This window comes from Peromyscus californicus, unplaced genomic scaffold (assembly GCF_007827085.1).
Source record: "Peromyscus californicus insignis strain IS unplaced genomic scaffold, ASM782708v3 Scaffold_9__1_contigs__length_137607984, whole genome shotgun sequence".
In the NCBI taxonomy this organism is placed as follows: domain Eukaryota; kingdom Metazoa; phylum Chordata; class Mammalia; order Rodentia; family Cricetidae; genus Peromyscus; species Peromyscus californicus.
In genome coordinates this window covers 26,511,086-26,583,174 of record NW_026294617.1, presented here as the reverse complement: position 1 = coordinate 26,583,174, position 72,089 = coordinate 26,511,086, and the positions used below count along the sequence as shown (strand labels likewise).

General features: G+C 36.6%; 1 protein-coding gene across 1 annotated transcript; it reads left to right on the top strand.

Annotated features, from left to right (window-relative positions):
* The first annotated feature begins 60,788 nt into the window (after nucleotides 1-60,788).
* On the top strand, nucleotides 60,789-64,322 carry Pabpc4l (poly(A) binding protein cytoplasmic 4 like). The gene has a single exon (XM_052730517.1). It carries the CDS (start codon nucleotides 61,539-61,541, stop codon nucleotides 62,649-62,651), a length of 1,113 nt encoding a protein of 370 aa, XP_052586477.1. The 5' UTR covers nucleotides 60,789-61,538; the 3' UTR covers nucleotides 62,652-64,322.
* The last annotated feature ends 7,767 nt before the right edge of the window (nucleotides 64,323-72,089 follow it).

Sequence of the window (72,089 nt, the reverse complement as noted above, 5' to 3'; positions counted from 1 at the left end):
TTAAATCTGAATATTGGTTGATAAGTTCCAAGGAAGGCTAATCAAATGTGCATTAAGGTTGATCTAATGTGTTTTAGATTATACGCATTCATATATACTACTAAAATATTCATGTAGATAAAGATTAATCACACAAGTTCATGCCATTCACTAATATCCATGATACCTGTGTTAGTGAGTTTTTGTCACTGTAGAAAAAACATACCTAAGAAAATTAATTTGAAGGGAGAAAAGTTTGTTTTCTCTCATGTTTTAAAAGCTTTCAGTTTCTGCTTAGGTGGCTTGATTGCTGTGGGCAAGTGTTGAAATAGAACAACATGATGAAAAGAGTGTACTGGCTGGGAAAAAAAAAAGAAAAAGACAGGAGGAAAACAGGGTAAGACAAATCCACTAACAACAAACAGAAGATGAGATGGTATTGAAACGTGTTTTCTGATCAAGTGGTGTTGGGTAATGTTATTTTAAGTTGTGTTCCTTATGTTTATGTTGCATTTGTTGAACTCTGTGAAGTTGTGTTACTGTGCCTGTCTGAAACACCTGATGGTCTAATAAAGAACTGAACAGCCAATAGCAAGGTGGGAGAAAGGATAGGTGGGGCAGGCAGGCAGAGAGAATATATAGAAAGAGAAATATGAAAAGAAGTAGCCAGAGAAGGAAGACATGCCATGGGCTAGTCAGCCAGTTACACAGCAAGCCATGGAGTAAAAGTAAGATTTCCAGAAGTAATAGAATAAGAAAATCCCAAAGGCAAAAGGTAGATGGAATAATTTAAGAAAAGCTGGCAAGAAACAAGCCAAGCTAAGGCCAGGCATTCATAATTAAGAATAAGACTCTGTGTGTGATTTATTTGGGAGCTGAGTGGCAAGACCCCAAAAGGAGCAAAAAAACAACCAACAACATTTTGACATTCCAACATGGGCCTGTATTTCCACACTGAGCTTAAGGAAGCTAAGGAGAAAAAAGGTAATACGTTTCCTTTAAGAGTTTCTGCCTGTTGGTGAGCCTTTGAGCAGCCAATACATTAACTACGGACAAAAAAAACCCCAAAAAACAAAAACCAAAACCAAACAAACAAAAACTAAGAATAAATGCCTGCTACAGTACAAACATCAGCATTTTAGAGCTCTAGAAAGGTTGAATGGAGTTCTTGGTCAAGAAGTTTTAGGCCATGAGTTTTAGGCTTGACTTTCACAACCCGAGAAGCAGGTAGAGCCAGCCAAGAGCCACTCATGGAGAATCCAGGTATAGGTTAGCACGTTTAAAGGTTTGCTCACAAGATCAAAAATAAATAAATAAATAAATAAATAAATAAATAAATAAATAAAGGCTAAAATATACACTGTAAAAGAGTTCCAGACAGAAACGCCTTTAAACAGTTTCTAGTGTGTTTTACAATGTGCATAGGCTTAAGAAAGAAAAGAAAATGGGTACAGGCATTTATAGAAAGAGTTTTAAAAAATAAAGTCTCTAAAGAGATAGTAAAGGTAATATAAAAGAAAAAAGCCATATAGAGATGGGAAATACACAGGGACTCTGTATCCTGTATGTTACTGTGTTGATTTTGAATTTTTTGAATGTTGATAAGCAAACAATAGCTGCTAAGAGACATGTGATTGTGAACTAAACTGCTAAATTGAACAAATCTAGATATTTTAGGAGTGTCTTAACTTTAAAAAAGAAGTCAAAAATATATTTGTCAAATGGAAATAAAAAAATGCTTTACAGTTTTGTTCCCACAGGAGACAATAGGCTATGGATCCCTTCAGGAATGATACAATGAAGTATGATCAAGGGCAAACTCCTGAACATTGACAAATGATATCTATCAACAAAGGTTCCTGTTGGTCTTCTCAGGACTTGGTCCTTATCTCAAAATTTTCTCAAAGACCCCCGGAGATGCATTTTCCCACAGACAGCAGGAAGCACTATGGAGAAAACTATGCTCAATTCCCAAGTGTTGGGGGGTATGGCTAGTATTCGGTTAATTGGTGGTTTGTGGATGTTTATTATAATTTAGGGGAATATAGGATAAAAAGACAATTATTAATCTCAGATATTTTGCATGGACATAAATTTTTGTATCTTGATAAAAATTAAAGTAATTTTTATTACAATGTATATATATGTTCCTAATTTGTTTAAAGGATTTTTATATATTGATAAAAATTTAAGATTATTTTTGTTACAACATATTGTATGTATGTTTCTATTTTTATTTGAGGTATTTTGCCCATGCAGTGCATTTGGAAATATAGGGTGAAGTTCTAATTTTTAAAAGCTATTTTTATAAACTATATAGGATAATTGGGAACATAGGTTAGTGGATAGGATAATCAGGAACATAGGTTAGTGATTAGTCACTTATAACAATCAAAATTTAGATATGTTAGGCATGCTTTCAGGATCATATAGAGATATATTTTAGATAGATTATCTTCAAATGATTCAAAGACCTATAGAATATGGCTTAAATAATGTTTTGTTAACTTAAAGTTTTTCATGACAATGAGACATATCTGCTCTGGGCAGCACCAATTTACTTCAGAGATGATGGTCATTGAAGAAATTTCTTATGGAGTTTGCTTTCATTGTGGCAAGGTTAGCCACTGGGCAAAGAAACTGTTTCTGCCTTTGACTCCTGACAATGTGCTGTGCAGACTGGACATGCAGAACACACAAGAACTAGAATTGTTGAACTTTGCCAAAACTAGGCAGGACAGTCCTTCAAAGTTCTCTGCTTCACAGAAGAGTCTGTCAGATATTCTGCAGGACACAGAGAAAAGTGACTGATGAACTTAGCCAATACAGAGCAGGGCAGTCCATCAAATTTCCTGCTTCACTGAGAAGTCTGCCTGAAACTCTAGGCCTGTAGGCTGAAGATGGATGCCCTAACATTACAGAGGAACTTTGGGTGACTGTCCAGGCAGTCAGATGACTCTGTCATTTCTATAGTTTTGGAAATTGTTTACAATGCACTTTTTCTTTACTCAAATAATATTTTGGGGGCCTTTGATGAAGTTGAAAACTAGATAGCTATAGTTGCAGTTTTCCTTAGGTATGATAGAAAGCAATTAAGTATAAAATTTTGGATTTACTAAAATATGACAGATTATGAAGAATTTTCTTTAAATTTACTAGACACAAATGAATTGGAATTCAGTACATTGTCAATATAATCTTTACTTGATAATTGTTCATATTGTATACAGGCTTACTATGTTACAGTTAAAACCTTTCATTTTTATTTATAAAAAAGGGGGGGAATGTAGGGGAATATTATTTTAAGGTATGTTACTAGTGTTTATGTTGCATTTGTTGAACTCTAAGAAACTGTGTTACTTTGCATGTCTAAAACACCTGATGTTCTAATAAAGAACTGAATGGCCAATAGCAAGGCAGGAGGAAAGATAGGCAGGGCTGGCAGGCAGAGAGGATACATAGAAGGAGAAATCAAGGAGGAAGAAGTGGCCAGAGGAGGAGGACCTACGTGCCAGCTTCCCAGCTAGACAGCAAGCCATGGAGTAAGATTAAGATTTACAGAAGTAAGAGAATGGGAAAAGTCTAGAGGCAAAAGATAGAGGGGGTAATAAGTTAAGGAAAGCTGGCAAGAAACAAGACAAACTAAGCTTGGATATTTATAATTAAGAATAAGCCTCCATGAGTGATTTATTTGGAAACTGGGTGGTGGGCACCCTAAAAGAGTGAAAAACAACAACAACAGAATTGATGCAATAATGTCCACCCATGATACAATAAGATCATTTATAAATCCATTATTTCCAGACAATTGTTTATGTCAATAAGCTACATCAGTACATCATTTACAAAAACAATAATAAAATACAGTGTAAGAAATGAAAATAGCCAGGCGGTGATGGCACACGCCTTTAATCCCAGCACTCGGGAGGCAGAGGCAGGCAGATCTCTGTGAGTTCGAGGCCAGCCTGGTCTCCAAAGCGAGTTCCAGGAAAGGAGCAAAGCTACACAGAGAAACCCTGTCTTGAAAAAAAAAAACAAAAACAAAAATAGGTAGAAATGAAAATAAAAGTTTAAATGAATAGTTGATTTCTTCACAAGTAGGATAAGACTTAAAATAGCTGATAATTGTTGCCCACAGAATTAGATATGTATTTAAATTAGTAAAATATTGTATTTGACAAAATACTATTAAATATTTTTATTTTAAACATATTAACTCACAAGCCCATTATCACTTAAGAAGTAAAACAAAGGTTCTGAAAAGGCAAATTATTGCATCTTGAGGAAGTATAGAAGTAAATTTTTGAAGAATATGAAAAATATTTTTAAGGATAATTATTTTATAAGATTTTTTGATAAATGCAGTTGTTTGCAACTATCTCAGTGAAAATGCTTAATAATTATTCTCCTTTGAATTATTTTGATGCTACAATTAAATTTTTTGAAGTCTATTTGTCTTTGACCTGTTTTTAGCTGTGTTGTGGACAAAGACACTGGTGTCTCTTGTTTCTCCCACAGCACCTATCTCCAGGAAAGAGTGCTAACAGGAAAGAAAACATCATTTCTCAATGTCATAATATTATGCTTCAGGAAAAAAAAATCATTGAAATTGGCTCCATTAAGAGTTCACAAATAATTGAAAATTTTTAAATAAAAACTTCAGATTTCTTAAAGTTTATATAACAAGTGCTATATAACCACTAACCTATTTACATTAATAACAAATACTTGCAAATTTTACATCAAAATGAATTAGAGCTAAGGTTTTTCCTTCTTTCAAGTTGTTCAATTTGTTCAAAATATAATACTTTGGCAATGTGACTTTACATTCAAAATATACTAATTAATGTATTATGAGAAAATTAAGTAGCATATGTATTCTTAATTAAGATAAGGCAGTGGAAACTAGTTTTTTTCCCTCTTTAGTATTTTTAGGTAATAAATAGAAGAAAATATTCTGTAAGAGATATTATTAGAATATATGTTCTTGTTAAATGGAGACACTAATGTCTTCCTATTATATATTAAAACAATTTTTAAAAGCTATAATGCCAGACTTATTCTCAATTAAATATAACAAAATCAATATATTGAATAATTCAGGAAAGACTTAACTAACAATTTATTTTCCATAAATATGGTCCATTAGCATTTTAATACAAGTATTAACTGTGCTTAAATTTTACCACTAATTGATTCCTTATTTTATGTTTTATTTTTCTGAATTAACTTTTGTTTTGTACATTGTTTTTGTCTGTTGCATAAGTGTTTTATTATGAAGCATTCATACTGAAAAATATATATACAGTTTAAATATGCTACCTTGCATTTTGTGTGTTCTGATTTTTCTTTGAAATCAAATTAGTTTTATAGTATAATGAGATATGAAATGTATTAAAATGTAATATTTAGAAATGTTCTTAATACTTTAAAATAATCAATCACTGAGCTACTATACAAAGACATGTAAAAGAGAATGAATAGTCAGTTTCAACATATATATATATTTTTTTTTTTCACATTTTTCCCTTGCAGACATTAAGTATATTTTTGAAGTCGTAAATTAATGCTTCCTTTTTAACAGACAAAAGGAGTTGCTGATAAAAGTGTAGTAATGTATGTTGAGGGAACACAAAACATTCATTTTTTCAAAGATAGAATAATTTAACTTTTAAACTTGTAGTGATATGTAGCTAGAGTTTTCCTGCCTTGCCCACAGTCAGGACAAATCTTTGCCACCCCGCCAGTCCCACAGCTGCTCAGACCCAACCAAGTAAGCACAGAGACTTATATTGGTTACAAACTGTATGGCCGTGGCAGGCTTTTTGCTAACTGTTCTTATAGGTTAAATTAATCCATTTCCATAAATCTATACCGTGCCACATGGCTCATGGCTTACCGGGATCTTCACATGTGGCTTGTCATGGTGGCGGCTGGCAGTGTCTCTCCCACCCAGCTTCCCACAGCACTTCCCCTTTTCTTTTCTTAAAAAGGAAGGTTTTAACCTTTACACATCTCCAAAGTCAGCTTGGTATATTTGGGAATTTGGGCGTAGCTTCTCTTACTACTTCCTGCTGGAGGGGGGTGCTGTACCTTATGGGGACACAAAGAATACTTTAGGATTATGGAATAGTCCATGAGGGTGTATCGTCTGAGCCAGTTGCCTTGAAACCATTCTGGATGTTGGATCATCTGGGCCATGGTGTCATCGGAGACCTTTCAGGTGGTCTTGGCTGGTCAAACCTGATGTATCTTAATCTGGAACAAATCCATAGCCTCTGGCTTTCTGTGGAAACAAAAGCAGAGCCTCCTTTCCAAAGCAACATATCCTTACATCCAAATTTTGAAGTCAAGGTACCTTTAAAATACACATTTTGGCATAACTCAACAGCTTTTGTAATCAAATGTTTTCCTTCAGTTACAAATATCAAAGATAACATAATCCAGATTCTCTGTGTGGTAGCCATCTTTACGTGGCTTATTTTTTTATATTAGCTTGAGCCTATTGCTTTAAACTGTAGCCTTCTAAGCCTGAAAGGGCGCTGGCGCTGCTGGCTCTGCCCACTTCAGCTTCCCAACATGGCAGTGATACGTTTTCCGCCAGCTCTGGGAGCCATCAACTCTCAGAAATAGTGGGTCTATGCTTCTATCCAAGCAGCGTGTAGCCCAGGAACATTTTTTTTTGTTTTGTTTTGTACTAGTAAAGGTCAAATCCACCACACAGCTTAATGTGCCACTTGCAGAGGCCTCATTCCATAGGGCGGCAGGTTGAGCACGCACTGCACACTAGGAACCCGCCAGTAGCTCAAACCGGCAGCTGCCGCTCATTTGAGAGAGACAATTAGGAAGCTGTTTTTAGCTCCGTTTTAGAATCTTTTTTCTCAGTTTTTAGGTGGAAACTCTTGTCCCACATTGGGCGCCATTTGTAGCTAGAGTTTTCCTGCCTTGCCCACAGTCAGGACAAATCTTTGCCACCCGCCAGTCCCACAGCTGCTCAGACCCAACCAAGTAAGCACAGAGACTTATATTGGTTACAAACTGTATGGCCGTGGCAGGCTTTTTGCTAACTGTTCTTATAGGTTAAATTAATCCATTTCCATAAATCTATACCTTGCCACATGGCTCGTGGCTTACCGGGATCTTCACATGTGGCTTGTCATGGTGGCGGCTGGTAGTGTCTCTCCCACCCAGCTTCTGTTCTCTCAATTCTCCTCTCTTTTAGTCCCGCCTATACTTCCTGCCTGGCCACTGGCCAATCAGTGATTTATTTATTGACCAATCAGCAACACATTTGACATACAGACCATCCCACAGCAGTGACAAAAGCTTTGAAGATTTTTGAAAGTGTTGTTACCAACTAAATAATTTTGATGCTTTTTGTATGTAAAATGTGCTGTATGGGATTAATTGCATAATATACACCATTCTCTAATTTAATATTATATAAGTTTATATTAAAAACAATAGAAAAGTATGATTTATATTCTTGTTATAATAATCTATTAAAGAAAGTGGATGGTTATAAGTAAGTAGTTCTTGGGGTCCATAGAAGTTTCCTAGTGAGATCTGAGCTTGCTTTACACAGCAGAGCTGCATTAATTAGGGGATGGCTTGACCACATATGTGATTAACAGGTATTTGAAATGTTCTTCACTTGTCTGTGCTAAGGGGAGGTCTTTTGCTCCACCCCTTGGCATTCCATTAAAAGCCCTTTAGGAGAGACAGAAGAGGCTGTTGGGTTTTGATCTGGGCCCTCCTGAGGCTATCCTGTGTCTCTTTCCTCTATATTTCTGTCTAAATATTTCTCACTTCTCTCTCCTCAAGAGTACCCTGGGACAAAAAGTGGGAGCTGGTCTCCCTCAAGTAGTGAAGGTGGTAATTAAACAAAGTGAAAGATTGACACATGCTGATGAATTATGCTGCTTGAGTGAGGGGGATGAGTGCTGACCCTCAGCAACTTTGCTCTAAACAGTGGAATCTTGTGATCCATAAGAGAGAGGAGAGTTGAGAATTACCTCATTTAGGAGGGAAAGCACACCTTCAACTAGGCACTGGATAAGGGAATAAATGTACATCATGCACATAGGTTTCAGAGTCCAAAGAAGACATTAGACTTAGAGGAATGCATGTAGGGATCACAAATATGTTGCAAAGGGTACATAAAGTAGCAAATTGCTTCCTTAAAATTTTGGAGGCATGAAAGTTGAGACTCAATTTTAAATCTCAAAGCTAATAGACTAACATCAATTTCCTTTTTTAAAAAAAACTCCTGTGTAGTTTGAATTATTGCTATTAACCTCTCAAATGTTATTAGATATATAAATTCCAGGACCTTGACCAAAAATCCTAGCTTTTCAATTTTCTTGTTTAGCATTCTTTGGTATAATCTCACCAGTTTCTGCATCTGGAAAATTGGGACATTTATGTTTTAATAATTTTGTTAAAGATCCCATGAGACTCAGTCAAACAACAGAGTACTCAACACAAGAAAAAAACAGCAGCGCTGAGTTATTGTAACAGTTATTTTACTGTGTTTACCTTATTGAGCACTGACCTATTAATTTAAGGCAATGTGGCTTTTGAACTGAGCTGAAATTAAAAGTTACATTCTAGTTTTCTTGGTTAAGCCTCAAAGCTTTGAAGATGCTTCTGAAAGGGTAGACAACACACATGCAAAACATTAGGCAAGTGGAACACAGCTACAGCTGTGCTTCAGTTTCAAAAGCAGAAGCTATTGCTGCCTTTGGACAATAGACAGGTCAGTAGAAAAGGGATTGTGAATTGTCCATCACTCTCCATGACTTGGAGGGCAGTGACCATGTGGCATTCTGAGACAAGACCTCCAGAAAAGGTCCCATAAGCTACAGTGGTAGTATTTGATTAAAGAATAATCACAAATCAGAAAGGCTGAATTCAAGCAGCCCTATGCCCTGCCCTAAGGTGATAGACAGCCCAGCCTAGGGATAGTTATGGAGAGTGGATATGCCAGTGGTGGACAAACTGAGAAGTATAACCAGCAAAAGGCTCTTTCCAGGCCTCAAAATGTGAATGGGAAGGTTGTGTCAAACTCAATGGCTGAGAGCAGACCTGAAATTTATCAGGGTTGAGCCTGAGGTCAGTGGATAAATCAACCTCTTCAGCCAAGGACTTGGTGCTCACTGCTAGAGAAAGAGAGAAAGCTGAAGCTACTAGAAAGACGATAAAGAAGCAAAAACGTAGTGAAAGGGGTCGCCAACATAATAAATTAGGGAGAAATCAGGGTGTCAGAGAAATTCAATCCAGGACTGCTGTGGGAAGTCTTTCTACATGCTGTGAGTATGTGTTGCTCTGATTGGTTGATAATTAAAGCTGCATTGGTCTATGGCACGGCAGGATAGAGCCAGGTGGGAAAATCCAAGAGAGATAGTAAGAGGAGAAAGGTGAGTGGGAGGAGATTCCAATGTTGTACAAGGAGCAACATGTAACGGGACACAGGCAAAGCTGTGGAACATGTGGTGAAACATAGATTAATAGAAATGGGTGAAATTAAGATGAAAGAACTAGCTAGCAAGAAGCCTTCCATAGGCCATACAGTTGTTAATTAATATAAGCCTCTGAGTGATTATAAGTGGCTATGGGACATCAGGGTCAGGTGGGACACAGGAAAACTTCCAGTTACATTATGGAACCAAATGTGGTAGCAAGAATTTCCACCCCCAAACCTGAGAAAGCTTTAAAAAAAGGGTTTTGAAATGGAGCCAAGAGCAGCTTCCTAATTCATGTCGTTCATAGCAGGCTGCAGTACAGAAGCATGTCCCCTGGCCCCGTGGGCTTCAGTGGCAACATGGTGGACTCCCCAGGTCTCAGACAGGGCAGGCTGAGATACAAAGAGGCTTCTCCCAGCCATTTCCTGCTGGCTTGGAAGCACAGCCGTGGGCTTAAAAACTACTTAAAAGCATACTACTTAATACTGCTTCCCAGAATTGGGGAGATAAACATAACTCGTTGGTACCTGCGCCATGTTCAAAAGCCTAGTGCGTCAGGGCCAGCTGCCAGTGCTGCGACTGATTTGGTCCTAGTCACACTGCAATTTAAATCGTTGGTCAAAAAATGATTACACAGTCACAATAAGACAGATTCAGATGGAATAAAACACTTAACTGTTTACAGTTTGTGTAAATAAGTACATAGGCTAGAGAGAGAAAAGAGAAAGGATTTAGATACTCATAAAAATAAAATAAAATCTTAAAAAATAATATGTAAAAATATAAACCATGTAAAGAGGGAAATTACACAGAGCATGTGGATTATGTTGTCTTTGAGATGTGTAAATGGAGAGAAACATATGATTGTAAAGGTTGCTGAGTTAAAGCAATATATATATATATACATATATATATATGTATATATATATATACATATATATATTATCTTGACTTCAAAATTTATGTCTTAGGATATGTTACTTTGGAAAAGAGGTTATGCTTTACTTTCCACAGAAGATGAGAAGCTGTGGATTCCTTACAGATTAATATGGTTCCAACAAGGAAGACCCCCTGAGAGGTCTCCAGGTTATCCAACATTCAGAACAGCTTTGAGGCAACTGACTCAGAGAATACAGCCTCACAGACTACTCCAAGTCATGATTTGACCATAATCCTAAAATTTTCTTTATGTCCCCATAAGACTTCAAAGAGGACAATGGGCATCAAAGCAACTCCATATGGAGTTTGTTTCCTTTATGGAAAAATTAGCCATTTTGGTAAGGAAACTGCTCTTGTCTGGACTGCTTGATAAATATGTTGTATAAAATGGATGTACATGACCCATAGGAAAATATACCACTGAATTTTGCTAAAACAGGCAAAATGGTCCTTCAGTTTCTAGCTTTGCAGAGACTGCAAGATATTCAACAGGACACAGGGAAAAGTGACTGAAAGATTCTAGACCTATAGGCTGAAGATGGATGCACCAATGTTGCAGAGGATCTTTGGGTAACTGTCCAGGCAGCCGGCTGTATCTATCATTTCCAGAATTTTGGAAGTTGCTTACAGCAAATTTCTTGTTTACTTAGGTAATACTATATCTTTCTGGGGTCTTTGATGGAGTTGAAGCCTAGATAGTTATAATTTTCCTTAGTTATGATAAAAGATAAATTAGATATAAAACCTTATACTCACAAATACAGGATAGGTAATAGAATATTTTCTTTAAATTTATCAAGTACACATAGACTAAATATTATAACTATAATTCTTGCTTAATAACTATGCTATTATATGTAATTTTAGTGTGTTAAAGTTAAAACATTCCATTTTGATTATACAGAAAAGGGGAAGTACATTAAGATGTTTTTCTGTGTACTGTGAATATGTGTTGCTTTGATTGGTTGATAAATAAAGCTGTACTGGCCTATGGCAGGACAAAATGGACCAGGTCAGAAAATCCAAGAAAAAAAGATAGTGAGAGGCAAAAGGAGAGTGAGGGGAGACACCAAACTGCTGTGCATGTTATGGGATGCAGGTAAAGCCACAGAACATGTGGTGAAACATAGATTAGTAGAAGAAATTATGATGAAAAAACTAGCTTGCAAGAAGCCTGCCACAGGCCATACAATTGGTAATTAATATAAACCTCTGACTGATTATTTTAAAAGCAGCTATAGGACCTCAAGGTCTGGTGGGACACAGGAAAACTTCCAGATACATAGGATCTGGATAAATATAAATACAAACATAAATCAGATAATGATTGGCAGTATCTAGAGCTCCAAAATTATTTCTCCTCTAGTTCCCTTCATGCAGCCTTTAAGTATACTCCTTTCCTTCTCATTAATTTACTAACTCCACATATCAATCTGTTACTTCACAGAACATTCTATATTAATTTTCCAATTTCTGTTCTATGGTCCTTGGTGTTGTGTTATTATGTTAGTGAGCTTTAACCAACATCAACATTTTCATCCCCTCTAGGGTGATTAATACTCAAGAGTTTTGGAAAGAGCAAACCAGATCCTATATCTATACAGATCTTAGTATTGTGATTACTTTCCATTCCCCATCACATTTGGGAGTCACCCACCCTGGAGGAGCATGGTCTACAATAGCAAGTACAAACACAGGAATGTTGGCAAAACCAGAGAGTCACCCTACACTACAGACAACAAAGCTGAATTGGTGAAGAGAGGCTTCTGTCACACAAAAAGAATATATACAACCGTGAAAACAGCTCTGCAGAGCAATGGACACTTGTCCAGTTCAGGATAAGAATAAGAATAAACTGGAGAGAAGAAAAATGGTACAATTCACTTGACTCCAACCTTCGAATACAACTGCAGTCTCCAATCCCCAAAACAGAAAGAGGCAGCAATTTGTGGTTTCTGAGTGGTACTGGAGTTTTGGTCTTCAACTTGTTGGCTCCTCAGTAAGTTGATGCCCAAATTAGAGAAAGAAACACACACATTCTCTCTCTCTCTCTCTCTCTCTCTCTCTCTCTCTCTCTCTCTCTCTCTCTCTCTCATACACACACACACACACACACACACACACACACACACACACACACACACACAAATGTAGACAGTTTTATTCACCAGAAAGATGGCAAATATCTCCCAAAAGCACAAAAGGAGATAGCAGAAGTCAAGACTGCCCAGTTAGGGCCAGTTAAGGCCCTATGCACCGAGGTGAGGGTTATTTTGTAGAACACACAGAGCCCAATGTCATCTGTTTTTTCTGACAATTCTAGCTGCTTTGACCTGTGAATCTCTGAATACTCATCATTCAAATGACAATGAGATTTACCTACAATCTCAAATCAAAAATAGTCTTAATATCCTACATTTAAAATATAATAGTTGGACATCTAGGTTGTTTCTAGGTTCTGGCTATTAAGAATAATGCTGATATGAACATAGTTGAGAAAGTATCCTTGTGGTATGAATGAGCAACCTTTGGGTATATGCCCAAGAGTAGTATCCCTGGGTCTTGAGATATGTTGATTCCCAATTTTCTAAGAAACTGCCATACTAATTTCCAAAGTGGCTTTATAAGTTTGCACTCCCATCAACAGTGGAGGAGTGTTTCCCTTTCTCCATATCATGTTCAACATGAGTTTTTAGCAGTGTTTTTTATCTTAGGCATTCTGGCAGGTATAAGATGGTATCTCAGAGTCGTTTTGATTTGCATTTCCCAGGTGACTAAAGATGTTGAGCAATTCCTTAAATGTCATTCCACCATTTGAGATTCTTCTGTTGTGAATTCTCTGTTTATATCTGTACCCCATTTTTAATTGGATTATTTGGTATTTTGATGTCTAGAGTCTTGATTTCTTTATATATTTTGGAGATCAGTCTTCTGTCAAATGTGGGGTTGGTGAAGATCTTTTTCCATTCTGTAGTCCCTCAACTGAAGAATGAATAAAGAAAATGTGGTACATTTATATAAAGGCATATTACTCAGCAGTAAAAAAAAATTAATAAATAAAAGAAATTATATTATGAAATTTGCAGGCAAATGGATGGAATTAGAAAAAAAATCATCCTGAGCATGGTAACCCAGACCCAGAAAGACAAACATGGTATATACTCACACATAAGTGAATACTAGATATAAAGCAAAGGGTAACTAGGCTGCAATCCATAGCTTTAGAGAAACTAGATAAAAAGGAGGACCCTAAGAGGGATACATGGATCTCCCTGGGAAGAGGAAATAGATGAGATCTCATGGGTAATGTGGGGGAGGGGGATGGAAGCAAGGGAATGGGAAATGAGAATATGAGGGATTGGGATGGGAGTTGGGGGAGGGACAGAGAAGTTGAACAATGAAAGAGATATCTTGATAGAGGGGGCCATTATGGGGTTAGGGAAAAACCTGGTGCAGGGAAACATCCAGGAATCTACAAGGATGACCCCATCTAAGACTCCTAGCAGTAGTGAAGAAGATGCCTGAACTGGCCTATAATCAGATTGGTGAATACCCAAATTGTCATCATAGAACCTTCATCCGGTAACTGATGGAAGCAAATGCAGAGACCCATAGCCAAGCACTGGGCACAACTCTGGGAGTTCAGTTGAAGAGAGGGAGGTGGAATTATATAAACAATGGGGGTCAAGATCATGACGGAAAAACCCACAGAGACAGCTGACTTGAGCTAGTGGACACTCATGGACTCTAGACCCACAGCTAAGGAGCCTGAATGGGACCAACAAAGGCCCCTTGCATGTGGGTGACAGTTGTGTAGCTTGGTCTGTTTGTGGGGCCTCTAGCAGTGGGACCAGGATCTGTTTCTGGCACATGAGCTATCTTTTTGGGACCTATTCCCTGGGGTGGGATGTCTTGCTAAGTTTTGATGCAGTGGGGAGGAGCTTGGTCCTGCCTCAACTTGATATGCCATGCTTTATGGACTCCCATGGGAGGCCTTACCCTTTCTGAAGAGTGGATGGGATGGGGATAGAACGTGAGGAAAGGGAAGAGGAGAAGAGGGAGGGGAACTGAAGTTGGTAAGCAAAATAAAAAAATTAATAAGAAAAAAAGAAAAATGTTGGAGATGTCAGAACATGGTCCATGAATGGAATCATGTGAGGACAATTCTGGTTCTTATCAGAAAACTCCAGGAGAGCAAGACAAGTCTTGTGATTTCAGTTTCTTCAAAAACATGGAATCATTTTGGAATATGCTTTTAATGCCCCTCCAGGTGTAGAGGAAAAGAAGGAGTTTACTTCAGATTATTCATTACAATTGGTTATTGTTAGTTATTTATTTGCCTCTATTGAAAAACATGTTTTGTTGTTATTGTTGTTTGTTTTTTGGGTTATTTATTTATTTATTTTTAACATGCAGCCAAGTGCAGTTCTCTATGTGCAATTTTACTTGTGATTGTACATTTTACTTCATGTGATTCCTTCTAACATTCAGAGTATAAAGTGTCAGAAGCTCTAAATAAAGTTGGTTATTGAATGGGACTTTAGTATGACAAATTTATCTACTCCATTTTCCCATGTCCCATGGCCTCAAGAGTGGTGAAAGGTGAGCACATCATAAGACAGGAAAATAAGTAACCTAAGAAATCAAAGTAGCCGGGCAGTGGTGGTGCATGCCTTTAATTCCAGTACTCGGGAGGCAGAGATAGACAGATCTTTGTGAGTTCGAGGCCAGCCTGGTCTACAGAGCGAGATCCAGGAAAGGCACAAAGCTACACGGAGAAACCCTGTCTCAAAAAACCAAAAAAACAAAACAACAACAACAAAAAAAAGAAATCAAAGTAATATCATTCTTTCAAAAGATCATAACTCCTAGACTCCTGAATTGAAAGTTACTTAAGTAAGTTCAATAAGTTATATATGATACTAATTATTGAAACACTAGTAAATAAGTGATCAATAATTCCAAAATATACATGAATAAGCAGATGAATCAATGCAGCATACAGAGAGAAAAGTATACAATGTAGAAATAGAAGTCAGCCAAATATGTGAGGAAGTCATGGATAAGAATGAAAGTGCAACATGAAAGAAAAATTGAGAGTTTGGAAACAAAATAACAATAAATCAAAAGATATCATAGTGAAAAGTGTTACTAATCTACCTGTCCATACAGCACAAAACATAGCAGGAATTTGGGAAAAGATCAAGGAAATAAACTGATGAGATATCAATAAAGGAAAGATTAAATAAGGAGACACAACCACTGCATTCAAGACCTTTGGGATACAAGAGATCAAACCTCAGAATGCAGGGGGAGAAGGAGCCAAGATGAAAAATAAAGGCACAGGAAATCTACTCAATTAAGCAATAGAGGGCAATTTTACAAGTAATTATTGTAATTTAAATTCATTTAAGTGAGATTACATCAATTTGAAGTCTTGCTGTACAGGAACAGAAATATTAAGAGTAAAGAGAAAGCCTACAAAATAGGGATAAAAAGATTTACTAGCCATACATCTGACAGCGAAAGACCTCGAAGTGTCAAACAGCACAACCCAAAGCTGCATCTCTCCTTGTTCCAGCTGTTTACACAAGTACCGTATACCACAGTGACGTGTTTCCTCAATTCGCCCTCATATTGGATTCATGGCTATATGGACAGGTCCACAATAAAAAGTTGTGTGTACAATGATTACTTCCCTGTAACATCTTCAGTAATTTACCAGATAGAATTCATCTGTTATCATTGTTTATGTATATAGATAATATCTTATGCATATTTCACATTTGATTCCTTCCAAGATATATGAAAAATGAGGTTTGAACTTCCCTATGATGAAATAAGTCCAATAGGGTGCTTGAAGTTTAGAAAACCTGACTATATGGTGAGGAAAATATGCACTCCAGTTTTGGAATATTTTACACCTAAAAACTACATTTTTATTTGGCAAATGTTATAAAGAAATCCTCAAAATTAGGCTATACTAATGAATATTAAATGACATAAAATGAATATAAATTCAGATAGTAATTTTCTTTTATACATTTATTTTTTCTTAAATACATTTAAACTTTTTGATATGCTCATAATTTCCTAAATATTTCTCTTCAAACTTCACATAAGACTTTTCAAAGTTTTTTTCTAAGTCTTTTGCAATATTTCAGGAATAATCTTGTATCTATAAACTTTCAGGAATAATCTTGCAACTGTAAACTTTCAGGAATAATCTTGCATCTGTAACTTTAAGAAACACTTATGTCTGGATTACTGGCTTTTACTAACTGTAAAGCACAATGCTTAACCACTTCCCCTCTTCCTTTCTTTCTCTGTTAAGACTGTATTTCATAATTACTGTGATCAAGTTTTATATACATTTTTAAGTGTGTTTATTGCATTTCTATGGGTGTCATGAGTGTATGTATGTGTACCACTTGTGTGCACTGCTTGAGGTGTAGAAAGAGGATGTCAGATTTACTGAAGCTAGAGCTAAATGTGGTTGTGAACTAACACTAGGGATGCTGAAGGATGCTGATCTGAAGGTCCTCTGCAAAAGCAGCCACGCCTTCTCCCCAGCTGCACAGTTATACACTTAACTTCCCTTGAATTCATAGTCATGTCAGAAAATACTTCACTTCGACTTGAGTGTTCAGTGACCTGATTTTCAGTAAATGATGCTGGTTTGTTTCTGTGATACAATGCTGACATCGATTCTTTAAGAAAATATTTAATACCAAATTGTTTAAAGAATTAGTGCTTACTTTTACAAAATTTAAATTAGAGACACTTAAAATGTTGTAAGAACTTTAAAATTTAAAAATATTTCTTAGCTTAATTCATGTTAGTGAATCAGAAATTATAATTACTCTACTTAACATAATTAAAAAAATACACTTACTTGTAAATTTCCTTCCAAATAAAACTAAAATTTGAATACCTTATTTGTGAAAGGAAGTGTGTACTTAGACATAAATGAATATAGTTTCCAAGCTGAATTCCCTTCTACAATAATAGGCATTTATACTGATCTCTAATAGATTTCTAATAAGAAGTTTAAATGTAAAATAATAACTGAATGCAGTTGACTTGTTTTTACATTTAAACTCATTTTCCCATTTTTCTTCTTGTTGATTAGACAAGGTTTAATGATTCATAACAAGCATATTTTTCAACTTTCCCATGTTACTTATTAGGGTTTCATCTATTTTTAGTCTGAATTGTTTGTAGCTAATGCAGCTTTCTGTTGCATTTCCTGTGTCTCCAATTCACTGAATTGATTCAAATACACTTTACAATTGGAGGTAAAGAAATGTGTCTGTGTGACAGTCAATTTTACTTTTTTAGCAAAGAACATTTTTGAGACAAATGTACCTACATCTAAGTATTTTTACTAGTTACTTGATAATTCAATACATTGTATTCTGATTGTATTTCTTTACCCAAATCCACCCCTCCTTCCAAACTCACTCAACTTTGAATCTAAAAACTTTGAAAAGTCATTGGTAACTAAAGAGGAAGAGTTAATTTCTTTAAGACTGTGGCCTCTAGGAGATTGACCATATGGCAATGGATAGCCACACTCACAAGAGAATATGTATGTTATGAAATATAGTATAGATTTTAAATGTGTCTATTTTAATGTGAAAAATACATTAATGTATAAGTGGATAAATATCTTGTATTTTAATAAAGTATGTAACTACTATTTTTCAAGCATAAAATTTGACTAAAATGGTAAGAAAATTAAAGATAATGTGTGGTTGTGATATTTTAGCATGCAAACATATTCAGAATAATACAAATTCTTTTATGAGCAAGGTGACTATTCTTACTGTTAAATATCTATATCAGATTCATATGTAAATCTATTAGGAGATAGGCTTTGTTCCCATAAACTATAAATACATTATATTTTAAATTAATTCAGCTGATTAGAATATAATATGCTAACATTTCAATGGAGAGATGCTGAAAAGTGAGATGGTTGCTATGATAACCTAAATAATCTGCTCTTAGCTCTTTGGTATTGGATTATATAGGAAGGATGTTGAAGAGTGTGAAGTTGAGGGAAAGATAAGTTTTAGAATGACTTAAACGGAGATTAATGGGTCACTATTTAGAGGGTTTACAACACCATGATACAGAGAGAAATATAATCAGTGAAAGCCTAGGTCATAAAATTTCAGGAGGAAGTAAGAGTTATCAGTATTTGTGCTAGAGACCATTTCTATCTCATTTGAATTTTGTCAGACTTATATTTAAGCCAGGCTAATTCAAAATTAAAGACATACCCAGGACTCGGGAGGCAGAGCCAAGCCAATATCTGTGAATTCGAGGCCAGCCTGGACTAGAGAGTAAGTTCCAGGGAAGGAGTAAAGTTATACTGAGAAACCCTGTCTTAAAAATCCATAAAAAAATCAAAATTAAAGACCATATTTTTTAACAGAGGACATTTCAAGACAAGATGACATTCATTCCTCTCTGCCCTGACTGCAGTCTGCCTCATCCTGCTGCCATAGCTTCAACTACTGCTGACCCATGCTTTTCCCACCCAGAGAGACTGTGTGCTAAAAGGATAAAACCTTTCCTCTTAAAGTTGCGTTTCGCTGGTATTTTGTTCCAGCAAGGAGAAATGTAGCTAATATAAATGTTTAGAATGGTTCTAAGAATTGGATAAAATACTTTACCCAAAGCAGGAGCTTGCATCTCTCACTTGATTCTTCTTCTCTATGAGTTTTGACTATGGAGTTTTAGCAAAAACTCTATGGGAATGCTCAACTGCTCTCTTTGTGCTTTTTTTTTTTTTTTTTTTTTTTTGGTTGTTGTTTGGTTTGTGTTTTTTTTTTCATTTCTGAAAAACATAACCAAAATCTCACACATACTAGTGTTTATTTGTTTTGCATTGTTTGTTTTTATTCATCTAATTATTTTACATCCTGGCCGCAGCCTCCCCTCCAAACCTCCCCTCCAATTCCCTCTCCCCCATTTCCCCCTCCCAGCCCCCAAGAAAGGGCAGGTCTCCTGTGGGTATCAATAAAACATGGGATATTAAACTATAGTAAGACTAAGCACCTCCGCAAGTATTAAGGCTGGGCAAGATGACCCAGTTCGAGAAGCAGGGTACCAAAAACTAGCAAAAGAGTGGAGACAACCGCTGCTCCTGGTGTTAAGAGTCCCATAAGAGGATCAAACTACACAACTATAACATATATACAGAGTGCCTAGGTCAGTGTCGTGCAGGCTTCCTGGTTGTCAGTTCAGTCTCTGCAAGCCCCTAAGAGCCCTTGACTGTGTGAGCCTTCCCATGGTGTCCTTCACCACTGGATCCTATATTCCTTTATCCCCCTCCTCTGCAGGATTCCCAAACTCTTCCTAACGCCTAATGCTTTGCTATGGGTCTATGCATCTGCCTCCATCAGTTGCTGGATGACATTTCTCTGATGACAATTGGGCCAGGCACCAATATGGTCACAGGAGATGACCAGTTCAGGCTGCTTATCTACTATTGCAGAAGTCTAATCTGGGGTCCTCTGAATAGACTCTTGGGAGACTCACCTGAGCTAGGCTTCCAGCTGATACCAAAGTGTCTCCCCTCAGCAGTCCCTGTCAGCATTCTCCTCTCTGTGCACCCTGAATCTGAGTGCTCATGTTCCCATCCCCACCTGCCCTCAGTACACTCAATCATAGCACAAGGACACTTTCTCAGCTATGTTCATAGCAGCTCTATTTGTAATAGCCAGAGCCTGGAAACGATCTAGATGTCCCTTTACTGAGGAATGAATAAAGAAAATGTGGTACATTTACACAATGGAACATTACTCAGCTGCTAAAAACAAAACCACCAAGAAATTTGAAGGCAAATGGATGGAACTAGAAAAAAATCATCCTGAGTGAGGTAACCCAGATTGAGAAAGACAAACATGGCATATACTCACTCATAAGTTGATATTAGCTGTCAAAAAAAAAGAGGATAATTATGCTACAATCCACAGACCCAGAGAGACTAGGTAACAAGGAGAGTTCATGCCGGGATACCCAGATCTCTCTGGGAAGGGAAAATAGAAGAGATTTCACGAGTTTGTTTTGGTTTTTTGAGGCAGGTTTTTCTCTATAGCCCAGGCTAATTTTGAACCAGAGATTGGGTAAGGGGGCCACCAATGGCTGCTTCAGCCTTCTGTGCTTTGAGATTTCTTCCCAGTAACACTCCACCCAACTCTATTTACTTTTCCAGTAGGCTACACATTCTCCCCATTAACCATTCCTGTGTTGTTTTCTTCTGTAGCCCCAGCTCTACTGGAAATTACTTGACTGTATTCATGAGGGGGTTTACACAATGCAAACAAAGGAGTCCAATAGTGACTGGCTTCATGCTGGAGAAACTGAAAACTCATTAAACTCTCATTCCACCAAACTAGGTGGTTCAGCAGTCTCAGTTTGGTACTGAGAGCCTGTAAGATTCTGGGGGTTTCTGATTTTTTGGTCCATATCAGATGCCTGAAAAGACTGCTGGATTCTGTTGACAGTAAAGGGTAGGTAGCAACTGCAGCTGCAAAGAAAGGACAGTAGGCAACAGTGCCTTTTCCTTGGACTTTTTTAGATAGAGGCTATCTAATAAATGGTCCTATCCACTCTCCTCCAAGTCTTCTGAGAGCTGCAGGGCAAAATTCCAGAGGAGTGGGAGCAGGAAAGAAATAAAAATGCCAGGAAATTCCATGGGCTTTCATGCAGAGCTAAACAGGGTGTTCTTCATTTCCTGTTACTGCACAGAAGAAGATCTGGAAGGATCTGGAGCAAGGACAGGACATCAACAAATTGCTGCTTTGGAAGAAGTATTCAGATAACAGTTCAGCCAATGCAATTGGAAATTCCTGCTATGCAGACTACTTGATAGGTTTCACAATCACTATAGCTCATAGCTACAAAGGACAGACAATAGACATAGAAAACGGTTAAGAATGGAAAGCTGAACAAATAATCTAGATGACACTCCTTCATAATTTCTTGGCAATTAAATGCATATTAGCATTATCTGGTAAACTGGGAAATGAATATCATCTTATATTAAGGAGGCAAAAGGTGACATAATGCCAACAGCATATCCTGAGTGACCTTTCTCAGGCATAGCCTCCATTTTTCAGAGGAAGGAAAGGATTAGATCAAGGAAACTCAAATTTATGATAATTGACTGAAGGAAGTATTCAAACCTATATTAGAAGTCTCATCTATTTCTAGGGACATACAGGAGAATGAAGGTTAGTGGGAGGCATTGCTTCCTGAGATGTTAACCTCAATATTCCTTTAATATAAATTTCTGTAATAGAAACTCTGATTATGTTGCACTTTGGCTCATAAAGAATTTTTTTTTTAGTAATGCCATATGAAATACAAACTCTTTGGCATTCTAGACTACATCATGGCTTTCAAATTTTATCCCTTTCAAGTTTTTTTCCTCATACCATATGCTACAGCACAAATGAAAAACAAGCTATTCCATGAATAGCCATTTAATCCCTTTCCTTTTGATTTAGAATGCGTATTCCATAAATCCACCCGCCAAATCTGCCTAGAACAGGATGTGTTTCCTGTAACCTCCTTAATGTTTTCCAGTTACAACCATACCTCAGCAGCCTTATGTCAGTGCTTGGTAGGTATGCTTTCACCTATGTTATTTATATGTAATAATATGCATGTTATGATTATATTGCTCATTTATTTTGTTTATTTACTATTAGTTTGAAATTTCTATAAGTGACTTTATAACTTTCTTTTTTCAATTTCTCCTTCATGTATTGGTTACAGAAGAATTTCCAATAAATATTTGAAACAGTAACATAAATGTAAGATAGGACATGTAAAACAATATTTCAATTAATATTCATGAATAAATAATATAAAAGTTAAGCTTAAATGAAAGTTTAGATTTAGTATAAAAAACAAAATGTATATGCACATTGTTCTAATACCTATTTTATAATTTAAAAAGTACAAATGAAAGGACATATTTAAAGGTGTTCATTTCTTTTAGGAATTTTAACTTGTATTTCCATCCCAAGTATCTAATCATATAAACCAACATGTTTCAGTATGTTTTTTATAGGAAAAATTGGATACTATTATAGTAGAATAAACATTAAGCCCAAACAAAGACTGCAAAGAAGGGAGAAACCATGTGCAGAAACTGGAGGACACCCCAAACTTCCAGAGGTGATTACTACTCTCAGATCAGTATACTGTCTAGATTTTATCTTTTATCATTTGCTCTTTCCATCTTATCATAGCATTTGTAGTTTGGGAGAATGTCAGAAGAAGATGGGGAATTAGTGTTTGGAAATCAAACATATCATGGAATAAAAAAGTTAGAAAGGGAGAAATTCACATATTTATTTTTGGGAAATGAGCTTTTTAAGGTAATGAAATGTCAGAAATGGCAAGCATTCATCGACTTTAAATTGTTGTTGATATACAAAAGAGTGAAGAACAAAATAAATAATTTAACACCCCAGGTTATTAAAGCACGGGTTGTAACATATAAGTGAAGTTAACTATCCATTTGTTTTTTTGCTTCTCAGTTCCCTTAGAACTTGTGAAAAACAGGACACCTATTGCTACATAAAATATAAACAGCATGTTTTAATATTGATTGACATTTACACATTCTTAGGACTTTTACTTCATTTCACTATTTTTGTGTGTGTGTGTGTTTTGAGAGGTGATCTCATGTACTCTGGCTGAACTTGAAGTCTCTATGTAGCCAAGGATGACCTTGGACTTCTAATCTCACTCGCTCCACTTTGTAATCACTAGGATTAATGGAGTAAGTCATCAAGCCCTGTTTATGGAGTGCTGGGGAACGAACACATGAGTTTGTGTATGGCAGGAGAGCACGGGACCAAGGAAGTCACATCCCAGACTTAATTTCTTACACACACTGGTTTCTTGTTTTTAAAAACTGACAATAGTTACTGGTATGTTTTTACACATTGATTTTTTCTTTTCTCTTGTTTGTCATGTGATAAGTAAGGCCATTCAGTTTCTATACACTGTGCCATACATGGAAAATGACATCAGCATAGGGCTTGGAAGAGAGATAACCTTGGGAGGCTGGGATACAGTGAACTGGGTATAGACTACAGACACAAGACTAATTGAATAGGAAAGTATCCTAGCATATGTCTACATTTCTAACATACTTTGTGTTTATGATTGTGGAATTGGAAGCTCTATGGGCATCCACATCAGGACACAGGCACTTGGAAACAATTTGAGTATCTCTTCTAGTTACAGGAACACAAAGTCTGTTTCCCTGATCCCCAGGGTTTTTTTTTAATCTGTGAAGAGATTTTGAGAGGGAATGATTCTAGATCATGATTCAATGATTAGATAAGAGTACTCATTTATACCAAATTACTTCTCATCTACTACAGGCCTCAGTAAATTTAGATCCAACTCCATTTTGTATCCTTCTCACTAAATTCAGATTGGTGGAGACATACTTTGGAAAGGGTGTAAGATACAGAGAAAACTCTTACAAAGAAATGATTTATGTCTTACAAATAGAATAGAAAACACAAATGGAAAGCAAGTGTGATTATAGAAGTCCAATTATAACCTGTTTTCTGGACAAGAGAGTTTAGGCTCATCTCCATTTCATGTTCCTACATTTGATCCAAAAGATCTCACTCCAGGCTTATGCCAACTCTCTCACCATTTTGTCACAGAAAAATCAAATCTCTCTCGTCTGCCAAGAGAAATCCCCAATTGATCTGTTTGTGACACTTTAATAATTTTGTACCTTAATAAAGTGGTACCATTTCCTGTCACACATTATATAATAATCTCCATACTTGATGCATAATCACCATTGGCCATTAGTGCTTGTGAAGGTTTGCTATAAGGACTTTGGGATATTTCCAAAATGAAAGCAAATACAGAGAAGAGAGCAAAAGCAATGCAGAGAAATCCCTGGACATCTTCACTTGCACTGTTGGCTATTTGCAGTGATGATAAGGGTGCTGAGTCACAGAACAAGGTCTGAATCATAGACATTTTACTCAGCTGTAATGGTTTCTCTTTTAGTGTAGATTTGCTTTTCTGCTGGCATTAGTTCTTCCAAGGCCAACTGAGAAAATAACAATAATGTTGTCTTTATAGAGTCTACTTTCAGAAAACTGTAAGCCTAAATTACTCTGCAAGAGAAATTACTGGATTGTTTCTTAATACTTTTTTTCTGGAAGCATATATTCTAAATTTACAAGGAGAGCAGAGGAAGATGCATTTTTGCCCATAGTGAATATGAATTGAACAGGCCAAGAAATTTAATATTCCATTAGTAAAATAAAAGGAGGACAAAGGGTTCATTCTAAGGACAATACGCAATAAAGTAAGAAAGGCTCCATAGTTCTATTGCTACCATTATGCGATAATACTGCCTTTTGCATTCATTTGCCTCTTATTATACACAATCTCCTGAGTGGAGCTATTCCTACACACCTCTTCAAATAATCACAGAAATACAGGAAGGGATTATTATTAATCTCATTTTAAGAGTTAATAAACTTATCCAAGGTAGAGATGTGGTAGTTAGAAAAAAAATGACCTCATTGGCTCATTGGGAGTGATATTATTGAGAGGTGTGGCATTGTTGGAGTAGGTGTGGAGTTGTTGAGGAAAGTTTATCAATGGGGGTGAGATATAATGTTTCAGAAGGTCAAGCCAAATAACCTGTGATGTAGGACTGCCAGTTCCTTCTCCAGCACCATGTCTGCCTGCATGCCACCACGTTTCCCACCATGACAATAATAGACTAAACCTCAAAACTGTAAGCCAGTCCCAATTAAATGTTTACAAATGTTGCTGTGGCCATGGTGTCTCTTCACAGTAGTAAACCCCTAACTGAGACAAATATTAAAGGGCAGTCTCCTACTTGTGCTCATGTGGGATATTAAAATTTTGGCAGATGACTTTCTGAGCATCAGCACAGTGTCCTATTCTATTCCTGTGGATATCTTATGATAAATGATGGTGTTCAAAAAAAGCATCTGAGGAGAATCAATTTGGAATCTGCCTCTGATTCCTTTAAAAGCACTTTATCGGATGTCACTATTTTCCTGACCACAATTAAGGTTGTGTCGATTTTGTTCTCATATGCTCATTAAAATTCCAAATTCTCCATGGTGAGTTCTAGTATATCTGTCTGCAGTGTTTCCCTGATGACTTGGTGCACACATAGGTTATTAATTACATGAATTGCTCCATTTCTTCTGTCTCATCTTTAGCAGCTCAGGGTCTGATAGAAAGCTGTGTGGATACAATACTTGCAATGTGAATAGGAATTATCACAGGGGGCACGTCAGTCATCAAGACTGCCAATAATCAGGGTTCAAGTGGTAACAATTTTTTATACATTCAATGACATTATTTCAAAGCACTTTACTTCTTATGTTGTAACTTGCTCTCTAATGTGAAGAGCTATTGAGAACAATTACCTGGATCCTTGTGGTGTCTACAATACATGCAGATAATTTTATAATATTTATTTATTACAAAATGATCACCACAGTATTTCTTTCTTCCACTTCCTTTTTTTGTCTTCTCAAATTTTCTAAAATAACAACAATTTGTTAGTAATCATATATTACAATATTAAAATCAATACAAATTTTTAATGGGAATAAATTTTAATTACAGTTGTCTCTCTTGTTTTTCCCACATATTCATTTCTTCTCTACTTTCCATGTTTCTCCATGGGACATTTTATTCTGTTTTTGGCTTGTGAGTATTTAGGGGAGATAAAGAGCCCCTGAAATATGCCTGGAAACATGAACACTACCAAGTTAGAGCATTCTTCATTCCATACTGGTCCACTGGTCATTACAGAATTGTGTAAGTTTTCTACCAATGACAGCTAGGCACAGAGAGCAGCAAATGAAGATCTTCCTCAGCTGTCACTTCATTTGTGGCTTCCTTCACACGTTTCTGAGGGCATAAGTAAATATTTTATTTGTTAAACATCAAAGAGAAGGATCTGCTTATGAGCTGGCATAAAACCAATAAAATGATGAGAACACCAAAGTCATAAGTGACCATGTAAGTTAGTAGTTTATTAGTCCTGACAGTGAGTAACAAATAGATTTCCTTTGCCAGGTCATATCTATTTGTGTGATAAAGAAAAGAAATAACCAACTAAACAATATTGATAACTGAAATATAACAGAGAAAAAATCTTCTGAAGCTGAAGAAAACAAATTAAAAATAAAAGTGGAAACTGAAATATATTGTGAGATTTGGGATTTATGTGGTTAATTAGCTTTTTACAGTCAGTGTTTTGAGTAATATATTTAAACTGTACTACATATTTTGCCTGAGTGACCAGGTTTGACATATTGCAAAGAGGAAACTAAACAGATAATTGTGAGTATTACATTTTAATATCTCTACAAAATAAAATCATTACTGAAATATGGTTTTAGGTGCATTCCCTTGTGTGGCTTTTAAGTCATTTTCCCATGACTCACAGAGTAAGATGAACAAATTAGACAAAACAAAAATTGTTACTCAGAAATTTAAAGTAGTTGTATCTCTAGACAAAACCAGAGGAAAATCAACAGTTAATTTCCAAATTTCTTCCATTTTGGAAAAGTTTCTAAATTGAAGGAAATACTTTTAAAGTAGAGGATTTTAATAGGTAATTATCACTTCAGTTTTCCAATTTGCAAAACTGTCCACTCTCTTCATAATTTACTGCATGCTAGAAAGTGGTGCTCCATTTAGTTGCTGCAAGTAGGTAATTCTAAATGTTCTACAGCTCCCCTTTCTTTACCTGATGAACCTCCTATATCAAGTTCCCAGTATCTAATGGATGAGGTCTTTCCTCCTCATGTGAGGCAGTAATAAGTGGAATATTGAGTGCATAGAATAGCATCAAATTTTGGCAACAGTCTCCCTTCCCGCCTCATCCTGATTCTATCACCCACTATGACACTAACTCTTCTTTCTTCTCCATGCCAGCCACTTACCACTTACTTTTGACTTTGCACATATTGGAATCTATAATTGTATATTTGTCTCTTGACATGGGTTGGGAAAATTTAATATTAGTGTACAAACTCTATGTACGGTATCTTCTCAGTGGGGTTGATGGAATTTTACCACCTCACTGCCCTGTCCTCCAAGTCTATCAACTAGCATCTGTGGTCACTATCACAAATATCCACAGTAAATAAATCAATATCCACAAATAAATAGACAATGCCTACATATCTGATGCAATCATATTTGTTTGAAGTGAGAGTCACTTTGCACCACATTTGCGTTGCAATGAGTTACCAGATATTATTGACTCTATTTCTCCTGAAGTTAACTTCTTATAATAGAAGAAGAGAGTTACCAGCCAGACAGAGAAGGAGCAAGATATGCAAGAGGAGAGATAAATGCTATGAGTCCCATGGCAACACATATATGAATAGAAATGGGCCAATTTAAGTTGTAAGAGCTAGGGGGACAAGCATAAGCTATCGGTCAAGCTTTCATAATTAATACGACATCTCTGTTTTGTGATTTGGGTGCTAGCTGTCAGGATAGAGAAAGACTCACTACAAGAAGCCTCCCTAAGGTAGTATTTTTTTGGTACCAACACGCACTGAAATGACAATATTTTGAAGAGTCCCACCATTGCTTGAAACAAGGCAATGACATCATAAGGGTAAAAACACAAACATAATTCATATTTTATTGCATAAGTATAGTATTCTTTGTTCCTCTATTGTGGCTTCTGTTCACAACACACTATTTTTCTTGATTTCTTAATCATGTGCATTAATTTGTTTATAGAAAAAAATAATGTTTCTTATAGTCCTATTTCAAAAGAAAACATTTTGAAAACGTAATTTGGTACACTTTCCTGGCTTTTTAATCTTTCTTCTCTACTTTTAAAAGTGAAATTATTGGAGCTTACACATTTGAAATATACTGTTAACTCAAACACAGAAAGAAAGTATAATGCAAATATGTATTTTGTTTCATCTGTTCATATCATCTTTTGATTATTTGGAACTTAAGTCTGTGTATCTATGTATCCATACATCAATTTTACTGATTGTCTAGGACACCTGTAACTGTAAGCAGGCACCATGCCAATCAAGGAATATTCCCCAACAGCTAGAATATCAGAAAATTTGCATGAATTTCATGAGTTCTATAGACAAATGTCAATTCCAAGTTCTGTCTTACAAAAATCAAACTTCCCTCTATACCAGTCTCTTCTTACATAAAAAGGCATCAAAATCAATAAGATAATTTTATTTAGTCAAACATTTTTATATAAAAATGTCTAAATAGATTTCAGTGTTTATGCCTGAGGACAAATATCAGCAATTTACAAATTATGATAGAAATAATATTTGCTCATATATCTATTGACATATGAAGCTGTTAAATACTATGTAAACAATACTTTCTAATGTGATGAGAAGAAATGTTATCTATAAACTTAATGGAGGCAGCTTGTCACTTTATTAAGCTTAACTAATTTAAAGCAACATAATAAACTGTGATGACTCTAAACCTGAAATTAAATTTCTAATCTTCCAATTGATTTATATATACATATATATATATAATATATATATATATATATTATATATATATATATAAAACCTTTTCTTGTTCATTCTATAAGTTACAAAGTTTTAAATGGTGATTAAAATATTCCATTAATGTGCCCAAGTAAGTAATTTAAAATGTAAAGCAGTCTCTCTTATATGTAGATATTCTTTTGAAGGCATTTAGTATGCATTTTACATACTTATATAATGTTTAATATGTAGTGTATTTTCCTAAGTATACATACCAATACAAATAGAAAATAGTTAAAATATAATGGAATAAAAGTAATGAATTTAATCTTCCTTTAAAATGCATTATTATTTTGTGGGTCTTATAAAACTTAGGATATTATGGGTGTTACCCAATCTTTAAGAATTTTAATCTTTTCACTTAAAGGAAGCACATTATGACTTCTCTTTGGCAGAGCCAAATCAAAGTCTCAATATCACTGCTTTTACTTTTACACTCAGGAGACATTGTTGAGATAAATGAATGCTATGTCTACACAAACATAGTGCTACTCTGATGGTCTGATTGTTAATAAGAATGGTTAGTAAGTGCCCAAAGTGTGGCGGTCAAATAAGGGATGATGAGAGAAAGGAAATGATGGTGCATGTACATGGAAGACAGAGTAGGACTGTGGATTCCATCCTGTGAGGTAGAACACCATTTAATTTCATAAATTATCTTGGTTCATTTCTACAATTTTATACAAACTATTTTAAGATTATGCATATAATTAAATAACAGATATCTAAGGTGTAGCTAAGACACAAATAAATAAATTGTGAGACAAAATAAATTATATTTAGGATCAGAGTTCAAATTCATATAACTGCATTCATTATTCATTCTTTGATTCTGTAACTTTTAAGTACCTGTGACAGATGTAGATTATCAGATTTAAAATTATTTCTAAATACTAACCAATAAAGTGTTCAAGGCCATGTAATAATAATTAATTCCTCCTCTCTAATTTGCTTTTAGTGATGATGTTTTAGTAGAGCAATAGAATCCCTACATAAGACAGCATTCAAAAACAATATTATCACACATAATCATACCGGGCATTACATCATAATGAAAGAAAAATGTATATACAGAATTATTGTTATTCCATATCACAAGCTATTACCAAAGAGGTTAGGAAAGGAACTCAAGACAGGAACCTAGAGGCAAGAAATGAAAGAAAAACAATAGTAGAGCACAGCTTACATGTTTATTTTCCATGTTTTGCTCTATATTTTTTTACACCATCCAGTACTATTTGCCCAGGTGTGGCACTGACCCAGTATACTACACACCACCACATAAATCACCAATGAAGAAAAAGTCCAACAAACTTGCAAACACACAAGTATTTTATAAATTGATATTCCTCTTCATTGATAACACTAGATTGGCCCAAGATGTCCAAAAAACAGCATATATTGGTAACAACTGCATTCCTTATAAGTGTATGGAATGTCATTGGCAGAAATATGCTTTTAAAAATAATTTCTTCTAAAAGTGTCATTAAAACACATTTCTTGTATGGCTATGATAGTAGTAATCCTTTGACAGTAGTCCAAATTTTCTGCTTGGAATTATTTACAACAAAGGAAAGTCAAACTATATTTTGCTACTAGTAAACTGACTTATTATTGTGAATCTAATTTATTATTTAGAAAAGCTACAGAATTTACTAAGTTACTGAACAATGTAACAAGTCTTTTTTCTGTCCTGCCAATCAGTTTCCAAGTAATGACGTGGAGACTTCTTATTAACCATGGAAGCTCGGCCTATAGCTTAGGCTTGTTTCTAACTACGTCTTATAACTTAGATTAACCCATTTATGTTAATCTGTGTTCTATCATGTGGCATGAACTCTTTTCCATCTTGTACCTCCTGTTTTCTCTCAAAGTCTTCTGGCATCTCCCATATGCCTAGATTCTTCCTTCTCCTCCATTCTCTTCCTGGAAATCATGACTATACCTCATGTCTAGCTATTGGCCATTCAGCTTTTGATTACACCAATCACAGCAATACACCTTCACAGAGTGTACAAATATCCCACAACAGAGCAACATATGTATTTACTTTAAGAATGTTGGAATAAAGCAAGTTAACAGGAAAAGGAGAGAGAGAAATGGCTCTTCTTCATTCTGAAACCATTAGAAACACATACTCTGCTGTTTCTTTTAGGTAAAGAATTAATTTCTCTAATGACAAGAACTCAGACCTAAAATGATATTGAAGACAGAGATTGATGCATGCAGTGGCAGGTGAGCACCCTTTGTGTCTCATGCAAATATACTCTCCATATGTAAAAGAATGGATATAAATGATGTTATCTCTGAATTAAAATGTCATTATTTTATATAAGCATTAATCCCATTATTTGCCTTGTGTTGTTTTTCTCTATAGTTGTTATATTAAAAATGGTTTTGTTCTGCTTATAACTTACTAATATAAATGATGGTAACTTTACTCCTATCCTGAATTCAAAATTCCCTATGTGTCTTTATTAACAAAGTCTCCTTTAATAGAAAAATAATGTAAAAATTCAAGCTGACTGCTATATGGAGTTACACATGGATAACCATCATTATTTTCAGAGATTCTTGTACTATTTTTACTGTAGAGAGAGAAAATATACAGTACTTGGTGTTTGAAAAATAAAACATGAAGGCTACAGGATCCAATATTCCATTTGATTTATATATATATATATATATATATATATATATATATATATATATCCAAAATTTTAGTGCCAATCAATTTAACTCCTTGATCCAGCAGAGATGTGCTGATTCTCAGATAGTCAAATGTGATTTGAAAATATTAGAAAAGAAGAATTTTGTTGCAAGATCCCAAGGATTCACTCAGAAAAGAAGTCAATAAAATTGTAATAGCCAGAGTTTGTGGATCTCAGAGAAAACCTGCTTTCAGATGTGAGAACAGTTGTTGTCCACAGGAACTCAAAGCATCAGAACTTCCCACACAAAACTTGCATAAGATTAAGCTGAAACATCCCAGCAGATCCAGGCAGGGAGCTCATGAAGTACCACCTTTAACTGAGGGGAAATTGGCAAACGAAGGGTACTGAAGGAGAGTCAGTTTTCATCAGAGAAATGGTAACTTATAGGCTAGCCATAATTCATTAGCTGGTCCGGTCCTACACCCATGAACATACTGGGAGCATTAAGTGCATTTAGTAGGTTTAAAAATAAGAGCACATTACATTTAGAGGATAAGGTGGTGAGAAGAATTGGAAAGAGGAAATGTGTGATGGACTTGATAAAAACATATTACATGTATGTATGTGATTCTCAAATGATAAAAAGAACATAAATAAAAATCAAAAAGTTCTGCAACAAAAATAAGTAATATGACACAATAAAATTAATATAATATATATGAGAAAAGCAATCTGAGCCATTCCCATATCTCATGCCTTCTCCCGAGGATTAAAGAACTCTGGATTCCAATTGTAATTTTTTTTGAATTTTTATGAAATGGGTAGTTGCCCCTTCGCTTTTAAAGAATTAAACAATTAGGGAGTATTGGGTTTTAAAATTCTGAATTAAGACACTTTCACTTATTTTCATCATGCTTTACTATACAAGGGCAATAGTCAAGCCACCTTAATAATAGCCAGAAGAAACGCCTCTAATCCCATTGGTCACAGGGCAGCTATCACCAAAACCAATTCCTGTGTAATTAAAGGGTGCTCCCAGGCACTGTAAGAACTTGGAAGTTGCCCATGGATTGGGGGAAAGTAGGAGGACGTTTTTATTTCATAGACAGCAACCATATTGAAGCCATTTCTGAAACACACTGATAAGCTTCCCTTTTGAATTTACATTAAAGAACTCAATAGTTGATACCTGTGTGAACAGCTCACGCTTCTAAACTGACTCGTGTCCCGCAGAGATTAAGGACACAGGCCTCAAGAAGATTAGCGCGTCACTTGGTTTAAGTGACACTCAATCCATTTTATTGACATGGACTCCATCCTGCAAAACAAGCACTTTTTGACTGAAACAAATGAAAATTTGGTGTGCCTCTCCAGACCAGCCTTGGTAGCTTTTGCACATTAAAGCTAGCTAATACAGACAGTGTTTGGAAATGAAACTGCAGTCCTCATTACAGAAGGGGAGTGGGCATAGGCCTACGAATACTAATTCAGTGCAGCATACTGAGGTACTTTACATTACTTTTTAATTTTACCCAAGTCTTGCTGTGGTCCAACGTTATTAAGCCATATTCATTGAATTTGGCAGGCTATTACTTTGCATTGTTTAGATTCCTACTGCATCTCACCATTCAATTGTGAAACCAAATAGGCTTTGATTTGATTTCTAATTGTTTGTTTTCAGTACTGTGAACCTGGGGTCTTGCTTCTGCAAGGAGGAGAAAGAACATCAGGGGGCAGGTGAAGAGTTCTCTCATTTACCTTAAACGTCATTTCACAGAGTGTGGTCCAGATTCCACTTCTGCTAAGATTGCTGTGTTGCACAGACGCAAACCATTACCGAATTTCAACATGGGCAGACACCTTGGAGAGCTGACATTTTATAGTGTTCCCACGAGCTTCTGGGACTCCATTATTACGGGAAAATAAGCCTGTGCTAACACCTTGGCAAATAACACAACCACGCTTTCCCTTTTGTTTTCAGTCTGCAACATAGAAACACAACATGTCCTGAGGTTCAAAGGGAGTCTAGAGCAAGACTCCCATGACAATGTGAGGTTTTTATCAGAGAAAACATATTACACAGCATGAAAACCATCATTTCCAGAGAACAGACCCACAGTTCAAACATTTTTATACATCTATTTATACAGAAGTTAAGAAAAATAATGCTGGACTGGACCTTATTTCAGTGTAACTTAACACTTAAACTGCATGCAATAAGTTATTGGAAATAAGTCACAACAATGAAATTTTGATGGAAAGAGCTTTTACAAGTGTTTATTATTTTTGGAGTCCAATAATTACTTTCTTTAGTTATTTCCCACAAGAGGAATGACTTTGCTTGTTTGCTTTTGTTCCTTGACTCACTTCATTCATTGCATTAAGCGTACAAGTTAATCCTTGAAGTTATTAATTACATGAACACTTGCAAGCAACTGCTACATTACTGATTTTGTTTCATTTTAGGTATTAGAACAATAGCTGACCAGGAGGGCCTGGGAAAGAAATTCAGAGAGTTAAAATAAACTAGCTCATTTGAACAAAACACCTTCCATTATATTTTATTATTGATTTTATTGTTTGAGATTATATAATCAAATCATTTTCTCCTTTTCACACTTCCCTCCAAACCCTGTCATATGTCCCTCATTGGCTTCTTTCATATCCATGGACTCTTCCTTTACTAATTACTGTGGCACACACACACACACACACACACACACACACACACACACACACACACACAGAGTTATCAATCAGATTTCAATCTGCAACATAGAAAGACACGTTCTGAGGTTCAAAAGGACTCTCAATCAAGACTCATATGACAGTGTGAAGATTACATCAGAGAAATCATATTACTCAGCATGAAAACCATCATTTCCACAGAATAGATGCACCATTCAAACATTTTTATACATCTATTTATAAGGAAGGTAGAGCATATTTATACATAAGATGTATGTATGTGTTCCAAATATTCCTAAATAATTATACCCTGCTCTGTCTGCATACTGTTAATTGTATGCCTGTTTTCAGGGTAGCTATTGGTGTTGGATAATCCCAAGGTGAATATTATGGACAACTGGTAGCTCCATGTCTCTATGGTCTTGAGGTCCAGATTTGCATGGTCAGAATATTTGTGTATATTCTAATTCAATCACTCCAGAAATACCAGAAGCACGCAGAGGAAAATGAGTCTTGTCAGTTCATACTTGAGCTTTTGTACTTGAGCTATCTCACAAACTATCCTGTTTTTCAGCATTCTATAAACACACCCTGGGATACAGCCTGCCTTGCAACTGAGATAAGGAAGAGATTTTTTTTTTTTAATTCCCAAAGGAGTTGATGACCTACTGTTTCTTCTCAGCAAACACATTTTCAGGGATGGTTGTGACATAACCTTGAGGAGGGTGAGTGCACTTGCTCAAAGAAGTGAAGGGCTGTTTAAGAAGTCAGTTTACACTAACACGTTGTTCTTTATGTGACACAATGAAATGACCCCACAGAAATCCAAGGCAATGTAGAAGTTTTGAAAGATGTAAAGTCCCTTGGAAGAGATACAGGCAAAGCACACCTAGGGTGACAGACTCTGTGGAAACAAGACAAGCCTGAATTGTGTCCCCCACTTCTGAATACCAGGTGAACTCTACAGGGCACTTATGTGAAGACATAGGAAATGTTTAGCAATCTCCATTATTCACAATATTCTTTTTTTTCTTTTTTATTTAATTTTTTTATTTTTATTTTGCAATACAATTCAGTTCTACATATCAGCCACGGATTCCCTTGTTCTCCCCCATCCCGCCCTCCTCACCTTCCCCCCAGCCCACGCCCCATTCCCACCTCCTCCAGGGCAAAGCCTTCCCCATGGACTGAGATGAGCCTGGTAGACTTAGTCCAGGCAGATCCAGTCCCCTCCTCCCAGGCCGAGCCAAACAATCCTGCATAGGCCCCAGGTTTCAAACAGCCAACTCATGCAATGAGCACAGGACCAGGTCCCACTGCCTGGATGCCTCCCAAACAGATCAAGCCAATCAACTGTCTCACCCATTCAGAGGGCCTGATCCAGTTGGTGACCCCTCAGTCATTGGTTCATAGTTCATGTGTTTCCATTCATTTGGCTATTTGTCCCTGTGCTTTATCCAACCTTGGTCTCAACAATTCTCGCTCACATAAACCCTCCTCATTCTCGCTAATTGGACTCCCAGAGCTCCACCCAGGGCCTAGCCATGGATCTCTGCATCCAGATCCCTCAGTAGTTGGATGGGGTTTCTAGCACGACAATTAGGGTGTTTGGCCATCCCATCACCAGAGTAGGTCAGTTCGGGCTGTATCTCGACCATTGCCAGCAGTCTGTTGTGGGGGTATCTTTGTGGATTTCTGTGGGCCTCTCTAGCACTTTGCTTCTTCCTATTCTCATGTGGCCTTCATTTACCATGGTCTCCTATTCCTTGTTCTCCCTCTCTGTTGTTGATTCAGCTGGGATCTCCCGCTCCCTCAAGCTCTCTTTCCCTCGACCCTCGCCCTTCTATTCTTAGTGTCCATGGGGTAAGTGAGAACTAGACACTTGAGAGAGAATTCCTCACTAATCTCTGTGATACATTTATATGATGCTTTCCAAAGAGTATTTGACATGCTGAGCTAGACAGTTCCCTATGAAAGTACCTAAAAAAATTTATTAGTTTAAATGACAGAACCACAATATAGAGTTTCTGTTGTTTTATTACAAACATAATACTTTGCTTAAAAGCATGACATTTCGTATTTTTAAGGTAAATACGGCACTTACATCAGTGGTCAATAGTTTATAACATGTTTATAGGTAAAACTACCTCTTTATAGGTAAAAAAAAAAAAAAAAAAAAAAAAAAAACCTCTGTGTTTTCTTTTCTTTTAAGCTATTTTATTTATTTAAATACAAAATTCATATCTTCTGGAAAGAAAATTTCAGGTGGGTGCCTCCTATATTTAAATCACTAGTATTTGCTTGATGCATCTGAGCTGTAATGTAATGTAATCTTTCACTGACATGATAATTAAAGGGGAAAACCATACTTTCCAAAATAGATATATCAAAGTTGACAGCTTTCCTTGTGAAATTATAATGTTAAATATGTACATTTTGTTCTACTTCTAGAATCATTACCTATAGTTCCTTTAAGAATATGTAGTTTTAAATCTCCTTCAATGATCACATTGCTTACATTTGGCCTATTTTATGCTGCCTCAAGTGTGGCATTAATGTAAGTTAATCTTTCTTTATGATGAGAGTGTTATATTCCTATATTCTAGAGAATTCACCAAGCCACAGAAAAGGCATGGGGCTCAGTGAAGGCAAACCAGATGTTACATGGCAGATTTGGTATTTCCCCAAGAAGTCTCGCACCAACATCTGGATATTTAATGATGGACATTGTATGACTTTTTAACAAGTCAGTGATGTTATAAAATAATTTTCATTATCAACATGTCATGAAAAATCATGTATATATCCAATATATTTATACATTATATAAAATTCTCCAATTCATATATATATATATATGATACATATTTTTAAAGTGCTTTTGCTTCTTGTGAAGAGCCAAATAAATTTACAAGTACATCTGGAGACAAGCATTAGATATTCATGCCTGGCAATATCTGAATTACTTAAAAACTCAATTTTAGCAACTGAAGAATTAAATGAGTTTTTATTTGGCCAGTAAATGACTCTTACAAAAGTTCTCAAGGAAGAAAATTCCAAAATAGTATTTAAGGATGTACTTTACATTTAAAATAGGTTTTATTTCAGCAAAGAAACTGATAGTGGAATCTACACACTCCGTTAGACTTATTAATTGATAGTCCATCTTTATAACACCCCCAATACTAGCATAGTGTCTAGAACATTTTAATTCTGAATTCTTAATCACTTAATAAATTATTTGCCATATCTTGTTAGAAACATTTCCTTGGCAAGTAATTTTTGTGAGAAAAAAATACACTCTAAGATGTTTATAAAATTTTCCCTTACCAAAAAAGAAATATTAACTAACTTTACAAGTTTAAAAAACAAAACAATAAAGAAGGGTGAGTTATATAGCTAAAGTATTCCTTGCAATAATTATTCCCCAAATAAAAAGAAATATGAGAGAGTAAAATTAGTTCAGACTCTATCATTTGTAAGAAAAACAAAGTTGATATATTCAAATATAATAATGAGTACATTTTAGTAGAGGGAATATTTACAGAGACTAAGGATTAAAGAAAACAGAAGAGGAGAGTTGCAATGGGAAGCTTTCCCTCTCTAGGTTTCTGAGAGCCAGATGAGTAAAAGTTGTATCATAATGAGTCTGTAGGTGCCTGAACTCCAGAGCCACTCAGTTGGAGCTCCAACCCTTTACAAAATGCAACCTTCCCAATGAGGGTCAATCTGGAGAAGACAAAGAGTTAGGGAAGAAGAAATAATTTGTTGTGACATCTGGAGAGGGATTCCTACAGACCAATATGAAGTTCAAGGAACAGAGGTGAGGAGGCAATGTCCACAGATTCATGTCTCAGGACACAGACCAGGTTGGGGATGGGAAGAATCTTGCGATGGAGGGTCTGCAGGGCACTACTCAAAAACTACAGCCTTTTTCTAAGTTAACATTTACAGGCCTCAAGTACTTCCATTTTTTAGCTCTAAAGTTGCTATCTGATATTAATACCATCCACGTATGCTGCAATTGCCTTTCTTTCAATTGGCCATGAGTATTTATGGTGTCTTAAGGGGGTTGTTTTCATGTGTTTATGTTTTCATTCATATTTTAACACTTGTTCCTAGGACTGAAGGTAGAGCTAGCATATTTTGCATTAGGTAAGTGACAAGAACAATGTAATGATATGGCAACAAATTGTTCACACTTTTGACTTTGAAGCCTGATGACAGCATAACATCTCAGTGATAATCCAGACAGAGATATAACTTTAATCCATACATGGTTAAACATCAGATAACCCCAAATTTAGAGTTACTCTGCTTTAAAAATTGTTGGATTGTTCAAACACACAAAGATCAAGAAGCTGAAGAATCAATGATACATTATTGCAGGCCAAAATGTTCTAAATTTATACATTTCAATGGCAGTTTTCCTAAGTACAAACCAACCTGACATTAAGTTCTCACTCAGGGAGCAATACACTATTAATGCCGCTAAGCCTCACTTTTACACCATTCATGACTGCCAATATTAATGGCCTCCTTTTTGAAATTAGCATCTTACTTCTCAAATAAAAAGGAAAGAAGGGGACATTTGAATAATCAATTATATTTTCCTTTTTGCTATATTATTTTTAAAATTAATGTACAAGATTTGTTTTTACATATACCTTTACTTATGTTAATCTGGATTTTCTCTATAACACTTATAAAAATTAAAGTTGATTAATAGCATTTATAATATTATAATTATATAAATAGTATTGATTAGTGAAATTTATTAACTTAATTAATTTTTTTTTTATTTTGCAATACAATTAAGTTCTACATATCAGCCATGAATTCCCTTGTTCTCCCCCCTCCCGCCCCCCTCACCTTCCCCCCAGCCCACATTCCCATCTCCTCCAGGGCAAAGCCTTCCCCATGGACTGAGATCAACCTGGTAGACTCAGTCCAGGTAGGTCCAGACCCCTCCTCCCAGACCGAGCCAAGCGATCCTGCATAGGCCCAGGTTTCAAACAGCCAACTCATGCAATGAGCACAGGACCAGGTCCCACTGCCTGGATGCCTCCCAAACAGATCAAGCCAATCAACTGTCTTACCCATCCAGAGGGCCTGATCCAGTTGGTGACCCCTCAGTCATTGGTTCATAGTTCATGTGTTTCCATTCATTTGGCTATTTGTCCCTGTGCTTTATCCAACCTTGGTCTCAACAATTCTCGCTCACATAAACCTCCTCATTTTCGCTAATTGGACTCCCAGAGCTCCACCCGGGGCCTAGCCATGGATCTTTGCATCCAGATCCCTCAGTAGTTGGATGAGGTTTCTAGCACAACAATTAGGGTGTTTGGCCATCCATCACCAGAGTAGGTCAGTTTGGGCTGTATCTCGACCACTGCCAGCAGTCTGTTGTGAGAGTGTCTTTGTGGATTTCTGTGGGCCTCTCTAGCACTTTGCTTCTTCCTATTCTCATGTGGTCTTCATTTACCATGATCTCCTATTCCTTGTTCTCCCTCTCTGTTGTTGATCCAGCTGGGACCTCCCACTCCCCCAAGCTCTCTTTCCCTCGACCCTCGCCCTTCACTACCCCCACTCATGTCCAGGCTGTTCATGTAGATCTCATTCCACATCTCTGTCATTGGGCGATCCCCGTGTCTTTCTTGGGGTCCTGTTTTCCAGTTAGCCTCCCTGGTGATGTGAGTAGCAGTCCAGTCATCCTTATTCTACATCTAGTATCCTGCTATGAGTGAGTACATACCATGTTTGTCTTTCTGAGTCTGGGTTACCTCACTCAGGATGATTTTTTCTAGATCCACACATTTGTCTGCAAACCTCATGATGTCATTGTTTTTCTCTGCTGAGTAGTATTCCATTGTGTATATGTACCACATTTTGTTTATCCATTCTTCAGTTGAAGGGCATCTAGGCTGTTTCCATGTTCTGGCTATTACAAACAATGCTGATATGAACATAGCTGAACAAGTGCTCTTGTGGTGTGGTTGAGCATTCCTTGGGTATATGCCCAAGAGTGGTATAGCTGGATCTTGGGGGAGATGGATTCCCAATTATCTAAGAAAGCACCATATTAATAGCATTTATAATATTATAATTTCATAAATAGTATTTATTAGTGAAATTTATGAACTTAATTAAATTTTTTACCATCTGTTTTCTTCTGGGAATTTTTCCAATCTTCTTATATCTTATTTTTCTATTTGCTAATTTTTAAAACTTATTAATTTATTTCTTTTTTATATATTTTCTATGACTTTTATTGTGACCTTTAAAAACTGAATAGTTACATGTAACAAATCTGCAAACTGGAAAAACAATCCATATGTATATATATATATATATATATATATATATATATATATATACATTATATTATATATAACATATATGTGTATATATAACATAATATATATTATATTACTTAATTATCTTAAACTTTTAATTTATATAAAACAAAAATTTAAACTGTGAGATTGCATATGCTTTTCTTAATGTTTTTCCTTCATAAATCTTTCATTTAAAATGCATAGAACATTGTTGCAATAGTAATGGGTCAATAGCACCCCAGAACCTTTAGATCCTTCTCAAAACTACTCAAGCATTGTATATGACAGCAATAGACAAACACAAAGCAAAGATCTGAACTCAGTGGTGAATGAGTAGGCATAACTGATTATGAATAACTCTTTAGTAACACTTTGGTATGCACTGGTTTAAATATTTCTTCTCAGTTGTGAGCACCAATAAGAAATTTCACATAATAAATACTCAACAAACCCAAGTAATTTTATATTGAAAATATGTGATTGGTACAATTTCATTTATGTATTAAAAGTCACGAAAATAGCATACCTTTAAATAAAGTGTTATTAGTTATTAAGATATATAATTCTTTATTCTTACTGTAATCAATAAAAAGCTATATAGAGGAACACATGACCATACATAAACACACATGTAATAGAAATATGTGAATGTATTTGCTAAACGATTGATTCTTCTTAACCCAGTGTCTATATTTGGAAGAAGAATTGTACTAATTACCTTTGATAACTAAGAATATTTAGAGTATACTTTAATGTTGTTTTTGAGAATTATAGATTGGGCATTCTTCCTGTGATATATAAAAATTAAAAATAGTACAAGCAAAATTTTGCTTCAATATTTTAAAAATGATTATCATAGTAAATGTTGTTTGTGCTCTCATTATCTTGAAGAAACCATGCTAAGTATATTCATATTAATTACTTTCTTATTGAAAACACTATAAACACAAAAATATTAAATTGGCAAAAATAATGGGTACTGATCATATGCTTAACATTTCTTCTGTAGTTATTCAAATTTATCTAGCAAAAGTAAAATATCCCTGCATTTACATTGGTTAAAATTTCATCTACTTTGACAATTTTCACTGGTGTATATCATGTTCCTATACAATTGTAAAATACACCATAAATACTGAAGCCATCTTCAATGTGAGAGAGCCTCTATTCCAGAATCCCTCAAGAAAATCCCTATGTGACATCTAAACTGAGTTTTTGTTTAGCTTTTGCCTAGTGATGATTGTTGTTACTATAAAATCATCTGTTCTTCAATTTTAATTATCTCTAATTTTCAACTATTCTCTAAATGGGGCCAAACTGTTCTTTGTAACATAGCTACTATATTCAGTCTACAATGGAGAAGAAGACAATCGCTTCCTAAATAATAGTATGATTCTCTGTGAATTGAAGATTTTCCAAGTTAAAATCTCTTGCTGTCCCAAATATGTGTAGTATGGTAAGCCCAATTATAGGTGGCTCTCCACACTTATGAAAAAGTCCTGAAGATTACTTAAGATTTCTAAGAAGGAAGATAGAAAAGTTGGTATTCAGTGTTAAAGAAAAGAACAAATGCAAACCACACATACTATGTTGCCATTATTATAGGTATGCAATTTTTTGGTATGCTCAATTTCATAACAACCAAGTAAATTGTTTCAAAATGCACAATCCTTGCACATAAATCTAAGGGGTCATTGTTAGTAAATGGATTGTCAATTTTACGAGCCAGGGGATCAAAGGGTTTAAGTGAGAGTGTGTTTTTTAGAAATCTCAGAAAGGCTTACACCCATGAGGTCCCATCAACACGCCTACTTAAATAGCACCTGAAGAACAAGGATATCAGTAGACATGATAACATGGAAGAGGGAAAACCTAAGGAGTCTCAAATCCACACAATAAACTACAGACAAGTCTGTAATGCTGAGAATGGGAGAAGTGGTCTTCCTTGGGGTAACATTATATGGGCTGAGCAGTTTGTAGCCATGTATTTGGGACTATAATTTAAGTATATAGTTTAAATATTTGCAAAATATCCAAACCATACATCAGAGACAGAGGAAAGAAGCCCTTCAGTATTGCTAAGTGCATAAGCAGGAGGAAGCATGGTAAGAATCATCATGAACACATCACAGGGAATAAAGACAGACTCTTACAGGTTACCATAGTGCAACAGCAGCATAAGGGATGAGGGTGTTAGAGATCAAATAATGCAGCTCTCTGTGTTTGGTTGGCTGCTTCTTTTGCAACCTAAGCAAAAACAACGAGTTAAATAGAATGCTCTAAAATTCATAAAAACTAAAACTTCAATAAGTACAAAAACTCAAGCTTGCAACTATTAATCAGTAATGGAAGAGGAAATAAATCGTCACTTTCTTGAGAAGAGTACAAAGTTGAAATGTTTCAAAGACAAAATATGTCAGTGAGAGACTTGATGATAAGTTCTTGGTGGCATTTCCATATTCACTCGACATAAGCAAAAATCAATAAAAACATGTTTAATACAAAAGAGAGTTGTCATAACTCAGAGTATCTGACAACAGAAATAGTGTATCAGACCATTAGCTACCAAGTCTTGCTACATGAATGACCTAATTTGAGGCATTTTACACTATTTTTTTCTTTTTTTGTATTAAGAAGGTTTTTTTTTTATTCATTTTACATACCAATCACAGATCTCCCTCTCCTTCCTCTTCCTGCTCCTCCTGCCTTCTGCAGCCAAACTCACCCCCCATTCCCTCCTCCAACACGGCAAGTTCTCCAATGGGGAGTCCGCAGAGCCTGGTTTATTCAGCTGTTAATCTAAGGTTCATGAGTTCAAAGAGAGGGAAGAGGGATTCTATGAGCAAGGAGCATCAAGATCATGATGGGGAAACCTACAGAGAGAACCAAGCCAAACTAGTGGGAACTCATGCAATTTAGACCAACAGCTGTGGAGCCTCCACAGGACTGGAGTAGGCCCTCTACATAAGTGAGGCAGTCATGTAGCTTGATCTGCTTAAGGGGCCCCCTGGCAGTAGGATCAGAATCCATCCCTGGTGCATGAGCTGGCTTTTTGAAGCCCATTACCTGTGGTGGGCCACCTGGCATAGCCTTGAGACAGGGCGAGGGGCTTGGACCTGCCTCTACTGAATGTACCAGGCTCTGGCGACTCCCCATGGGAGGCCTTATATTATTGTAGGAGGGAATGGGAATGGGGGGTGGGTAAGCTGGAGGGGAAGGAGGAGGGAAGAGAGAAGGATCTGTGATTGGTATGTAAAATTAATAAAAAAAAAAACTGAGCTATACAAGTCCCTTTTGTGTATCAATTTAATGCATTTTAAGCATCTTTTCCCATCCCCGTACTTTATTGTGCTCCCTTCCTCATCCTTTCCTCCTCTCACTTGTTCCTCGTGTCCCCTAGACAGATTTTTATGCTCTTTCACATCATCTCTCCATATTCATGTTTCTCAAAGTCTAGGACACAGGAATCAGTGCAAAAATACAACATTTGTCTTTCTCATACTAGCTTAATTTGTGTAATACAATTATCTCCAGTGAAATCCATTTTTTTTGAAATGATAGATGTTTCTTGTTCTTTACAGCTGAAAAAAATATCTAGCTTATTTTATAAGAGTGTGAGGATCAGCTGGGTGCCAGTGGCACACTCCTTTAATCCCAGCACTTGGAGAGTCAGGCGGATCACTGTGAGTTTGAGGCCAGCCTGGTCTACAGAGTGAGATCCAGAACAGGCACCAAAACTACGTAGAGAAACCCTGTCTTCAAAAACCAAAAAAATAAAACAAAACAAAACAAAAAAATAACAGTGTGAGGATCAAGAGGGAAGGTTATGTTTATAACATGAAAACACAGGAATTAATGGAAACTAGATGTTGGGCTAGAACAGTAGGGCAAAGAGCAGAGTGGGTAGAGAGGGTCATGGTCTCCATAAGGCCTACTGTGTAGGGGTTTCCTCCAAATTGAATTATTTCCATCCTGGGAGGAGGAGGATGCATGAAAGTCTCAAGACTCTCAGAAACTTACAAGTCCCTCTTCTAGGTTCTTTAAGTAGTAAAATATATTCAAGGAAAGAAGAGACTATTGGGCAGAGGGGCAAGAAAACAGGGCACTAACCTTCAATGCAGCTTTGTTAATCATTGCCCAGACTGGGGGACAATTTTTGTGAACTAGCTGCTGCCTCAGAATCACCCATTTTTTCTGTAAGTAATCCCTCATACATAATTACGGTAGACTTGGGTGGAGTCAGATCTTTTGAGTAGCTGAGGTGTAAAGACATTCGTTCACATCTTTTCCTGGAAAACTCTTACAAGAGGAGAAGGAAAAACAAACAAAAAAAAAGATCTCCTACTGAAGAAGAAAGATCCAAGTCGATTAAAGAGGGTGAAGTATTGGGAGAGATAAAGAGTCACGGGAGACGGGTAAAACGGCTCAGCTAAAGGTTTTTGACAATTTTGAAGACCAAAGTTTAATAGTTAGAACACACATGGTAGAGGGAAAAAAAAATGACACCCCGTGGATTGATCTCTGACCTCCACAGTCTTGTATAGTTCACTTGAGATTATGCACACATGTGCATAGTAACAGAATAAATAATTGATAAATGTGAAAAATAAACATAGATCGGTAATGGGGAAATCGATGGTAACTTAAGTGGATATTCAAACCAGCATTATGAGCACTGGATAAGATGTAATGGGGTGTGAGATGTACAGTGGGCACAGCTCCACCCCTTTCCTCAGGATCGTCCTTTCGGATTTTGCTGTCAACAGTATCTGAACTGCGATGCGGACTTCCTTCCTAACATCCCCTGTGAACACGTTAGTTAAGGACATGAGCATAGAATCAGAGAATGTGGTCTCCTTCCCACTTTACTGTGTTCCTAGAGCAAGGCCTTTTGTGGGTCTTCATTCTCTCCCCCTTTTTCTTTCTGGATGATGTGTTCTGAAATCATCCCAAGCAGAGGGCTATTTGTGGGTCATATAAAATTAGCCTCTCTCTCTCATGGGAAAAGGACCGCTGGAGAGTATTTCAGCTGTATCTGTCTGTAAATTCCAAATGATAGCCAAGAGCCTTATTAACTCAAAATCTGTGTGCATCAATGTGGCCCGTCTTCCTTGAACCTCATCCATGGTCAGCTGATACACTTGTCTCCCATGCCTCTTTGACACACTGTCCACTGGGAACTGACAATTTTTAGTGTTGCAGATTTCCTAATTAGCTAGAATAGAGGAGGGAAAATGTGTTGTCAAGATGTAAGAAGAAGATAAATTAGGAAAGTGAGATAAAGATGGAGACTCTAAAGACACTTTGAGTGGTTACTTTACTGAATCAACAAGTGGAAACACAAAGTAGAGTGAATTAGGAAACTACAAAAATTTCTTGAGGTTTTGGCTATGGCTTTTGTTCTTAAAATGCATAACTAAAGAAGTCTGTTATTGTAAAAATTTGTACAGATGCCATCATATTCCCTGTGCATCAAAAACTATATTTAAAATGAATGTATTAAAATTAATGATGCTAAATTTATAAACATTTGTATGTCAGCATTCTCTAAAGAAACAACTGATAAAATCAATGTATGTAATAATTTTTATTTATGTTATTTAATATATATTGAATATTTTATTTATTTATATTACTGAATATACACATATATGATATAATATATATATGACAGAACACTTATATATATATATATATATATATATATATATGTATATATTTTATTAGAGTTGCTAACAAGTTATGGTCCAACCATTCTGGTTCGGGAAAGACCAAGAATACATTAGTTGTTTAGTCCAAAAGGCTGCATATTTCAACTGGTCTCTATTAGAGTGAAGGCAAGCTGGCAAAGAACAAGAGTTTCCTTCTTTCATGTGCTTTATACAGCATGCCACTACATGGATCTTCCCACTTCAAAGGATCCATACTTAGGGTGTGCCTTCCAGCTTTAAGTAATTCAACGACCAAAAGCAACCAACAGATTCAAAGAAATTCCCATCACAATTCAACACAATTCTTTACAGAACTTGAAATGGCCATTTTCAGTTTCACATGGAAACATACATACACACACACACACACACACACACACACACACACACACACACACACAACAAATCAATTAATAAATACATAAAAAGGTAAAAAATCAGGAAAGCTAAAACAATCCTGAAAAGCGTGACTAATAGAAGAGCTCCTTGAGGTACCGCCATCCCTGATCCCCAACTGTACTGCAGAGCTCTGGTGACAAAAGCAGCATTGGCACGAACACAGAGGTGATCATCAGTGGGCTAGAATCAAAGACACAAACGTAAGACAACACACCCGTGGACAACTGGTTTCAGAGAAAAAAGCCAGAAATACTCACTGGAAGAAAGACAGCATCTTCAACAAATGGTGCTGAAGAACGTCGATGGTTGCATGTAGAAGAATACGAAGAGAACCATATTCATCACCTACTGTATGGCGAAGAACACCATCATTCAGACAAAGTGGCAGGTTACTGAATAGGAAAAGATTTTTACCAATTACACATTCAACAGAGAGATACAATTTAAATATTCAGCCATCATCAGAGAAATTTCCTTCTGCAACAGATGGGAAAAAGATACAGAGACTCACAGTCAGCATTACACACACACACACACACACACACACACACACACACACACACACACATACAGAAAGAGAAGGAGATCTAGGAACACATTGTTATAAATATGGCTCTGACTCTGTAAGTATTTATTGAGCTTTTCCTTTTTTGTTTACTTGTTCTTTTTGTCATATTCTGACTTGTTTAAATTGGTTTTGTTTTGTTTTCTTATTATTCCTTGGATGTCTGTTTATTTCCATTTTTTAAGAAAAATTTTTTATTCATTTTACATACCAAAGATTCCCCTCTTCCCTCCTCGTACCCCTCCAGCCTCTGCCTCCCCCTGCCATACCCTCCTATAAGAAGGTAAGGCTTCCCATGGGGAGATACATTTAGTAGAGGCAGGTCCAAGTTCTTCGTCCTGCCTCAAGACTGTGCCAGATGTCCCATCATAAAAGTGGACTGCAAAAGGCCTGCTCATGCACCAGGGATGGTTTCTGATTCTACTGCCAGGAGGCCCTTAAGTGGATCATGTTACACAACTGTCTCAATATGCAGAGGGCCTAGTCTAGTCCCATGCAGGCTCCACAGCTGTTGATCTAAACTTCATGAGTTCCCACTAGTTTGGTTTGGTTGTCTTTGTTGGTTTCCCCATCATGATCTTGATGTCCCTTGCTCATAGAATCCCTGTTCTCTCTTTTAGACTGGACTTCTGGAGCTTGGCCTGGTGTTTGGCTGTGGATCTCTGCATCTGCTTCCATCAGTTACTGGAGAAAGGCTCTATGATGATAGTTAGGGTATTCACAGATCTGATTACTGGGGTAAGCCATTTCGGGCACCCTCTCCACTATTGCTAGTAGTCTAAGCTGTGGTCATCCTTGGGGATTCCTGGGAACTTCTCTAGCACTCGGTTTCTCCCTATCCCCATGATGTCTCCCTCTATCATATTATCTCTTTCATTGCTCTCCCACTCACAATGGTCAAGCTGGAACAGAGATGGAGTGGGAGAACAATGAGATACCTGTTTATTTTATAATGAGAGACAGAGCAGAGGTAGCTTTGGATGGGGGTGGAGGATCTCAGAGGATCCTGTGGGATAGGAAATCATAATAAAAATACATTGTAGGAAAAACTATTTATAAAATAAAAATGGGGCAAAAGAAATAAAAGAAAATGGGAGCTGGAATTCAATGTCGCTACTGACTAACATTTTGGGGCCCTTGTTTTAGTTGTTTGCTTGTTTATTGTTTGCTCATTGATAAATAACTCCTCTCTCACTGAGGTTGTCAAGACAATTCTTGAATTCTTGGGAACAAAACTAACCTTTCTTCTCATTCTCCAGCTTAAGTTATAGGTGTCTGTCATGACTCTGGTTTAATATGTGTTTAATTTGTCTTCTTAATTTCAATAAAAATTATTGGAATTATATAGGTATTTATATGTGTTTGCGTGACTATACATAGTGACATTGAATGATACAGAGCAAACTGGTTTTCCTCAGAACAGCAAGATTTTTGATATGGTAGGGAAAAGTTCATTTTTAATTCATTTTATATTAGTTGTGCTACTAAACATTAATTTATTTTTGGTATTTTACTTTTTAAAAGGAAGAAAAATGAAAAATCTCTCCTAGGTGCATCCATTTACTTGGTTTTTAGCTAATTCCAAATGTAGTCAAGTTGACAAGAGTAGTTATCACATGGAGGAGATGAGATGAGATGGATTAGTACCAGCTCATCCCTCATTCTCCCCTCCCCTCCTTTCCTTCCTTTGAACTCTTCTTTTCATCCTCCCTTTCCTCCCCTTCTCATCCCCCCTCTCTCTCACTTATCTCATCCAGCCTAGCCTCTCCATCACCTTTGTCCCAAGATTGCAAATGTGAGACAGCAAACTTGGGATTCTATTTTTTTTTTAATATTCTAACTTTTCCAACACATAGTTAAAGAATGTATATATAATATTTAAATCTAAATCAGTGAGAATTAAATCTCTTCTATAAGACTGTTTTTAGAAATTGGCAGTTAAGACTATATAAATTCAATAATATAAAAATTTAGACATTGTTGATTGAATGCATATTCTGTATTGAATATTTAATGTGCAGAATTTGGGCAATCAATGATATTCAACAGATTGTTGCTTTTATAAGTAAATGATCTTAGCAGAGTAATTTATTAGAAGTATGATTTCAGTTTGAACCCCAGTTTCACTTCTTGAATATATAACAATGCTCAATTTTTCCTGTTCACCACAGTATTGTCTTAACTAATGCAAATGACTGTGGGCAGCCAGGGTTTTCTTTTTATTAAAACTTACTTTCTCTCTTTCCTCACTCCAGGTAGGATAAAGTCTTTCAATGTGACTATTATTTCAAAATAATATCATTTTTTCTACAACAATTATTGCATGAATAGGTAATCAATTGCCACATGAAAAATACGTTTTCCTTCTGTAGGTATATTGGGTTCCATCAGGGTTTGTAGCTCTTGTTTATAGGTGGTAATGCTGGCCAGGCCAGGTTTCCTGACAAACTGGAAAGATGTAAAAATAAACATATATTTCAAAGAAGAATGTTTAGTTTCCTTTTATTTGTTTATTTAACCTCCCAACAAACCTTCCATCTCCCCTCTACTCACCCGTCCAGATCTACTACCTCTGTCTCTTCTTCAAAGAAGAACAGTCCTCCAAGATCTGACAGTCAAACAGGACAAAGTGAGATACAATAAGACAAGGCTGAACCCTCACAATGAGGCTGGACAATATAAACCAAAGGATGAAGAGAGTCCCAGGAGCAGGCAAAAGACTCAGAGATATACCCACTCCCACTGTGAGGAGTCCCATCAAAACACCAAGCTAATAGCCATAACATATGCACAGAGGACCTTGCACAGACCCATGCAGACCTGGAGCTTGCTGCTTCAGTCTCTGTGAGTCCATGTGAGCTCTGCTTAGTTGATTCGGTGGGCCATGTTTTCCTGGAATCCTCCATCCTCCCCAACTCCTACAATCTTTCCTCCCCATCCTTTGTAGGGTTCCCCAATCTCCAAGGGGAGTGACCTCATGGAGGCCTACAATTTAGACTCTCTTTCTTCATAATGTCAGATGATGTATTTCTGCACTCACTACCATTTTCTGTTATAGGAATTTTTTCTGATGAAAACTGAGCAAGGCACCAATCTACAAGTATAGAAGAATATCACTAAGAATCATTTCATTGATTTTTTTTAACCAGTCATGTTTGTTTCTACCCTAGGTCTCTGGGCTATCCAGTCTCAAGTTCCTGGCCATCCTGGCAATGTAGTGCATGGGATTCCTCTTGTGGCATGGGCCCCAAGTTAGACCAAACCCCAGATGGCCACTCCTAAAAGTTTTGCACATCATTGTCCCAGCACATCTTGCAGATAGGACAGATTGTAGGTTGAGGGTTTTGTGGCTTGGTTGGTATCCAGATTTGTCTTTCTGTACCCTACAGAGTAGCTTCTCACACCGAAGAGATTAGAATGTAGGGGTGAAGGCTTCATGCAGGCACCAGCTTGAACTCCCTAGTTCAATGAGCTGAGTGGAAGCTATCCTCTGCAATGGTGTACTATTGTCAGTTTTCAGAGACTTACATTCTGTCCTAGCATCAGCCTGTATTGTTTAGGACAATTTGGGCCAACAACTCAACTGAATGCAACCCATTCCCACAACTGGAAGCCATCACTGGCTACAAAAGATGGACAATTCAGATTCCATATCCTCCATTACTAAGAGTTCTTGCTAGTCACCCTCATAAGAGTGCAGGATGTTTCCATTGCACTAGATTTCCGTACCTTCCCTCAAATTCTTTCCAGCTCCAGTTGTCTCTCCCAAAACTCTCTCCCTCCATCCCTACCCTCACCTGATCCTTTCTGTTCCCATTCCCACCCACCATCAGTCCACTCCCCAAAAAATCTATTCTGTTTCCACTTTCCTAGGAAACCAGTGTTTTCCTACTAGAGCCCTCCTCTTTACCTAGCCTCTCCAGGTCTGTGGATCATCGCTTGAATATTATTTACTTAACTGCTATCTAGCTATAAGTGAGGACACATCATGTTTGTCTTTCTGGGTCTGGGTTACTTCACTCGGAATGATTTTTTTTTTCTAGTTCCTTCCATTAGCCTGCAAATTTCATGATGACATTTTTTTAACAGCTGAGTAAATATTTCATTATGTAAATATGCCATATTTTCTTTATGTGTTCTTCAGCTGAGGGACACCTAGATTGTTTCCAGTTTCTGGCTATTATGAGTAAAGTTTCAATGAACATAGATAAACAACTGTCCTTGTAGAATGGAATGTCCTTTAGGTATATGGCCAAGAGTGGTTTAGCTGGATCTTGAAGTAGATCAATAATTGATTTTCTGAAGAACTGCCATATTGATTTCCATAATGGCTGTACAAGTTTGCAATCACATCAGCAATGGGGGAGTGTTCTTCCTCACCAGCATGAATTGTCACTTGTGTTATTGATATTAGCATTAATAATCATTTATGTTTTTTATATTAGCCACTCTGACAAGTGCAAGATGGAATCTCAAAATAGTTTTGATTTGCACTTCCCTGGTAGCTAAGAATGTTGAACATTTATTTAAGTGATCCTCAGCAATTTGAGATTTCTCTATTGAGAATTCTCTGTTTAGATCTGTACCCCATTTTTGATTGATTGTTTGATATTGTGAATTCTGAATGGTGACTGTGATTGTCTGTAGAGAGGACTGAGTTTCTCTTGACAATGCAATGAACTTTTAATTTGCGGCAGACTGTGTAGGATAAAAAGACAGGGGTGCAGTGGCAGTCTCCCTCCTCCATGATTGCTGGATTGTAAGTGCAAACTGAGCATAGTGTGTCAATTCACATATTAGAAGTGTGGGACATATGATTCCTCGTAATGTTCCTCTGGGATATTTGAGAGAGTTGTATCTAAGAGAAATGTTGTTGTTGTGTTGATTTTGTTAGGGGTGTGTGTGTGTGTGTGTGTGTATGTGTGTGTTGTATAATGCACCTGAGTGGGTAAATGTCTGTGTTTTACATAGACATGAAGAGGTGATTCAGGACATCAGTTGTTTTCCCTTTTCACTCTTGGCCCTATACATGTCCATCAAGAGACCACACGCTATCTGTCTTAACAAGCAAATAGAATAAGCTGCAAACTCTCCTCTATGTCACCAGATGGGAAAAAATAAACCTCAAAAAATAATGATTTGAAAGGGCATGTGTAGATAGTGCTTTTCTAGAGAGAGACTGAGAGCCAAGAATGTCATGGAAACTTGAAGTATTTACTTTTCTATATGTAGGCTGCTTAGTTTATTTGCTCTTTATACAGTTTAACTTTGTAGACCCAGTTAGACTTACTCTCTTGCCTGAGCCTCTTAAATGCTAGAATTACAAACAATATAACCAAAGAAGCTCTGAAGAAAGTTCAATGGAGTAGTACTTTTCAAAATTTTACTATCATTCCAAATTGTTTTCAATTTTGTTCTTATGCTAACGATAACAGCAAAAATGTCTAGTGAAATTGAGTGTAGGTGGTAAATAAGAGAACACTGTAAAGAACAAACTAGGCATGACTATTTATTACTCAAGGATGGCAAGTCCAGCTGAATTCAGTACATATTCTGTTCATGGAGCAGAAAGAAAGCAGTGATTGGAGAATGAACTTTCAATGGCATGGCGTGTCTTTTCCATGCTTGAGAGGAATTATAAATAATTATTTTTTTCAATATAAAACATATAAGGACTTCAATATTTTATCTTAATAACAAATTGACATATTGGTACAGTACAATTTCAAGGATAAGGAGGGACTAGACACAAGACTCTAAAATGTGAGACACTTTGGATGGGCTTCACACTCAGAGCAGTAGCAATAGACAATCTACAAGCATTGTATTGTACCAGTCCCTGAAAATGAAATTCAACAGGCCATCTGAAGGGATCCAAGAACTTATGTATTTATTAGATTACCCGAAGGAAAACAAATCATAGCTTAGGAATGGGTATTTATAATAAAATGTATTAGATATATTTGCCCTTTATTTTTGATTAGACTACAGTTTTTCCCAATGATTAACTACCATATAACTACCCTATACAAGAGAGTCAGGAGAAATAACAAGCAACTCAGTTGGTTGCAAGTTTTGTGGAAAAAATACATAAATAAATAAAGCAGCTTTTGAGAATTATGATTTGGTAGTAAACTTCCCTTATTTTTCCAACAGGTGTCATTCAACAAATTATCATGTTTTATTGAGGAAGTAAGTCTACTCAATTTGCTCAATATTTATTGTCTCTAATACACTTGTGCAAAGGATATAATTATTTGTGAAACATATAAACATGTTAATCTTGTTCTAGGCCCACCAAATGATTTAGCCTTGTAAAAATCCACATCTACTGGAGTCAAGGATAGAGTTTCTTGACACTTCTAAATAACAAATAAGTTACATGTTTTGGGAAGATCACCCAAGTGCTGTCTCATTTTATAGAAATCTTAAATGTTATTTGTGAACTTCGTGATAATGGGTATTGCCTGAAAAATCTTAAGCCTCATAGATATTCCTAAGGCACAAGTTAGAGTAAATCAATATCAAGTAAAACAACCCACAAATTCATGTAGTATCTGTGGGTACAATTATGAAATATACCGTTAAAATGTTTGTACACCGTGTGGCCCTACAACAGGAGGGATTTTCTACCTATCTGATACATGTTAACTTTCCATGTTCACTTCAAAGTGAATGTTAGTTGAAGGGTTGCCTGGTACCAGTCAGTCCAACCCATGATCTTATGCTGGCCAAGATCTGGGTCCCACTCATTTGCTACATTGAGTAACTGAACACTATGTGGGGAGTGAAATAACTGTGGTGTCCACTGCTGTTTTGTGAGGGAAGTGCAGGAGCTGAGGTTACCTGCTCCTGCTTCCATAGATTGTATAGTGAGTGTAATGGAATAAGATAAAAATCTTGGTCAGATTTCCATGTACCAGAGAATGTGAGTCTGAGCAGCTAATTAAATAAGGACTTTCCAGAGTTCTAGAAAGGAAAATCTGGCCCTTTTAGTGCACAATTCCACAGAGTGTTTTGAAGAGAATTTTGAAGGTCATTGACCTCTTTCTGTTCACAAGGTCTTTCTCAAATCCCATATGTTTCCTGGGTAGATAGACTCCACTTTCCATTGTGAGCACAGAATTATTGTCTACTTTAGAAACTGTAATGTCTCATTTTCCCAAACATCTCCTGCATTATCCAGACATTATATCCATGAGGGGAATTTATGTGAGAGATAAGGACATTTTATGAAACTTACAATGTCCATATGGTTGCTATTATAATCAACATAGATGAGAATTGAAGGATTTGGTAAGCTGTCCACTAAGCAAATGACCATTATCAATATGACATAGAAACTTGCCAATCCAACAAGAGAACCCAGCTGTCAGTAATGGATTAAAGTTTAACTCTACTGGACAAAATTTGGACAGGCTATTCCTAGAAGTTATCAATCAGTATATCATGGTGATGATAGACAAGGGCAAAAAAGGCAGTAATGATATTGAGAACACAAAACAGATTCTTAAGAATAAATGTGTGAATGACAAGTATTTATAGTCATTTTATGTAGTCTCTAAAACTTAAATATGAGCATTATCTTTTATGTAGTCAAATTGGATTCCCACAATCTGGCAACAGCCCATTTAAGACATAGAATTACTTCTAAATGTGTAGCCAGGAATAACTGAGGAAGGAATTCTGACAACATGTCAAATCTCAACAATACTAGATATCGTTAGATAGGAAATAGTAGGAAATGCCATTGGATGACTTGAATATGAGGTAATTGTTGAATGTGCTTTGTGATAAGAGGCATTCTATCCTCAAACTGCAAAGTTTCCTGGTTTAAAGGGTCAACAACAAAAGGATAATGGTCTAGCTCCCAATGCTACAATGCAGTTACAGTGGGTAATAAACAAAACAGTAATACTCTCTACTGAAAGTGGATCAAAAACAGTGAAGAAGTACTCAGCATACTTATAGGAGTGACTTCTACAGAGTTACCAGGAGTCAGAACAATATAACAAGACATCTTCAGAAACACAAGGCCATGAAATGTAAAAGACATCTATATATCTAGGTGAAATTTGGTGGCCATCTTATCTGGTGAAATGCAGCCATGGGCTTGATTCTTTCAATTTCTTGGGTGAGTTATACTTGTGTTCCTTGAGAACCTCAGATTTTCACCACAGACCAATTTGTCAACAAAGGTTAATTTTAGTCTCCTAGTGTGTAATTACTTAACATGAATTTAGTTCTTCAAGGACTAGTCAATTCTGTTGTAAAATCAACAAATTAATATATTGAATTGGCTCAAGATCTACCAATAAACCATTGTTTTACTTACCTTATGTTTGTAGACCAGAAAAACTGTGAATTGAGCATCAGCTTTTCTTCAACTGTAAAAACTGACTCTCTATGAGCTGATTCAAATATTTTTTAATAGCACTTTAGGATCTTGTTTCCCTTTGAGAAAAAGAAATGTATTTGATAATTTATTATTATATTAGATAAAAAAATGTACCACCAAACCTTCTAAATTCCCCTGGGTTCCTTTCTATACACCTCTCTTGATGATCTTCAATCTATCTTTTCCAGAAAGCTCTATCTCTGTTAGGAAACTGTCTCCAACATCAATGATATAAAAAGTAAGGAAGGATCTTGGCTTTTACTCTACTTGTAAACAAAATGTCACATGCCATAGCTTCATGTATACTGATAAAAGAAAACAATGCTACTGAGTCCAATTCAAGACTTTTTTTATTTAAATGGTAAAAGCAGTATCTAATATATGAGCATTTCCCTGTGAAAATTCCCTACGCTCACATTGCAACTTAGTAATGTGCACAGACCAAGAAGACACCAGTACCTCCACGAAAAAAAGACGAGAGTAAAAGTAAAAAGACAGAGCTTTGAAAGATTGGCCCATCTAGAATGAACAGGAAGTCTACCTGCTCAGTGCTTCAAAGAGAGTCAGTATTGCTATCTTACAAGGCTGTAAATACACTGGCACTTTACTTCAAAGGCAGCTTCTTATTCATATTTCCCAAGATTTTTGTCCATGCTAATATTTTAGCCTATATTCAGCAACAAACAATTCAGCATCCTTAATTACAAATTAATGAAAAAAATGTGAGATTTGTGCAGAATTGTTTGTCAAATTCCCAAGCTCAAGATCTAAGAAATAAGGTATGCCAACGTTTGCTCCAAGCTTTGAGAACATAGTAATAGTCAAGTATGACAGGATTCTCTCTTCTATTCTTGAACATATGATAACATTGGTAGAGAGCATATGAATATTAAAAAATAAACTGGTCAAAATGACAGACCCCTAAATTACTAGTCTTCTGGATGTTTGGAAATAATTGTAACAATCAGAAAATATGGATACACACCAAAGTAAAATTCCAAGAACTGATACATGAAAATTTTGATTTGAACGCAGAAATTTAAAAACTGCATGAAGATGACTTCATGTCTTAAGAATAATTCCAGATATTTGGAGAAGGGTAGAACTTCCCAAAAGCTATAACCAAGTAAAAAAATGGTACATCTAAATGATGCTTGCCCATTGTATCTGTGTATAGCAATGGAAGGGTAATCATACACTCTAAACCAGTCACAGCCTTTGCTAGTTTAGGGAAATACATGAGAGTTAGAAGGGCATTGTAAGTATAAATCAGTAATAAATGTGGGTTTAACTCCAAACCCCTGCCATCTTGATCCACAACCTCAACTTGCAACTGGTGTGCACTTTGGTCTGGGTGTATCATGAGAATTGCTCAGTCATGGTAATCAAGGAATGCAATTGTTCTACAGAAATAAACTGTGATGAAACTGAAAGCACAGAATGAAGGATTTCCCTGAGTTTGGAAAAGTGGGTCAAATACAATGTAATATATATATATATATATATTTATTTATTTATTTATTTATATATATATATATATAAAATGAAAGGTTAGATTGAAATAATATATCTATATCATCTATCTATCATCTATCCATTTATCTATCATCTATTCATTTATCTATCATCTATCCACTTATCTATCATCTAACCATTTCTCTATCTATCTATCTATCTATCTATTTATGTATATCTGGATTGTGGGGAATTTTTTAAAACCTTGGGTGCTAATTGCTATTTTCACTCATCAAGATCTTATGCAGAAGATGGTAGCAAAATCATTCTGTTGCTAAATGTGTGGTAGACTAGAAGGCAGAAAAAATGAACAAAAGATTGATGAATCAAACCTGTGCAATAATACTAAGAAGGTGAACCACAGGAAATGATAGGGAGGGCAATTGTAAAAGCTACACTCTTGATTAAGAACACAACTAACAAAAGATGAAAGCTGCAGAACTATACAGAAGTGAGACTCACTGATGTCCATAAGTACTTTGTGAAAACATGTGCCCAGCTTAATGAAAGGGCACAAAGACTGGTAATTTAACCAATAAGGATCTTTTTCTTTTCTTCCTTTGTTATTTATTATTCTTTCATACAGTATATCCCAACCACTGTTTCCTCTCCTTTCACTCCTCCCAGGACCCCTCCTCAACTTCACTCTCCCCTAGATCCACTCCTCCTGTTTCACTTCAGAAAATAACAGGCCTCACAGGGAAAACATCTGAAAGTGGCATAACAAGGTACAATAAGACTAGGAACAAACCCTCATATCAAGGCTGGGTGAGGCAACCCAGTAGGAGGGAAAGGGTCCTGTGAGCAGACCAAAGAGTCAGAGACATCCCCACTTCCACTGTTGGGAGTCTCCCAAAACACCAAGCTACACAACCACAAGGTATATGCAGAGTTCCTAGCACAGACCCATGCAGGCTTCATGATTGCCACTTTAGTTCTCTGTGGATCCCTGTGAGACCTGCTCTAGTTGATTTTGTGGGCTGAGTTCTCCTGGTGTCCTTCCTTCCTTCCTTCCTTCCTTCCTTCCTTCCTTCCTTCCTTCCTTCTTTCTTTCTTTTCTTTTCTTTTTTCTTTTCTTTTCTTCCTCTTCCTCTTCTTCTTCTTCTCTTCCTCCTCCTCCTCCTCTTCCTCCTCCTCCTCCTCCTCCTCCTCCTCTTCTTCTTCTTCTTCTTCCTCTTCTTCTTCTTCTTCTTTTTCTTCTTCTTCTTCTTCCTCTTCTTCTTCTTCTTCCCCAGGTTGAACTCAAACTCATTATTTAACTAAGGCTAATCTTGAACTCTTAATCTTCCTGCCTCAACATCAGGGGTTCTGGGATGATAGGAGTATGTCACCACTTCCAGTGTCAGTTTGTAACAGTTGTATGTACTTGACTATAAGAATATGGTACTAAGTGCTAAATTTCAAAGCTCTTCCTCATGTTTCACAAAATGCTGAGTGAAAAATAAAAGTGCACTAATACTTAGTGAAAAACATGATTTCTTTAAATATTTCATTATGGTGCATATGTGAATTTGTGTTGTGAAAAAGCCAATGTGGTCTTAGGCATACTCCTAACAAGTAAAAATTCTTGAAGCATACTTCACAGGGATTACATACCTAGGCTCTTTCTTTGAAATGATTCTTATACTATTGGTTATATTGACATTGTCTCAAGTTTAAAAGTACATGATGTCATATTACACAATTCTGTAATAGTATCTAATATGCCATGTGTTTCCTCCCTTTTGTAGATTACAGTCTAGAACAAATCTTTTTTTTTAGGGGGGGAAATCTCACCTGTTTTTACAAACAAATCTCTAAGAAGAAGCAACACATAACAAAACAATCTGAAACAATGTCAAACAACATTTGTTTATAAGTAATCATAATTCTATAACTACAGTGGAAGCAATATTTTTTGCACTTCATGGACTCTTGGTTAGAACAAACCCATGAAAAAGGAATAGATGCACAGGAGAAAAACAAGTGCACATTTATTATTGATTCATTTTCTAGTAGGAGAGACCATTGATGAGTAGATTTCACAGGAATGGTTTTAAATTCCAGCTTATAGAAGAATGTTTTCAGCAGAACTGGAAAGGCAAGTGCAAAAGGTGTCAGAGTCTCTAGGTACAAAAGATTTGCAAAGCAAGACACTAGGCTAAATAAGCTCCTTAATAATGAAGATTTTTCTGTTACCATTCCCATCCTCCTAAGATTCTCAAGTTGTTTCAACGGTTGACTTCAAGTTCTTTGGTAGACAGGAGACCAGTGATTTTGTCATAGAAAATCTGTGTTCTTCTTTTAAATAAGTAATTTGCGAGCAGACAGCTTTCATTGTATTGTTCATTCATAGTTGTTCTTCAATAGCTCATCACATATTGGATGGTGTATTCTGGTCTCCCACATAATTAATTTTAAATAGGCTAAGAGTAATTTGTATTTTATAGTGAAAATCAGAGCACTTTTTAATATCTATTAACAATGACTTTTGAGACAATGTCATTTTCTTTCCCAGGAGAAATACGTATTAATTTTTCTGGTTTCATAAGAAAACACCCCATTAATTCTGGACTCATTAGATTCAAATCCTCCTACCCAACATGTAAATCAGACAACAGACTTTCTGTGTCTCATTAGTTAGAAGTGTAGAGTCTCCTATCCGTCTCAGTGACTGAGCCAGAATTTGCTTTTAACCATGTTTTTTAGGCAATGTCTATGTTGATTAAAGTTTTCAATGCAGTAAATTTGTTGTTCCTTTTGTAAACTGATCTACACAGTCACTTCCTCAGGTCAGTAATTTTGATTTTTAAGGGCATCGTGTTCAAGTCGTAAGGTTTGCCAGGAATCCGAATACATTTTATTTAATATTAGAAGTGAAGCCACCATTACATGGAACCTGTTACATTCTTGATACTGTGTCACCATTTCCAAAGCTATTAATTTATTTAACAGCTGCTGCACACTCTTAGTTAAGTGCCACTATCTCAAGACGGCTTCAGTAACTCCCTCATCTATTCCACACAGCTGAGGTATTCAATGCATAGTGGACATCCGGTAAATCATTCATTACCGTAAATCTCTAAAAATAAAATACAGATGGCATACTATCCTGGAATGCAGTCTGTTTTAATCAACTAGGAGAACGTGAGACAGTGTAACTGTCTGAAAAAAGACACCTAGACTCTCAGAAGAGATGCAGGGAAAAGTTCTGTTTGCAGAGAGCATTTATAATCTGTCGTCTAAAAAAGAAAACATTTTAAAAGTGGGCCTTACAAGAGAGGCAAGTGTGTCTCGGAGTTCTGTGTGAATGGGACATGCAGAGATTCTGCACAACTTTGTTGGACTAGGTGAGCGTGTAGGACTTCATCAAGGCCATCGCGGGGTGTCTGCAGGAGTTTGCGGGACCCTGATCCTTGTTTGGGAAGGCTGGCTTAGACTAAACAGACTAGGAGGAGCAACCTGGTGGTGGGTTGCCCGGCCACACCCCCGGTCGCTTTCTCCACCCATGACACCGCCTCCTGCCCTGAACCCAGAGACGGAGGGTGGGGAGCGAGCGAGAGGGGCGGGGGAGGAACACAGCCCCCCGAAGTGTGTAAGAGCAAACAGTGATAGACAGCTAGTTCCGGGTTCCCGCCGCCTGCACTCCGCAAGCTGGTGAGCCCCAGTCTTCAGCCAGGTTCCTCCCGGGAGCCGCGAGCCACCAGGGCGCGGGGTGGGTGGCCAGGGACGGGGCCCAGGCGCGCGCGCACAGTCGTGTCTCCAGCGAGCTGGGTTCGGCACCCTGAGCGGGACGGGGCCTCCAAATCTGGGCCTGAGCTGCACGCCCCCGCGGCCTTGCTGGCTTCAGGCTTGGCTAGACATCTAACCCAGAAGAACAAGGCCTGTCTGTACTCGGAAAGCAGCCACCAGCTGCTGGGGTGGACGCAGATGGAGGGCCTGTCTTGGCCAGCCACATGTAAGTTGTTTCTGAGTTGGAAGGAAAGGAAAGTTCGCGACTGAGAATTGAAGGCAGATTGCCAACTACCAGGAAAGAACATTGGTTCTGACTTTTTTGTTGATGAAGTTGTTGCCAGGCTTGGGGGAAATGCAACTTGCCCTGCAGCTGGACCTCTAAGTGGTCATCAGAGGCTGCCGGGAATGAACAGGCCCTGAGCTGTGATCCGGTTTCCCTACTTGAAGTATACATTCTTGGTAGCTTCTGGGAACAGGCTTGTAGTGTTGGAGTAAAACAAAAGAAAACAAAACAAAAGTAAGCAAACAAAACAAAACAAGAAAACATGAGTGTGGAAGCCAAGTACCGTGCAGCTTCTCTGTATGTGGGTGACCTCCACGAAGATGTCACTGAGGATGTGTTATTCAGGAAGTTCAACACAGTGGGACCAGTGTTGTCCATCCGCATCTGCAGGGACCTGGTTTCCGGGCGTTCACTGGGCTATGCCTATGTCAACTTCCTCCAGCTGGACGATGCGCAGAAGGCCCTAGACACCATGAACTTTGACTTGATCAAAGGCAAATCCATCCGTCTCATGTGGTCTCAACGGGATGCATACCTGAGGAAATCGGGAATCGGTAATGTGTTTATCAAGAATCTGGACAAATCCATTGATAACAAAACCTTGTATGAAAACTTCTCTCCGTTTGGAAAGATCCTGTCCTCCAAGGTGATGAGTGACGAAGAAGGCTCCAAGGGCTATGGCTTCGTGCACTACCAGGACCAGAGTGCTGCAGACAGGGCCATTGAGGAGATGAATGGGAAGCAGTTGAGGGACTGCGCAGTGTTTGTGGCCAGATTCAAAAGCCGTCAGGATCGTGAGGCTGAGCTCAGAAGCAAACCCAGCGAATTCACTAATGTGTACATCAAAAACTTTGGGGATGATATGGACGATGAGGGGCTCAAGGATGTTTTCAGCAAATACGGCCAAACTTTGAGCGTCAAGGTGATGAAAGATGCCAACGGGAAGTCCAAAGGCTTCGGGTTTGTAAGTTTTTATAGCCATGAGGCTGCCAGAAATGCAGTTGAAGAAATGAATGGACAGGATATAAACGGACAGACAATTTTTGTAGGCAGAGCTCAGAAGAAGGTAGAACGCCAGGCTGAATTGAAGGAAATGTTTGAACAGATGAAAAAGGAAAGAATCCGTGCACGTCATGCGGCGAAGCTCTACATTAAGAACCTGGATGAAACCATCGATGATGAAACACTGCGCAAGGAATTTTCTTGCTTTGGGTCCATTTGCCGAGTTAAGGTGATGCAGGAAGCAGGGCAGAGCAAAGGGTTTGGCTTGATCTGCTTTTTCTCTCCCGAGGCAGCTGCTAAAGCAATGGCTGAGATGAATGGCCGAGTCCTGGGCTCCAAACCCCTCAACATTGCACTGGGCCAGAAGCACTGAAGAAGAACGATCCTACCTCGCCAATCTCAGTAGCAGCTAGGAGAACAATACTGCTCTCCCCCTGAAGGGTGCTGTAAGGGTAAGCGTCAAAACTTGATGGCTGCTCAATGAATTTTGTATACAAAAACATTTCTTGTGTGTGTATGAAAAAGCAAATGTGTGTTAGAAGCTTGGTTTGTTTCGCAGGGTGCATCCTCAAATTTAAAAAAAAATGCATATATTTTTTTCTTATTTTCTAATATTCACAACTGTTTAATTGGTTACATTTTATTATATTTTAAACCAAATGAAGCAAATACGTGTATTTATTGCATATTTTAGTCATTTGTTTTAATAGCATTGCGAGCTTTAGTTTCTCCTATGAAAAGGTGCCCCAAACAAATTGAATGATAATTTATTTTTTACTAAGAGTAATTTTAACATTTTTCATGGAAGTATTTTTCTTTCCTTCTTTCTTTCTTGTTTTGGCAACTCAAAAATTTAGAAATTGCTAGACAGAAATCGGTGAAATACCAAATTTCACTTTTGAATTAACGTTTTTAGTACCAAGCAATAGTTGTAATATACATACATACATATATACATGCATACACATGTCCTGGAGGTTTGCATTTCTAATAATAGTCTACATCAAGATGGTGGTAGAGGAAATTTCTCATTTTTTGGTTACATTTTCTGTGTCTGTAATCTGAGTGTTTGTTTTCTTACTATTTAATTGTACTTATATAGTAATGATTTACTTTTTATATTTCCTCATGTTATAAACCTGTATCTCTGCAGTTGATGGACACATAATTTCATCTTGAATCCCATCACACCCTGCAGTTCATTGTGATGCATTTTTAGGTATTCATTAGATGCTTATGCTAGGAAAGTCATATCTATGCAATTCAGAAACGCCAAAGAAAGTCAATCTTTAAAAAAAATCCTGTTATATTAATCTATCCCAGAGTTCAGAAAATAAGTGCCTTATTTTATAAACTTCCTCTCTCTTTATTAGACTGTGAGGGCTCTGTTAGCTTGTGGGTTTTCCTTGGGCCTTGGTTGGTATTCTGACAAAGTGAAGTTATGTCACTTGATCTGTTTTTAGCATGTGTTTTATTTTGATGCCCATCCCATATGACTTCTCTCTTCTGTCCATCAACATTACTTAGCTCATTTTTAGACATTTTTACAAAGGAATTGTAATATTAGCTTTTCCTTTATACTACCTCAAAACCATTTGAAATAAAAGGTAAGAGTTATTTATTTGGAATTTACTCAGTACCTTAAAAATGTTATCCACTCATACCACAGGTGTGAAAAGTTCTGTTTTCACTGTTGTCTTTTGTTTTTCACTTTTCTTTCTTGATTTTTTGTTCTTTTTCTGTTTTGAATTATTTTCTCATTTCTTATTATCATTTATTACAACCTTTTACTTCATATGTTAATAGTACATATTTTCCATTGACAATATTTTATGAATGAGAAAAATCTCATTTTGTTTTTATAAATCATATATATATTTATATTCTTTGCACATTTTCTAATCTGAATGAGGAAAAATATTGAGAATAAAAAGTAATAAAAGAATAAAAGTAATAAAACTATTGCAGAAACACATTCTGCAAAAATTCACTGTTTATTGTCCCTAACATTTTATGTACATAATAAAAGATTTTGAAAAGGTAACATGAACAATTTTGTTTGAATTTACTCTTTTTGATTTGATGTTGTGGGATGATAAAATTCAACATACTCAAAAAGTTATTTACATATTATTTTGGTGGTTTTAACTTTAGCCAATGAGATTGCCATGTGTCTAAATTCTTGATAAGTATATATGGTGCTGCACTGGTTTTCCTCTTGGTTTTGTCTTCTGCCAAAATATCTTGATGAGAAACATTCTTCCCCACTATTACTGAAATTCTTCCCAATTCTTTTCTAAAACAAACTCTAATTAATGATTTAAAATCAATTTAAATGTTATTTTGATCCATTTTCCAAATTCCTTACATAAATTTCATAACAATTACATTTTATTGTAACTATAGGTAAATGCATGTTTCTATATTATCCAAGGACCTAAGTATTTTGCCAGCCTCTGGCAGGCTCAATATGGTATATGAAAAATACACACTATTCTTTATTTTATTATTTCAGTAGCTTCTTTTTTATTGCCAAAGTTCCACCTTGTGTCTTGTATTTATTATCATTAATATTTTCATACTTGTAAATTAATGTTTCAAATACCTGAGATATTTTTCTCCTGAATAATTTGTATTTACATGGTTTTCTTATACATCAAAGATATTATAAAGTTACCTGTTTAATGTTTTCACTTTGTTTATAGTTTTAAAAACTATTCCAATGTGAAATTTTAAACAAACTTTCAGCATCTCATTTAGATGACTTTTTTCTTGCGATTTATTTTGAACACCTTAAAATGTTATATATATATATATATATATATATATATATATATATATATATATATATATATATGTATTTGAAATTTAAACAGGGAGCCTGGTAGACACAATCTGTGTTGTCTTCTATTAGCATATATGGTTCATATTATCAATAACTTCTTTATAAACAAAACTTTATATTTTGTATAAAGAGTGGACTTTAGCAATGTCTTCCTTTTAGGTCTTTAAACAGCATTCACTGTTAGACTGTATCAGTGAATATTAGTGCATATGCCTTCTCAGATCCATTGGCTTGCAGAATCACTACATTGATAAGTATTTTTATGTCAGAAGCAGAGTTGGTAAGGTCCCAGGACTAGACAGGATATAAGTGTGTCAGGTCATGATGAAGCTTCTGGATTACTTAATCTGTGAAAGTATTCAAATATTTGAACAATAATTGATAGACCTAATATGTAGCTTACTTCCTTCTTATGTGCACAAGTACTTGGTAAGCACTTTATCAAGTTTGCAGATGTATTCTTGTCTCAGCTAAATAATGCAGCATCTTAATGCCTTAGTAGAAATTGCTCATTTCCAGTATTTACCATAAAATTTGTCAGTGCATTCCCTTCATTATTTAAATTTTAATCATTCTAAATATGTGTGTGTTTTCCTTCGATAGCATTACATCATCCTACTTAGCAATGGGAGTTCATTTTTTTAAGGATAATTAAAAAATGTACCTAAGTGCCTTGAAGAAGAAAGAGATAAATAGAAGCGAACTCAGATAGAGATGCCTTCAGTCAGTCTCTCCACTCTTCTACATACATTGCCAAATCTCTTGTGTGGATGACTGCTCTTTTACAGATGATGTAGCACATATGTACCTTGCTCCAGTTTTCGAATTTGTTAAATAGAAATTGTTAAAATATATTTTAATACCCTCAATATTCTTCGAAACCTGAGAAGATGCTAAATAAAATCTAGCATGTCAATGATGAATATGTCTGAAATTATTTTTATTCACGTTAATTTTCCGTTTCTTAGTGTAGGTATTTATGTTTTGTGTTTCTAAAGGTTCATAAGTATGTGACTTGAAATTTGTCTCTGAAGTTATTCACAATTAAAAGATCAGGAATTCAAAAGCAGTTTTAATGTGGAGCAAGTTTTCATGAGAAATAATTGGCCATTACATTAGTTCAGAAAATGACATAAACACAGTACTCTGTGTATGAAATTGTCAAAGTATAATAATAAAAAATGTCAAAAATACATGTTACTTTATAAATCAGAGTTTGACAGGCCACATTTAGTGATGACTCTCTTACTGACAGAGGTCAAAAGTAGTCTACTATTACAAGATGAGAGGGAAAATAAATATGTCCCCCCTCGGTTCCTTCCCTTCCTCTCCTTTGAATTCATTAGCCTCCAACCTTCAGCAATGGGGGTTTCACTTGAGGGAGCTTGTCTACTTTTTATCACCACCTACAGACATGGCTTTGGACCAGAAAGGTGAGATCAGAGTTTTGTTCTTAATGCCTTTGGAGAATAATTTCAGCACATGAGTGTCCAAGGAAACCCTGAAAGCCATATCTCAACTATAACAATTAAAAATATGAAGTCTATGCTACACAACTGTCTCTCTATCTGCTTAAGGGGCCCTAGCAGTAGGAACAGAATCCATCCTTGGTGCATGAGCTGGCCTTTTGGAGCCAACTTCTATGATGGGACACCGTGCACAGCCTTGAGGCACAGGGAGGGTCTTGGACAAGCCTCTACTAAATGTACCTCTCCATGGGAGGACTTACCTTCTCACAGGAGGGAATGGGTGTTGGGTTGAGAGGGGGAGGCTGGAAGGGGTAGGAGGAGGGAAGAGGGGGATCTTTGGTGTGTAAAATGAATAAAAGTTTCCTTAATAAAAAAATAATACAACCAAAAATAAATAAAAATAAAAACATGAAGTCCATGCAAAATGTTAGGTGTTTAGTGTAGCATGAATCTTAAAAGTTCTTATTAATAAAATCAAACCTGAGGCCAGTTATTGGGGTGAACACTAGAAGATCAGAGAGCCAGAACAAGCCATAGCTACCTCACCTCGCCAGATCCTCAGCTGGTCTTGCTTCCTCAGACTGGAGGCCTCTGAGTCCTTATCCAGAATGGGTCTCAGCTGAATTGCTGCTCAAAAGCCTGAATGCTTAACCAGGCCAAATGCTTAACCAGCCAAATGCTTCTAGTTTCTGGTCCTCACACCTTATATACCTTTCTGCTTTCTACCATCACTCCCTGGGATTAAAGGCTTGCTCTCTGGGATTAAAGGCATGAGTCACCATGCTTGGCTGTATCCTTGAACACATGGATTTCTGCCTCTGGAATGCTAGGATTAAAGGCGAGTGCTACCACTGCCTATCCTTTATGTTTAATATTGTGGCTGTTCGGTCTCTGACCCCAGATAAGATTATTAGGGTGCACAATATTTCGGGGAACACAATACCACCTCAGTTTAGGATTAAATTTTATGTTTTTCATTTTGGAATATGGCTCATAATATGATTTAACAAAACATAAAATGATTATATTTTTGACTCTTATGACTATAAAAGTTTTCTAAAAATGCTCAGAGTTAAGGATCCTCAGCCATCTTGGGTCAGGAATTTTGCATCTCTTTTCTGAATTCTCCTGGCTCTTCCCCTTTCAATGCCTTCTTGGTTCATCAATAGTCAGGTGTTTGATGGTTATGGTCGACACACAGACGCAGCCATAATCATGAGGTAAAGCTACTTTCAAGAAACCTTCCCTCTCAGTTCTCAGTTTTTGTTCAGAGATTCACAAAGTTCTACCAGTGTCATTGTAGAAGATATCAGTTTCCACATGTTCTGTGGAATGTTGTTTTGATAGGAAGAAACAGGATCAAAATGGATAAAGAGCAGACCAAACAGTAACCTAGGATGCTTTCCATTATCTATATGGAAATTAGAATTTTCTTATCTTTTAAAACTACTTATAGATAGTTCTTTTAGTCATTTTATTATTGGCTTTTTTGTTGTTTTTGTTTTTACAAATAGCATGCAACACTAACGCTAATGATTTCCTCATACTTAATTTTGCATAATTATTGCAGGAACTAAATTATGCATATTTGTATCAGTAGTAAGTAAAGGTAAATTGGTTTTTATTCAGTAAAAGGATTCATGTTGTCATATGACAGAATGCCTAGTAGATCTAAGTTGTGAACATACTGAAAATTACAACTGAAATGATTCAATTCATTTTAGTCACCTGCATTGCCAACATAAATAATTATCAAAGGATTAGAAATGGCCAGGACTGACTGCATACAAATCCCACTTAGCTGTTGCTTAGTTGAATATTTTGTTCAGAGCAGCCTCAGTCTAGCAGATATGCACACTCAACTAATACCTTACAATTGAACAACCAGCAGAAAGGAATCTGTAATGTACTCTGTAAATCAATCATTGTTATACACTCCTTAATAAATTTAAAAAGAGCAGTTCCTACTGGCAAACATTAAGAAAATTCTAGAAACTTGCTCCTGTACAAAATGGATAAAGCTCTATGTTCACTAAATCCAGAATAACAAATACACTTGGCTTGAAGTTGTTAAGGTCGATTATGTTTCAAGTTTTCTAAGCATTCATAAATGCTTTCGCTCTTCATTAGTTTTGCTTCCTGGTCATATAGCCTAGTTTAGGATTAATAGATTGACTATTCACCAAGAGAAGAAAAATTATTTTTAGTATCATTCTTTGGTACAGAGAGAGAAACTTAGCTTCTGAAGGAGATTGTGAGCTTCAAACAGCTGTTACAACAGACTTCGTTTACCTCATTTGGCCATGAAGAAACTCCCAATCTGAAGTGCAGTCATGTTCCAACAGTACATTTTTTGAGTTCCAAATACAATGTCACCAAAATCTTATTTTTTGAAGTTTTTGCCTTCAGGAAAGATTAGTTATGTCTCACTTGTGTTTGTTTTTCAAATCACTATTGCCACTGGGATTGCCATGTCATGAGCCCTCTCAGTTGGCAGCCTGCGGTTCATCACAATTTGCACCGTTTTATCTAGGAATGCGTGTCAAAGGCACACTAATATATGGTAATTTCTGAGTTATAACCACACTTAATTCCTTTTCAGTAAACAAAGAGTTTATAATAATATTTCCAACTTACCTTATTCAAGGAAATGACTCAACTTTTTTGTAAGTTAAGCTTTGAAATTCCATGTACACATTTATAACTTAACAATTTTACTGCATTACTGTGGGAAGAATTATAAATTGCAATCTACTCTACTACAGTTTATTACTATATTCACTATCACTGTATTCATGATATTTACAAAGCTGTCATTACATTATGAAGACTTCAGCTGGCAAGCATTCTGTATTGGTGGTCTGCAGAAATAACTGTTTTATGTTTCTCTTTGTTTCAATTTTAATTAGGATTATATCAGGATTTACAAACTTAATAATGCCGTACTCTCCCTAAAACTCTCCTGTGACATTGTATTGCTCTTAAATAAAGTGTAGTTCTTACTAAGGTAAAAGGTGCTTGGTTCTTTAATTCTCATTTATCTTTTAATCCTGTTTGTTGTTTTAATGCTACTAGTTGAATTGTTCAACATCCTGAAATCAAACTGGTTCTCTCTCTCTCTCTCTCTCTCTCTCTCTCTCTCTCTCTCTCTCTCTCTCTCTCTCTCTCTCCCTCCCTCCCTCCCCCTCTCCATCTGTTTTAAAGTGAAATATTTCCTGTCTCAGAGCTCAACGATTTAACTTTTTTCTTTTTTAAAAACTTTTTATTGCTTCTTGTGCATTCCACATCATGCATCCTGATCTCATTTATCTCCTTGTCCCTTCATAGCTGCCTTCTGTCCTTGCAACCTCCCACACACAACAAAATACTTTAAAAGAAAGACAAAATCAAAAGGCAAAAACAAACAACAACAAAGACAACAAAAAGTCCCATCATGGAAGCTGTAATGTGACACAGTGAGTCACACAATATACCCTTTAGTTCATACATCTTTTCTTTTAAGTGTTAATGGCAATGAGTCATTGGTCTGGTTTGAAGCCTCTGGCTTCTGCTACATCTTTGGTCCGGGGCCCTCAGTGGGACTCTTCTTGGATATCCTATTGTTTCCTTATGTCATGGAGATCCTGCAGATTTAAATCTGCAGGACCAACCTCTTCATAAGCTCCAACAGTTCACACATAAAGTGAATCTTGAGATGGGTCAACTCATGCCTGTTTCTGGGCTTGAGTGGTAGCTTAGTTGATCAGTCCCTCATCCTAACCACCAGGGGGAGCTCTCCAGCACTGCCCCAGTTAGCTCTTCCACTGTAGCAAGGAACAAGGAGTGTGGCCAGTAAGTAACCCTGCTCTCATGCCCTTGGGACCAGCTCACCTGCACCCATACCACCCTAGCCAGCTCTATTAGTGCTGCAGTTGGAGAGGTGAAAGGCCGGCTTTACTGCTCTCATGCCCCCGAGGCCAGCTCTCTCTCTTGCCACAGGTGGCAACCCTCACCAATGCCACCATATAGCTCATGAGTTGGGGCCGAGGTTAGCTCTCTCACAGTCATGCCTCACCTGTACCCCTGTGTTGTCCAGGCAAGGTGCAGTGCCCACTTTCCCAAATGCTGCAGCCAATGAAGGGCATGCCAGCTCTGCCACATGCCACAGATATCTAGGGGTGGGGTATGGGTGAGGGCAGCACTCACTCCCCCATTCCACCATTTGCAGATGAGGGGTGGGACTATATCTCCCATGTTCACTGGCAGGGCCAAATCACCTGCCCCCAATCAGCAGGGTTAGCAAGGCTTAACCTTTTAATGGGCAAGAAGTTATATATTGCAATAAAAAAAATGTATTTCAATTGGCTTATATAAATTGATGCACTGAAAATCAGCAAATAAAAGAGTTTCTGAAATTTTGTAATCTTAATTAAATTTAAAATATTAAACAAACATATGCCCAAGTTAAGCAGATCTATTCATCTCAATAAACTTCTATACAGTTTGAAAAACCGTTCAGAACAAAAGTTGTTTAGTTTACATTGGATTTTACCCTTTTACGGCCAATATACTTACTTTATGCACTAACCACTAACAAAAATGAAAAAAAAATAGAGTTAGAAGTGAAAACACAATTAACTTTGTATGCGTTGCACACAGCCCTCCCAAGGGGAGGTACAAGCTGTTGTGAGCTGTCCACTGTGTGTATTTGGAACATCTAGGAGAACAGTAAGAACCTGCAAACACTCAGCTATCTCTCAGGTGTCAGAGAGTAAATATCCTTCATACAGGCATCCAGGAAATAGTTTTTGTTAGATATTTCTTAGTAAAATTTTCATTGGTTTTGCTTAGGTGACATACTTTTCTTAACCAACCATCATCACTAAGGTAAAGAAAACTGCTGAGTAGCATTGAATATGTAGCATAGAGACACAAAACCCAGCATAACATAAATTGCTACAAAGACCTGTCTCGCTCCAACAATAATATCTGTGGTGATCAAGCAACCAGCAATACAGGAAATGCTCTAATCTTAGCCTGGTTTGCTTGTTTCCTCTTTCTGCTGGCTCTTGATGTGGCACTATTGTCACAAAGAGTCCCTTTACCTGAACTGTGCTCCCATCTCACTCTATGCACAGCACTCACTGGAGGATCTGACAAAGCTCACCCAGTGTCAAGAGACACCACGTGATTCGCTCCTGGTGGTCAGGAGCTAGTGCACTAGTCCTCATTTGCTGCTTGACAAACTTACTTTAGGTAATTTCTGCTTACTTTCTCCTTCTACTCCATCTGGACTGTGAGCTTACCATGTATTTCAGGTAGTTTTGTACCTTGAACATTATTTTTTCTACAGGTGATTAAAAGTGTGAACAGACGGATAGAGAGTTCAAATTATTCAGAAGATAGAAGTGGAGAGGAAAGTTGGCTGTGGTCGATCATGTCCATAATCTCAGCATTTAAAAAGCTGAGTCAGGAGGACTGGTACAAATTGGAGGTTAGCTTGGGCTAAAAAGTGAGT

Coding starts and splice junctions, on each gene's coding strand:
- Pabpc4l (XM_052730517.1), top strand. CDS start 61,539: ATGAGTGTGGAAGCCAAGTACCGTGCAGCTTCTCTGTATGTGGGTGAC.